General features: G+C 41.9%; 3 long non-coding RNA genes across 3 annotated transcripts; 2 read left to right on the forward strand and 1 right to left on the reverse strand.

Annotated features, from left to right (window-relative positions):
* Window positions 1–358: 358 nt before the first annotated feature.
* Window positions 359–24,735, reverse strand: LOC124253108. Its single transcript, XR_006892101.1, has 4 exons — window positions 24,724–24,735; window positions 8,637–8,642; window positions 6,600–6,607; window positions 359–446 (listed from the first exon to the last, which is right to left on the reverse strand). It is a non-coding gene; the product is annotated as an uncharacterized LOC124253108 (long non-coding RNA).
* A 1,263-nt stretch (window positions 24,736–25,998) lies between these two features.
* LOC124253095 lies at window positions 25,999–29,601 on the forward strand. Its single transcript, XR_006892095.1, has 3 exons — window positions 25,999–26,397; window positions 28,575–28,695; window positions 29,505–29,601. It is a non-coding gene; the product is annotated as an uncharacterized LOC124253095 (long non-coding RNA).
* Window positions 29,602–31,526: 1,925 nt separating this feature from the next.
* On the forward strand, window positions 31,527–34,015 carry LOC124253097. Its single transcript, XR_006892097.1, has 3 exons — window positions 31,527–31,686; window positions 31,960–32,080; window positions 33,927–34,015. It is a non-coding gene; the product is annotated as an uncharacterized LOC124253097 (long non-coding RNA).
* Window positions 34,016–72,089: the final 38,074 nt, after the last annotated feature.

The raw sequence follows: 72,089 nt of genomic DNA on the forward strand, positions 1-72,089 counted from the left end.
GGAGCCTCGGGGGCCTTCGCCCCCCTTGTCGCCTCACTGGGTGCCTCCCTAGACCCGGCTGATTTTCAGACCCCGACTAGTTTTCAGAGTTTTTCTCAAAGTTTCATTCCTGTCCCTGAATAGTTTTGGCTCTGGCCAATAGGAGAACATTGAATATAAACTGGTAGACAAGTACAGCTCCCCGATGTACAGAGATATCCAAAACAATCTTCCAATGATGACAACCACCAACTTTAAGTCATCCACATTTACATGGTAACAACATCATTTTGAGCGTTTAAATAATTTTCTGTGATGTTATCTAGTTTTCATTATCACTGTTACCTTGATGACGCGAAGATGTGGCAGAAACTTTTTAGTGGAGGGTCACCATGGGGATGAGTAGTGATTAAGAAGCCAAGTGACGTCACTCTTTCATAAACATTGTGGTGTGTATTATTGCACAGCTACGGTGAGAAACATATAAAATTTGAATCTATTTGACCATAAAATGGAATGATTTTATGGGGTGTAAGAAACAGATTACTGTACTCATGTCTGTCAGATACCATTTATCTTATGAGTTGTCTCAAAACGTATTTAATGACCTTATTTTGAAGGTCACCACAATGCTTTGATCACTTTTCAAACTCTTCTTAACGCGATATCTCATGAACAGTTGTACCCAATATCTTCAAATTTGGTGGGGCGGTGGGGTAGTATAGTGGTTAAAGCATTGGCTCGTCACGCTGAAGACCGGGTTCGAATCCCCACATGGGTACAATGTGTGAAGCCCATTTCTGGTGTCCCCCGCCGTGATGTTGCTGGAATATTGCTAAAAGCGGCATAAAACCAAACTCAGTCAGTCAGTCAGTCTTCAAATTTGGTGACAGCCTACACTGGGAGATTACACAGACACCAGTCGATTTTGGTAGCTTTGACCTTATCTTCAAGGTCACCACGACACTTTTACAACTTTTCAAACTCTTCCAAATGCAGTTTGTCATGGACTGATGTATCCAATGTCTTCAAACCCATGAAGATCCGGGGTAGAATAGGTCTTCAGCAACCCATGCTTGCCACAAAAGGCAACTATGCTTGTCGTAAGAGGCGACTAACAGGATCGGGTGGTCAGGCTCGCTGACTTGGTTGACACATGTCATCGGTTCCCAGTTGCACAGATCGATGCTCATGCTGTTGATCACTGGATGGTCTGGTCCAGACTCGATTATTTACAGCAGGAATTTTGCTGAGTGCAGCGTAAAACTAAACTCACTCCAATGTCTTCAAATTTTGTGACAGCCTACACTGGGGGATTACGCAGATATGGGTGCCCTTGAGATTTCATTGACCACTTTTCAAACTTATGTAAACATTGCACCCAATAAAATCTCATAGAACATTGCACCCAATGTCTTCAGTTGACAACATACATTGGGTGATCATGAAGACACCAATCACTTCAGGCATCTTGTATGTGACCAAAAAAGAAAGAGTAGTAAATATGTTATAAATATTTCATTCTTCTTTAGCGGCGGGGAATATTGCCATATTAGTGGCAAACACTTGTTTGTTTTGTTTTAACAGAATAATGAACTAGTTATAGCCCGCAAATATGTAACGTCAGTAAAAGTTTGGATATTAAACAGCTGAATACAATTCATTGTGAGACTATAGGGAGGATAATTGTACATCCCGACATTGGCATTTTCCATACTGAATGTTGAAAATCATTTCGCTAAGTTGTATTATTGTGTTGTGTGTGGGAAGACATTTTTACAGTGTCAGCTTTATTATCATGCTATGTGTCATGCCATCATATTGTGTATGGTCTCTACCCCAGATGTTATAAGAGTGTGACAGTGTTTCTTATGTTTTCAGCAAACACCATAAGATCCACAGATTAATGATGGAAGTTGAAATCCTCAGAATCCTTTCCCTGTCACTGAAACAAATGGAATCTGTTGAAGCGGTTTGCTGAAGAGATCTCAAGAAATATTTTTTATTGACACCTTGGAAATAGGTGATCTCAAGAGAGAACCTGTACTTGGAACCTTGGAAACAGGTGATTATTTGAACCTGTTATTGGAACCCTTGAAATAGGTCATCTCATGAAAGAACCCGTTAATGGAACCCTGGCATATAGTGGCAACAGATGGTTTGGAGTGATCCAACAAAGCAGTCTCAAATACATGTTGTGATAGCTCGGGAACATATTCTAAATCGCGTGTGGGGCGGTGGGATAGCCGAGTGGTTAACGCTTTCACTCATCACGCCAAAAATTCCCCATGTGGGCACAATGTGTGAAGCCTATTTCTGGTGTCGCTCACCGTGATATTGCTGGGATATTGCTAAAAGTGGCGTAAAACGATATTCACTCACTCACTCTAAATCGGGTGACTTGGAAAGGGACATGCTCTGTAGTGGAATCAAGACTTATGAGTGTGCTGAATGTCAGAAAACATTCACACTGTCAGATAATCTTCAGTCACACATGAAGATTCCTAGTGGAATCAAGCCTCATAAGTGCTTGTGTGTGAAAAAACATTGCGTAATCTGTTCATCTGCAGGTACATATGAGGATTCACAGTGAAATCAAGCCTTATAATTGTTGAATGTGGGAAAGAATTTACACAATCAAGTAGTCTGCAGACACACATTATGATTCACAGTGGAATCAAACTTTATGAATGTGTGTAAATGTTTTCCCAAATTTACACAATCAAGTAATCTACAGACAAATGAGGATTTACAGTGGAATCAAACCTCATCAGTGCGTTGTGTATGAGAAAACATTTACACTATCAAGTGAACTTCAGAGACACATGATGATTCACACAGGAATGAAGCCTTTTGAATGTGTTGAATGTGGGAAAACATTTACACAATCAAGTAGTCTGCAGAGACACGTGAGGATTCACAGTGGAATCAAACCTTATGAATGTGGTGAATGTGGGAAACAGTTTACACAATCTGGTAATCTGCAGGCACACATGAGGATTCACAGTGGAATCAAACCTTATGAATGTGTTGTATGTGGGAAAAGATTTACACAATCAACTAAATTGCAGACACACATGAGGATCCACAGTGGAATCAAGCCTCATGAATGTGTTGAATGTGGGAAACAATTTACACAATCAACTAATTTGCACGCACACATGAGGATTCACAGTGGAATCAAGCCTCATGAATGTGTTGAATGTGGGAAACAATTTACACAATCTAGCAATCTGCAGGCACACATGAGGATTCACAGTGGAATCAAGCCTCATGAATGTGTTGAATGTGGGAAAAAATTTGCGCAGTCGGCTAAACTGCAGAGACACATGAGGATTCACAGTGGAATCAAGCCTTATGAATGTGTTGAATGTGGAAAAAAATTTACACATGGAAGTACTCTTCAGAAACACATGAAGATTCACAGTGGAATCAAACCTCATCAGTGCATTGTGTGTGAGAAAACATTTACACAATCAGATCATCTGCAGAGACACATGAGGATTCACAGTGGAATCTACCCTTGTGAATGAGATGAATGTGGTAAAATATTTACGTATTCCAATATTCTGCAGGCACACATGAAGAGTCACAGTGGAATCAAACCTCATCAGTGCAATGTGTGAGAACACATTTGCACAATCATTTCATCTGGAGGTACACATGAGGATTCACAGTGGAATCAAGCCTTAAGAAAGTGTTGAATGTTGGACAGAATTTACAAAGTGATGTCATCTTCAGAAACACATTAGGATTCACAGTGGAATCAAGCAGTGAAGACTTATATTAAATTATCACTGTTTGGTTTGGGAGAGGACACCCTGCAGAAACACGTAAGGAATGAAAGTGGAATCCCATCTTATCAATGTGTTGAATGTGGGAAAACATTTGCACTGTCAGATACTCTTGGCCAGTAAACACTTCAGAGGATTCGCTGTAGAATCAACTGGTTGTTGGGTTTTAGTGTTATGTATATAATACAGTGCATATATATTTCGTCGTACACTTCCATATTCCCATCCCAAAAGTGCACGTTTTATCACCAAGTAATTCGTAATCAAAAATGAACTTTTGTTGAACAAGACGAGATTACCATCATACCATCCTCTTTTTCCTGTCGTAAATGCCATGGTCAAGCGCTGACAGATGTAATGTTAGCTCATGGCGCAAGTTGACCGTGGCTACATTAAATAGAAAATCAAGTACATATGAATATTTCTTTTTAATGTTTCGACACACATGTATATCCCCTGTAGTAGTATAGGAAATGACAGTTCTATTACAGGTACTCCTGAGCGTTATATCTGGCAAATTCAGCTCCTGGCGGTGGGTTGAAAAAGGGTGGGGTGGTGTGACTCAGGGACATCCCATGGGTCCCTTCTTTTTCATGTTTATTATCATTTTTTAATAATCGTAATAGCTTGAGACTATGTTAATAATTGTTATGGATGGGGTCTAACATGAACCAATCAAAGTCGGCTATGGAGTAGGTTCCTTATGGGGCAGAGCGGTCGTTGAACTTGAGGCTATGATCGACTAAAGCATCCATTAGAAGTTCTAACTGTTCGGTACCCACCTGACCTAAACTATTGTACAGAGTAGTCAATTAACCTCAACGAATTGCTTGGTGTAAAGCTGAATAAATATCGATCCCTTTGACGTCCACCTGATGGGAGCAAGAAATAACGCTCTCGGGGTTATCAGTAATAGAACTGTCATTTCCTACACTACTTCAGTCTTTGTCTAGTTTTATTCATTTTCCGTGTTTGATCTGTATATGCAGGTTAGATTCTCGTTCAGTAGCCTAGATTTCAGGAGCTTAGCCACAAAATCAGTTCCGAGAATTTATACAATTATTTTGAGCAATGGTAGGTAGTTGTAGGTAGGTCAATTATTTCGTATTTACAAATACGATAGACCTCCGATCAAATAAAATTCGAGTAGAATTACCTCAGATACGCGCCCACTGAATAGATTTAAAAAAAACAACATTTGTATTTTGGTATTTCACCAACATGAATAAGTATTTGAATAATGATATGAAATGTCCAATTTCCCGTGCAGTTGTATACCGTACAGAAGAGTTTATGTGCGAATCACATTACTGTAATCATTACAAAATGGTATTGTCTTCTCCCCATATTACCCATAAATATACATTAAAACCCGCATAGTTTAAGCATGCAATTGCTGTCTTCATTTGCTCATATTTAGCTCCAAAATTTTCAGAAATACGACAATGACAACAGCGCTGTCCTAGTGCATTATTACATAGTCATTTAACTATGTTATTGTCTTGTTTTATAAAGCACAATAATGTACATTCCGACATCTTTTAAGTATAGCATGACAGTATTACATAATCTACCTTAGTTGCTTAACTCCGTATATATGGAAATTGCCAATAGCAACATCATCATTCGAAACACATTTACCGTAGTCACCCAAATAATCCAGGATGAAACAAGGTAGTAGTACTCTAACTAAAACTATATCTTCTGTCACCGTAGTTACATAACTTTATATCACTGTCTAATACCATCTACCGAAAGTTTTGTATTGAGAAAATAAATGTTAACATTGCAGTTAAAATGCGTACCAGAGTCAAATATAATATGTCCAATCTGAGCACTTCGCACTGTTTACTGCATTTGGTCAATATAAACAAAGTATATAACTGGAGAACAGGATGTTTTATAATAGTTATTTTTCCCATGACTTTCTTTCCATGACTTTTTTCCTATGACTCTTTTCCGAACACCCTTCTAGATGGCTTCTTGTACGCCGAGAACAAGGTGAAAGTAGAAAATGATGATGTTCAAGTGACTTCTCATAAGTGTTATCTGTGCACTGACAAACATGTGATGTAAAATAATATGGTGCTTGGTCTCATGTTTGATAGGTACATGTATATAAATTATTGTTTTTGATAATATTCACAAGTAAATGTGACAGGGCAAATATATGTTGATGTACATATATTTTGATGCAATATGTCATAATTTAAAAACATAATTGATTACATGCATTGATAAAACTATAGTTAATACCTAATGTTGTCTTTTTTGTCTGGGCACATACCAGTTAAGTCTTATGCAACCAACTATAAAATGTGTTGTTTTAAGCGGTCTGTCTTTTGGAAGGTGTGTCTTATGGGGAGATACCAGGTACTACATAGCATAATTGGTATAAACCCTTACTGTAATTAAGGCATTAGGTACGACATACCATAATAGTCATAAATCCTTACCCTCAGCAACGCATTAGGCTTGATATACCGTAATAGTCATAAATCCTTACAGTAGTTAACAAACTAGGCACACCATGCCGTAATTGAATTGTCAGGCACTTCACTCCGTACTTGTCCGCTGAAATTGTTGTTGATGATTATTTTATCTGTGTGGTTATGTTACTTATCAGTACCGTAAGGGGTGGGTATTGCAGAGAATTTTCATATTGCGATATGTATTGCAATATATTGCAAGGATTATTTTTTTTTAACAAAAACTACTTATAATCGAGTTAATGCTTGATTATAAAGCAAAAACACAACAAAATCACTATGAAGATTAACCTTTTATAAAAACGTTTAATCATGACAAAATAAAAATGTAAGTAACATTTGGCACTAATGAAACAGGGAAAAGAACAATTAAAAAAACGGAAATATCCGAAGATTTTCGAGTGTTACGAAGTTTTCCGAATGCATGTCAAAATACCAGTTTTTGATCAGTATAACGCAATACGTATCGTTTTCATGTCTGAACCGGTAAACTGGTTATATTGCGCAGCCCTACGTAGTTATTCAAGGAAATTGTTTGTATTATGTTTCTGGAAGCAGTTACCGTACATACTCTATTATACCACACATTGCTTATATTACCTGACTTAGATTGAAATTGTAATAGGATATCAATGTCTAATTTTGTATGTCATGACATTATGTATGAATTGATGCATTTGGAATGAAGTGTTAGACACATACTTGAATAAACTCATGGAACTCACAGCTCTCTCTCCTTTCTTGTTTCAAGTCATGCTTCTGATAGCTAATTCTCCAAATTGAGGCCTGACAGCACCTTTAGTATACTTATCGCTAAAGGTCGTCTTAACAAAAAGCTGTCTTAATTACATTGCAAGGTTAAAGATTGATTAAAGTTCTCCAGTATTAATATAGGGTAACTTGTAGCAATTCAATGCATACTGTCCAAACTTTCATAACTTGGAGAAGGTGGAACACAACAAATATCTGCTAAGACAGACATTTTTAATGAGTGTCGCACTGCCATTGTACCTTTCCATTTTATTGAGTGAGCTTTGTTTTACTCCACTTTTGGCAATATTATAGCAATATCATGGCGGGGGACACCAGAAATATGCTTGTCACATCGTATCTATGTAGGGAATTGAACTTGGGTCTTCTACCCCACCGCTACAATTGCCTATAGTATGAATATAACATCTAATGAGATGCGTAATCATTACCATGGTTCCTTTATTTATTCTTAAGCATTTAATCAAAGGTTAATTCTTTTTCATATATTCCTCCTTGGGGTACATATAAGCATTTAAATGTCCATTCCAAATCCCTACGTCAGTTGTAACAATATTTGAATAAAATATTTACAAAACAAAAAACTATGTTTTGTCTTGTGAGACCACCCCTACAGGGCCCAAGGGACCCCTACAACCAAGAGCAGGTAACTCTAGACTTTAACCTTGTACCTCACTTTCCATGCTTTCATTCTATCGACCTGACCTGTGTCCTTCAACAAGAGTTGAGTTGAATTCCCTTTATCAAAAGTGGTTCGGAAACAGCTACTGTATGTATGGTTCTCTTTTCTTCCCTGCATGGGCGATTTAGAGATTGTTTCTGAATTTTTCTTACATCTTTTGTTGTAACTTTGTTTCCCGCGTCCGTCGGCATGTCATGGGCTTGTCAAGATGACGGACAGGAACCTTTGCTATGCTCACTTTTTCGTTGCCTTCCTTTAGGGTTTTCAATGCTTAGTGTGGTTATAGTGTATTTATGTGTATGTTTGTGTGTAATTGCGCTTACGTTTAGCAGGTTAGGGTGTTTTTCCGCTGCTAGCATTTTATATAGATACACCGATAGTCGTATTTTATAAGTCATGTTGCAGTGGCTGCAGCCTGTTATTATCTGCTATTATTCATTTGGGTGCTTTCATTATCTTTCATGAGTGTGTTAGTTATATAATGTTTAGCATTAGTTGCTTGTTTCGCCCATGCATGTTTTTATCCGACGCCGCGCGTTTAGCATGAAGCGGGGGATATAGTTAGTATTAGGCTCCGTCCGTACGTACGAATTGGAATATCTTAAAAACCGATGACTAGATTCTTTTCATATTTGGTACCTAGCTTCATCACAGTATAAGAAAGGCCCAAGTCAGGTTTGGTGACCTTGACCTTCATTTCAAGGTCACAAGGGGACTTTAATGTTTTACCTGCATGTTAAGCTATCTCAAGAACCGTTCACTGGATTTTCTTCATAGTTGACACCAAGCTTCATCTAGGGAAGGCGCAGGGCACAGTTGAGTTTGGTGACCTTCACTTTATTGTCAAGGTCACAGAGACACTTTGAAGATTTCAGCATATTAAATTGCATGTTATGCTTGTCAGCGAGATACCTCAAGAACCTTTCACTGGAGTGTCTTCGTATTTGACACCAAGCTTCATCCAGGGAAGGAGGAGGGCCCTGTCGATTTTGGTGACCTTCACTTTATTTTCAAGGTCACAGAGACACTTTGAAGATTTCAGCATGTTAAATTGCATGTTAAGATAGTCAGCAAGATATCGCCAAAAATGTTCACTCGATTGTCCCTGCGGCAAGCCCGTGAGCGTATCGCGGAAGTGCTGTGCCAGGTGGCTGTACCACTACAGGCGCCCAATCATGCGGAGTTTTGGCTCCCAGGGGAGGCATTTGCACCAAGCTTGGTTGCCAAGGCGAGGCTTCGCATTTTGCCATCACTGGTAAGCAAGGTAGTCAATCCTCTTCTGACTGGTTCCTGTTCGCGTTTCGATCTGTTAGATGCTGGCAAATGGTACCAGTTAGGGGAGCAGGCCCTATTCAAGCCTCCAGTGGTGGACGAGTGCGTGTACGCCTCCATCACACTTGTTGGGTCATCCTCTTCCTCACTGGCTTCGGCCAGGCAGGGCAGGTGGCTTCCACCTTTTCAGGCCAATGCCCCCATGCTTAAGTCTGCATACCGTCCCTTTACCAGAGTGCGGCGTGGCGGTCCACTCTGCCTTTCTGTCAGCTTTGCAGGGGCAGTAGTGCGGGAGGCGGCGGTGGCAATGTCTACCTTCAAGGATTCTAAACCCTTGTTGGAGCACCCCTCCACTTCTCACCAGCAGCCTTCGCCTTTTAGCTCCTCTTATCCTTCCGCCCCGGTGAAGGAGCCTGCCAAATGGACTGTTCCATTGCAGAGCAAGAGGGCACGAGGCAAGGGCAGGCCTGCTCAGTCGCAGCAGCCTTTTCGGAGCAAGGGGAAGCCAGCCCCAGCTTCCCGTTGAGTCTCTCCCCCGTGCCCTTACTGCCTCAGGCACAAGCAAGCAGAGTACATTTCTTTATGCCAAACGTCCCTGTAGGCGTCCGGCTGTCACTATTCCTTCGGAAGGAAGCAGCCACATCAAATCCCTGGGTCCTGTCCAAACTTAGGGATGGTCATTTGCCACAGTGGAGGTGAGATCCACCATCCCTCTCCGGGATTCGGCAAACGCCAGTGCCAGCCTCCAGAGAGAAGGCGGACGTTCTCCATGCCAAGGTTCAGTCTCTCCTGGACAAGGCAGCCATCGAGGTGGTTCCGGAAGGTCAGCAAGGAGAGTGGATTTATTCCACTTACTTCCTAATCACCAAGAAGGACGGAGGGTTCAGACCCATTCTGAATCTCAGAGGACTGAACAAGCTAATAGAGGTGCTGTCTTCGAGAATGGAGACACTGCGCTCAGTGATCTCATCCGTTGAGACAGGGGATTGGCTCACATCAATTGATCTCAAAGACACATACCTCCATGTTCCCATGCACCCCGACTTCAAGAAGTACCTTCAATTCTCCTTCGACAGGAAGTGCTACCAGTTTCGTGTGCTCCGCTTTGGCATCTCCACGGCGCCAAAGGTGTTCACCAAACTTAAGCTGATCCCAGATCCCAGCTAGCCAGGTCACAGGGCAGGTGTTGTTACCCGTACCTGGACGACCTCACCATCCCTCTAAGTCCTGGGCGACCACTCAGTCACAGGCCTTGGGTCGGAGCAGGAAGTCAGCTTGCACATCAATGTGCTAGAATTGAGAGCAGTCTGCCGGGTGTGCGAAAGCTTTGTGGAGTTTGTTTGCGGCCGTGTGGTGAATCTAGAGATGGACAACCAGACGGCTATGACTTACATCCTGAAGCAAGGCGGCACAGTGTCTCCGTCACTCCTGCAGGAGGCATGGCAGTTTCTACTGTGGTGCGACCAGCTCGACTTCTTGTGCTCCTGGCACCGCTTCTGGTCGGCTCAAAGCTGGTTTCTGGTAATCCTCAGGTTTCTGGCTCAGCCTCCTGTACTATTACCTTTTCGACTGGACCTACTATCCCAGAACGGAGCGCCCCGCCCGAATACCAGGATTCAGTGGGTGGCTTGGCCGCTGTCAAGAATTGCCTACAAGCGAGAGGAATTCCTGCACCACTTGCAGACACAATTCTGGCTTCGCAGAGGAATTCGACAAACTTCAATATGAGGATAGATGGGCCTGTTATGCGTGCTGGTGTGTCAGCAGGGTGATCCTGATCCCTTTTCTGCAGATTTAGTCTCAGTGTTAGAATTCCTCCTCGATCCCAATGCGAACGTTCTGCTGACTTTGTAACCCGCACCACTTTGTAGTGCTAGCCCATCTTTTTAAGGTGTTTGAGCCTGCTCCACCCTTGTCACATGACCAGAGACAATCCCTCTGATTCGTTTAAAGTTACATCATTCGATTGTGTCATGTCGTGCGTCGTGATCGGAAATACTCCTCGGTTGACATCCGTTTAATTACTACTTTAAGAGTCTTTTCTGTTCTGTTACTGACAGTTATCATGTTTTCTATCCTTTAATTTATTACCAAGCAGTAATAGCATTGATTCTATGACGAAATAACCGTTTACAGTGGACTCTGTCAATACCGCATCTGTAAACACCGCACTCTGTCTACATCGGCACAAAGTTTCAGTCCCGGCAGAAATGCACGTAATTATCATTTAGAAACATCTGTAAACATCGGCATCTGTCTATTCAGGATATCGGCATTGTTTTTCAGTCCCAACGAACAAGTTGTTATGAAAATGAATCTGTAAAAACCGGCACATGAAAGACGGCGTAACCCTTTGATGAGATTAGGTCCAAATGATGTAACAACACAATTCGCTGTGACTCCCGAGATTATTCAGAAACGGGAAGTGTTAATCAGCATCTTGTTAATCAGTGAGTGGTACGTAACACTTACATAGAGTAATTAATACATGTAGTGGGCAGTGTGACTGTAAAAACAAGCAAGTGTTTACATTTTGTTGATTCGCGGGTATTGACTCCCGAGATTATTCAGAAACGGGAAGTGTCAATCAGTTTCTTGTTAATTAGTGAGTGGCACGTGTCACTTACATAGAGGCTTAATCGTTTGATGGCGGTATCGCTCGAAAAGCTCTGAACATCAACAATATCACTGTACTCTTGCCGAGAGTATTTTCACATTTGTAAGAAGCGATTTTATTGATAAAGATTGGTTTCTTACGACGCTTTTCACTACAGTCTGCTTATAAGGGTCGTGGATTGGTCAAAATCAGACACGTGACCTAAGCAGCCAATCATATTATGGAAATGGATACCGTCAACGAAAACTTTTAGACGAAGGTTTTTGGGTAAAATAATTCTACATGTATTCTGAACATATTAAGCAAGACATCGCTACCTATACGTAAATTATGGAACTTACTGGACATATCGTGCTAGGTTATGGCCTAAGACAAAAATGCTTCATGTATATATTTTCGCATTAAGCATCGCGGTCCGGGGCCAAGACGGAGGCGGCGAAAGCCGAGATGTAACTTGTCAGTGACTTGACTTACATTACATGATCGCACAAAAAGATGGAAATAGTAATTTTATATGTACGTTTGACAACTTTTATGAATGTTATTGTTGATTTCAATTTATTTAATGATTTCCTCGATGTTTGAAACATCGCTATTTTGCTCTTTGACAATGCTATTGTAGACCCGCTGCCGAAGCATAAACAAGAATCGTTGTTTTCAATAACATTGCGAAAAATAGTTTATAATTTTAATTCTGCCGATAATATATGATCAGTTGAAATTTAATAAGAGTTTTCAGACATTTTTATTTGAATGAATCAACATGAACGTGCATTCAGACACTGCCTTGTTTCTTATTCAAACATCTTGTTAATGCTGAACTTCCGTGTGTGCAGGCGTCATAAGCGAACCTAGCTAAACCGGCACTCTGTCAAAACCGGCATTTTTATTTGGTCCCGACTGATGCCGGTATTGACAGAGTACACTGTAAACCACAGTTCTAACGGGTACTTGAAATGCCACGATTGTCAAATGTGCAACGTGAACGGCAGTTGGCATGTTGCAAGCGGGAAGATCAGTTATTGACGTTGCAAGAGCAATGGGATGCAGCCGTCGTACTGTGTATGACTTGTGAGGTTGTCTACAACAAACTGGCACCACTTCTGATCGCCCAAGGTCGGGTCGTCCACGTGTGACGTCCACGAGCAGAAGACCGTCAAATCATCCTACGTCACCTACGTGACAGATTTCTGCCGGCTACACGAACCAGGGCTGAGATGTTTAGAGGTCGACTGTCCTCAAAGACCATTCGGAAATCGGTTGCGGCTGCCAATCTCAATTCTCGACGTCCATATCATGGGCCAATATTGACGCCGTTTAATCAGCGTCAACGTCTGCTGTGGGCCCAACGTCACCCTCAATGGACCCAGAGAGACTTGAATCGAGTCGTCTTTAGCGATGAATCCAGGTTTACCCTCAGATTCGCTGGACGGCAGGCATAGAGTCTGAATGCCCAATGTTGTGTACAGGGAAGGCGACAGATTCGAGGCGGAAGTTGCATGGTGTGGGGTGCTTTCTGTGGGAACAACCATTCCCGACTTCTGGTCATCCGTGGAAACCTCACAGCTGCTGCTTACAGCGACCAGGTGCTCACCCTGAACTCGTTTCATGGCGGCTCATGGCCCCAGGTCTACAGTTCCAGCATGATAATGTTCGGCCGCGATACCACAGCGATGTTGACACGAAATTTCCTTCAAAACGCTGGAATCAACGTCATGGACTGGCCATCGAGGTCCCCTGACCTTAATCCAATAGAGCACGTTTGGGATGTACTTGGGAGAAGGCTTCGTGGTCTTAGGAACCAACCTCAGAATTTGCAGGAACTTGGCGCTGCCTTGCAAGAGCAATGGCGCAGAATCCCCAAGCACGTGTTCACAAGCATCAGGCAGTCGATGAGCAGACGGTGTTTGGCAGTGGTGAATGCGGGGGGGCGGCCATACACGATATTGAACTGAGACATTTCGCATTTTTATTCTTGTGACTTGACATTCTGTATACCCATGTTTTGGAACGGCGGTGTAGCCTAATGGAACTGATTATGGCACTGTCAGTGTATCGAGTACATCACACAGATCTCAGCAATGAAATAATAACAATTTAACCATCTTACCATCTCTTGTTCTTTTATGGTGCCCTGAAGAAAGAATAGAAGTTTCTTTTTTTTGACTCATATATATATATAGGTCAAAAGAAAGTCAATATATATATATATATATATATATATATATGAGGGTAACGCTATTTTTCAGGGCATTATCATTTGCAGAAGCCTGATGTCTTTCATTAACTGCACTATGAAAGAAGGCAGTTGAAAAGACCGAGGACCGATGATAATGCTCTAAAAAATGGCGTTACAGTTATTATAGCTAAAATGGATATAATTTTTCATAAAATAACAACAAACGGCATCGGGTTTGAAGCATTTTCTGCTAACAACAAACGACAGAGGTCACTGACACACTTTCTACAAATATGCAAACGTCATTGAACAAATCAGATGACGTCACTATTGAGAGTAACGACATTCAACCTTGACCTTTGCCCATACTACCAGCCGCCCTTTCTTTCAGTGCTCAACAACGTCAGAGTTCCAGTCGATGTTTTCATTGCTGGATGTACAATTGTAAAGGTTGGCACCGGCAAGCAAGCGCATAATGGCACAGGTACATGTGACGAATGTGAGTCAGAAATGTCGTCAATACTGAACACACGTTTAAACTACCGTAGGTGATTGAACATCAAGAGCTGAGCTCCTTATGACGTCACCTAACAACGGGCATGATAATGAACCGTCGTCAAGCAATTATGAAGTATCATTTCTGATAATACGCGGCGTTTTAATGATAATTCTATCCATTTCAGCTATAAAAGCTAATATCGTCTCATAAATTTTACATCGAGGGAATGGGCAGAGTGAGTGGAGAGAGGATGGGTATTTTCATCTCCATTTTTAATTTCCATAATAATTATATATGTGGTGTGTGTGTGTGTGTGTGCATATGTATGTGTCTGAGTGTAAGTGTAAATGTTTGTGTGTGTGTATATATGTTTCAGGTGTATATGCACGTATGAACATGTCTTAGTGTATGTTTGCGTGTATCTGTTTGTCTGCATGTGTTTATTACAGAAAAAGGACAGCTGCAAACCGCACCGCACATAGTTTACCAATACATATAACATCTGTAAATGTTGCCTACAGTTATGGATATGATTTCCTGAGAAATATTGAGGTCTTATCAATGTTTAGGTTATGACTGTGAATGAGTTTAGTTTTACACCGCACTCAGCAATATCCCAGCTATATGGCGGGTTATGACTGTAGATAAATGCAGCATGACGTAGAAGAGACAAAAGAATTCGAGAAGCACGAAGATCTCTGGGCAGACATTTCCGTAAGGAAACCGTCGAGCATCCCCCAATTGTCGATCAACACCCAGAAGTCCCCTCACCCCCCACAAGCTGTCGATCATCCTCCTTCATCTATACAACTTCTAAAATGCCTCTCAAAGACGTTATTCAACAGTTCTATCAAACAACGATCATCACACAACTGACGGTCATGACCAAGAAGTTATGCGAACCAATGATCACTCAGTTGCACACACACACACACACACACACCCCCTCAACTGCCAATCATCACCCAGTTGTTACCTTTACTATCAAACAGTTCCACCAACAATTGATGATCACCCGCGAGATCCACTAACCATTGATCATCACCTATTAGTTCCACCAACTGTCGATCATCACTCAGGAGTCATCCCAACTGTTGATGGTTGGTGGAACTCCTGGATGATGATCGAAAATAGGGAGAACTACTGGGAGATGATCGACAGTCTGAGAAACTACTGGGTGATGAGCGACAGTTGGTGGAACTTCTGGGTGATGATTGATTACATTTTGACAACTTTACCTGCTAAATCTCCTGCAGCATGTAACAAGCCATGACTGGGCGAAGTGTCCTGCAATATGTGAAACATGACTGGACCAAGTGTCCTGCAAAATGTGAAACATCACCGGACCGAGTGTTCTGCAAGACGTGAAACATGACTGCACCAAATGTCCTGCAAAATGTGAAACACCACCAGATCAAGTGTACTGCAAGATGAAACATGACTTTATTTAACCCACAATTATAGGTTTCTGGTATTTTTGACATGTCTTTCTCTGTTAATGATATGGTTCAGACACACAATGGATAATTATCGGGAACGTCGAGATTTGAACATCTCAACACCATATCACCAGCTAATTATTAACATTGGCACTGACGAGATAATTCTTTGACAAGTTGACAATTCAAAATTAGTGAAAGTTCATGATACAATTAAAACAACATTTATACAAATGAACTGGTAAAAGTTACTGCCCATGCACAAACTGTATCAGTATGACTGTATTGACATGAAGGAAGCTGATATATTCCTAGCACAATAATTGTACATTCAAATATCCAAGAGACATAACTCTGTATAATATAACATACTGCGAAATGTGAAACATGACTGGACCGAATGTCCTGCAAGATCTGAAACATAACTTGCCCATGAGTGTCCTTCATCATCACCGGACCGAGTGTATTTCAACATGTGAAACATTACCGGACCGAGTTTATTGCAACATGTGAAACATCACCGACCGAGTGTCCATTAACGTTTGAAACATGACTGGACCAAGTGCACTGCAGCATGTGAAAGATAACTGGACCAATGTCCTGCAACATGTGAAACAGCACTGAACTAAGTGTCTTGCAATGTGTGAAACATAACTTGATGAAGTGTCCTTCAAGATGTAATACATCATCGGACCGATTGTACTGCAACATGTGAAACATGACTGGAGCAAGTGTAATGCACCTTTCCTACACCATTTTGAGAACATCATCATAATAAATGGCATCTTACATGCCTGGCTAGCTATTCTTGAAATCCTGGGTGATGATTCGCAGTTGGTGGAACTGCTGGGTGATGATCGACACAACTAGCCACTAATCTCATGCATATGCTTGAATGCTATTTAGACAGTTCGGAGCAGCGGTCATCTGACCTCTAACTCCCTTTCGTGACCAAATCCTCTTGTTCCAAGACAAGCCGAACGGCGACTTCTTGAGGTTACGCAAAAGGGGCGAGTGGTGACGAATACCCACATTCACTAATTCTGTGAAAGCTCTCGCGAAGGGCAGGGTTATTTGGTTTGTTGTTTAACTTTGCTCTCACCAATATTCCAGCTATATGGCTTCAGTCGGTAATTAGGGAGTCTGAGCTAGACAATCCAGTGATCAAGTGGAAAGCAGCATTAAACTGCACAAATGGAATGCGATGTCATGTGTTCACCAAGTCAGGCAGCCTTACCATCGCCTTTAGGGCAAGCATGAGTTGATGAAGTCTAGTTCCACGAGGGTGTCCCAAATGTTTCCGGCCTCCCGAACTAATCTGCAATCTATACTACCCATCAAAAGTTTAGACTCACCCCTGTTAACAGATTACCCTATTTCAATTAACTTTTGACTACTTGAATAGCCCGAAACTAATGAACTTTTCACATGTGTGGAATAAGGCATAACTCGAAATACTGTTCGGCATATTCGTAGCCTTGATGCCTAAGGATTTTGAAATCCATACCTGGTACAATTTTGGTGAAAATGATGAAAATGTCATGAAATTGTCAAGCCAAACGCAGCCATGAGCATGCACGGTGTGAGCACGTGCATCACAACATGTTGCAGTATGAACCTCGTGCATTTCACCTGTACACGGTTTGAAATTGATTCAGTGAGGGTAGGGGCTAAATTTCACTTCTCCGCCAGCATGGGTCGAGGGAGAAGTTTGTCAAATGCAAAACGACATGAAGCCTTGGCACTCTTTACAAGATGGGAAATCACAACGTTATGTAGCCAGGCGTCATGGTGTATCCCAGAAGGCCATTTCCAACCTCTGGACACGCTTTCAACAGATCTAATTCTGTCCAGGATCGGGCCAAGATCGGGTAGGCCACAAGTGACGCCGCAACAGGATGATCGTTACATCCGGATTGATCGTTTCAGGAGCCGACACATCACAGCCACCTCAGTAAACGATACGCTCAGACACGCCACTGGACGCCATGTTTCTGTATCCACGATAAGGCCGGTTACGCCGAGCTGACTGGCGCGGCAAGACGCCCTGCCGTTAGGGCCCCCCTTACACCCACGCCACCGCCGGGCTCGATTGGACTGGGTTAATGGGCATTTGAGATGGGGTGCAGGCAGATGGTCACGTGTGTTGTTCACCGATCTAATCCAGGTTCAAACTGCACTTCAACGACGGCCTAATACCTGTGTACAGACGTCAGGGAGAACGCTACGCTGACGCTTAACGCTTGTTGAACACGCATCATTTTGGAGGTGGGTCCGCTATGGTCTGGGGCGTATCTCAATGACTGGACGAACCGATTTAGTGGTAGTGGATGGGAACTTGACGGGTCAGAGGTATCGCGATGAGATTCTCGCCCTGTGGTGCTTCCTTTCCCGCGGCCATGCCAGGCCAGGCTGTTCTGCAAGATGATAACGCTTAGGCCCCACAGAGCTCGAGATCGTAACAGCGTGGTTGCAGCAGAACAGGGTTAATCGTGATGGAATGGCCAGCTGCTATCACCCGATCTCAACCCCATAGAGCATGTGTGGGACATGCTGGGACGCCGTGTTTACGCCAGAGTTCCTCCCCCTGGTAACCTTGACCAGCTTCGAAATGCCTTGTTACAAGAGTGGCAGAACATCCCCCAGAGGCAGCTTGGCTACTTGGTACGTGGCATGAGACGTCGGTGCGATGCTTGTGCCAGAGCCAGGGGGGGACATACCCATTATTGACTTTTGAAACACACTTTTTCACAGTACCCATGTTTACGGTTCTTTACAAAAGTTTTGAGGAATGTACACGTCCTCATTTCATACGGATTAAAACCATAAATGAGTGATGTTGTGTTTGTTGCTGATTTTTGAACACGATTGCTATTTTCCTCCAAGATACTGACATTGCCATAACTGAGTCTAAACTTTTGATGGGTAGTATATATAAAAATTGTTGTGCATATCTTTCTTTCAACATAATCCCCCTCCACTTCAATGCACTTGTTCCACTGTTTCTCCAGCATATTCAACCCGTCTGAAAACCATTGTTTGTCACATGACCCTAAAACAATTTAACAACATACGGCAACATGCAACCTATGACAACATATGACAATATGCAACATACGGCAACATACTAGGACAAAATGAAGTCCAACACACACAAAAGTAGTCCCGGCAGAGGAGTACTATACACAATGACAGTACGGGACCAACAATAGTATAGCAATTGGGAAAAAAGGCCCGTGGATTCCCTTTTCAACTATTTTTCAGTGTGTTGGACTACGTTTTTCTCGTTTTTTTCTGTATACAGAAAAAATACAACATATGGCAACATGCAGCCTACGGCCACAGAAGACAAAAAGTAGCCCAAAACACAGAAAGGTAGTCCAGCATGCAGGAATATAAAAAGTAGTCCAACACACAAAAGTAGTCTAACACATAAAAGTAGTCCAACATACAGAAATGCAAAAAGTAGTCCAACTGTAGGAACATATATGTGCAATCCTTTTGTCAACAATAGGTGCTTCCTTCTATTCTGTTGGCTTGGGCGGATGTAGAAATCGGCTATCTTTCGCTCTAGTACTTTTGTATGGAAGGTTCTGGTGGACACGAGTTCCCCATGTTTTGCAACTTAATAGAACCAAACTTCTTCGTCGTCTCTGGAGTTGGCATCTCTCCACACAGAGCATGTATTTCTTCCATGTCCGAAAATTCATTTCTACTTTGTTTTTCATACTTCTTTTGTTTTCTATGCATACAAAATATACAAATGCCCACATGGATCCCAAAAGACCAAGCTTGGAGTTTGCTTGGATTTGCTTGGAGTGTGCTTAGATTGCTTGGACTTGCTTGGATTTTGATGGATTTGTTTGGACTTGCTGGGAGTTTGCTTGGATTTTCTGGGAGTTTGCATGGATTTTGCTAGTTTTTCCTATTAATTCACAAACCTAGGACTGGAATCTACAGCAAACCCTACGCATTTTGTTTGGAGTTTGCAAGGATTTGCTTGTATGTGCTTTGATTTTGTTGGATTTTGCTAGTTTTTCATGGAAATTGCCAAAACATAGAACTGGAACCTAAAACGAACCAAGGTATTTTTGCTCGGATCTTGTTTGGATTTACTTGGATCTTGCTTTGCTTTGGAGTTTACTTGGATTTGCTTAGATGTGCTTGGAATTTGCTTGGATTTGCTTGGAGTTTCCTTGAATTTGCCTGGAGTTTGCTGATTTTGCTTGGATTTTACTAGTTTTCCTTTTCTTTGCTTCATACGCTTTTTGTTTTCAGTGTATACAAAATATTTCAAAATACCTAGGATGGATGAGAAATCCTCTATTTTTCGCTCTAGTACTTTGCCTGGATTTGCCTGGATTTTGTTTGGATTTGCTTCGAATTTCCTTGGATTTTGCGAGTTCTGCATGGGAATTGCCAAACCTAGGACTGGAACCTAAAACGAACCAAGGTATTTTGCTTGGAGATTGCTTGGATTTTCCTTGGATTTGCTTTCCTTGAATTTTGCTTGGATTTTACTAGTTTTTCCTGGCAATTCCCAACCTATGAGAGGAACCTAAAAGGAACCAAGGTATTTTGTTTGGAGCTTGCTTGGAGTTTGTTTAGATTTGTGTGGAGTTTGCTTCGATTTGCTTTGACTGTTCCTAGTTTATCCTGGGAATGCCCAAACCTTTAAACCTGGATATTTTGGGATCCATGTGGACATTTGCATATTTTGTATGCATAGAAAACAAAAACGTATCCCACGAAGCAAAAACTTTCGGACGGAGATACACGTTCTACGTGCAGAGATGCCAACTCTATAAAGCAAGAAGAAGTTTGGCTCTACTAGATTGCGGAACATGTGGAACTCCAATACGGAGTTTCAAAAGTAGTTGAAAGGGAATCCACAGGCCTTTTCCCCCATTGCTATACTATTGGTGGTCCCGTACTGTCATTGTGTATAGTACTCCTCTGCCGGGACTATTTTTGTGTGTGTAGAACTACATTTTGTCTTCTTTGTTGCCGTATGTTGCATATTGTCATATGTTGTCATAGGTTGCATGTTGCCGTTTGTTGTTGTTTCTTCTGTATACGGAGAATGGAAGACAAAAAGCAGTCCAATACACAGAAAGTGGTCCCGCGCTGCCATTGTGTATACTATTCCTCTACCGGGACTTCTTTTGTGTGTGTTGGACTACTTTCTGTATACGAAGACAAAATGTAGTCCAATACACAGAAAAGTAGTCGGAAAGGGCCTCCACAGACTTTTCCCCATTGCTTTAAAATTGGTCCTGTTGTAGCCCCATCATGTATATTACTTTGTACACATGCGGGGAATCGAACCTGGGTCTTCGGCGTAATGAGCAAACACTTTAACCAGTAGGTTACCGCACCGCCCCAGTCTTATCCGTCTCAGCTCTTATATGTGGATGGAGCACATTGCTAACAGAGGTCGCGCAGTACCGAGTAATTGATGATGTTGTTCTCCAGCAACTGATGACAGGGTTCCCCTTTTGAAACATTTTACATTATATGAATTAGGGTTTGACTGAAAAGGATGACTTTAACAATTGTGTACATACTATGCTTTAATGCGTTCAAATGTACAGCTAACAAGCACCCTGGTGTGCGACCTTGACCGTGGCAGTTTCATCAGATCTGTATGAAAACAAACAATTGTTATTGTAACAGACATTATTTCAGGTCTACAATAACATGATGTTGGGCTGGGATATTGCTCCATGTGACGTAAAATAAAACAAAATGCCACTTGACGTGCGTTTTTGCATGAGTTTGTGTTGACATCGGTATATCCTTAACTTCTGTAGTACATACTTACCTGTGATTGTGGGTTCGGATCCTGTAGGTTCGGATCACAGATTCGATCTGGTATCCAGGTTTGTCTGCACCAAACCTAAACTCGTGGGTTTCACCAAAGCTGTAAACGTCAAGGACCAGTAAACAAAGGATTTTCTTCCCACATCAAGTTCACACGCCTACTCCTCGATGTTATAATAGTACTGTTCCAAACTTCCTTAAACGTATTATGTAACGTCTCCCATTATAGTATGTAGAGCTCTCTTGCTCGAGGTGGCACAAAACAAACAAAAAATAGCATTGCAAAATGCATGCATGTGTTTTGGTAAACGTATCCAACCTTAGAATCAGGCTGAATTTGTCTCACGGGTAGTTTTTTTCTCTATATACGCTTGGAATATTCAAAATGAGCTTTCAGCCTTTGTATTTTGGCAGTTCCAAACGACCGATGAATATAACTGCAGCAAAGTAGGAGCCACGTGACTATATGGTTAATCCGAAATAATAACAATCCGGTAGTGGCACTATATTGGAGCACGTGTCCTCATGTTTGCAGAGGGACAGGTTTATTTTAGTTTCACTCGTAGTACAAAAAAAACACACACACACACACACACACACACACACACACACACACACATATTGATAAGCTGCGACTAGTCGACTAATGATCGACCAATGAGAGACATCGGAAACATACTGACTGACTGACTGACTGAGTTTGGTTTTACGCCGCTTTTAGCAATATTCCACCAACATCAGGCGGGGGACACCAGAAATGGGCTTCACACATTGTGCCCATGTGGAGATTCGAACCCGGGTCTTCGGCGTGACGAGCCAACGCTTTAACCATTAGGCTACCCCTCCGCCCGTCGTAAACATACAAGTAGGCTACTCAAACACGAGTATAAAAATAGAACGAAATAAGATATTCATAAAATACATATTTACAAAATACAGTAATATAAAATGGCTATGTAAGTTAGCCATATATGGAGATGAGAGTACCGTAGTTGAGATGCGAGTACCGAAGCATGTCTCTAATAGACGGAGGTATGGTCATCGTGATGCTCTTGAAATCAGCTTCACCCCCAAATCATGTCCTTCTCACTAAATTTCTGGATTTACTCCGGTGCCTTTTTTAAATGTTTTTCTTGTTGGCCGCCATAGAGGTGGAATACTGCTGTATGCGTCGTTAAACAACAACGAACCAACCAACCAAATGCTGTTGGTTACATGCACGGCAGAACGTTCATTTCACATGTATTGGCGTATGTCTTCCCGTTAGCTCCACAGACCGGTGTGTAGTTCAATGGACATATTCTCTGACACAGACGAATGTCAGCAGCACCAACCGCTGTAAAGTAATGGAATTAATTCCTGCCAGGTCAGCTAAAGGCCAGTAGTATAACATCTGGGGCTTGAAATCGCGATCCAAATATTTTCTTCAGCCTTCTAGATTAAGAGAGATAAAGTGATCGCAGATATAATTTTATCTGTAGTTAGATTATCAAGAACAAAAAGATCACAAAACAACAAATTATCAAAACACAATAGTACACATTTTTTAAACTTTGGTTAAACAAGCCAAAAGCAGACCACAGACCACATAAGCTCGTAACATCATGTAGACTATTGTGTGAAATGAACAACTGTGGGTTGTATTGGTGTTTATCTGTTGTGACCTATTTATCTACAGTTATTATATTTACACCCCTAAAGAAACACAATCAGTTACGTGTCTTATTCGGCATTGACCCACATTTCAGACACCACAGTTTTCAGTAGGGGTGACTATTGAAGGGGGAACAACTATTGCGATAGTCCATTGCAACATATACTATTGCGACAGGGATAGTACACGTACACTGCCCAGTTGTTCTTTCATTTAAGTGAGTGAGTTTAGTTTTACGCCGCACTCAGCAATATTCCAGCTATATGGCGGCGGTCTGTAATTAATTTAGTCTGGACCAGACAATCCAGTGATCAACAGCATGAGAATCGATCTGCACAATTGGGAACCGATGACATGTGTCAACCAAGCCTCTTACGACAAGCATGGGTTACTGAATTCTCATTCTAACCCGACCTTCACGGGTGTTATTGCGATAGGGATAGTTTATTGCGACCAACTATTGCAATACTATAGCAATAGTTTTTCTCTCCTTGAATTGTCTCATTTGAAGTCATTTCCCAAATGAATGTATAGTTTATTTGAAATAAAAACAGAATGAAGTAGTTTCAGTGTCTTTTAATAACTGACAAGAAATTTGAATACCACAAATTAAACAGTTAACATGTAACAGGGTCGGATAACTTTAAACCAAAGTGAACGAATCTGTGTCCCGTTTCACAAAGCTCTCGTAAGCCTAAGATCTTGTAACTTTCCTCGTAGCATTCCTACCTCCTATTCTGTACCATTGACTTACGATAGTCGTAGCGCTACGAGAGCTTTGTGAAACGGGACCCTGGTAATACCTGTATTTTATCAACAAAAGTCAATTGCTAAACTATCGAGAGTCATACATGCCATCGATACATCGATAGTTTTTCGTTTCTGCCATTCAATAATTGCTATCTGAGACACAACATCGATACATCGATAGTTCGATAGTTCGATGCATCGCCCTAGTTTTCAGAGACTCATAATCTTAAACCTTTGTCACGCTCTACCACGTTTCCATGGAGTTGGCACGGCGTTGTGAAATTTCTCAGAGCATCGTGGGATCGGGGGGAAATTTTGAGAAAGGTTGCACTTTTATTTAAACAACGTGTGGCGGACAACAACGTGTAACGTAAGAAAATGGCACGGAACCACATAACGTCGACTCCTTCCGCATATAGTTCGTACATGCAGGGAATTTATAAAAGGTTAAAGGCTGTGTTACGACGTAATCTCCAACATCAGATTTCGGACTTTATGTGTGGCCATTAATACGACCGACTGTTTCCTATCACTGAGATAATTTTCAAACCAAAGCAATAGAATTATTCCAGTTATTCCTATGGATTCAAGTTTTGATACCACCCCTGCGTGCCAAACTCGGATAACTCGGGCTTCTTTACCCTCATCTAATGCCTTTGATAAAAATGATAAAGTTCAGGTAAGTGGTACACTGTGGAGTCCCCGGGTTTACATCCAGACTTGAGTTTCGATATGATCTTTCCTTGACCTTCCGTTGTAAAATTGCCCCATTAACCTGTTACAATTTTCCCGTGAAAGGGTTTGATTGTTTACAATTGAAGTCATTTGCTTTTTATTAGTAATAACTTAGTAACGACATGATATGGAACCTCAAGTAACGATCGTTTTAAGGACAATATACCAATGTACTATACAGTACTGACTGACTGGTATCCAATTATGACAAGTTAAGTAAAATGTGTTACCATTGACCCCAGTCTCCCCTTATCATGGGAACAGAAAAAGCTGTGTAATCTTGATAGGATACAATACACTGTCGATGTCATCAAACATAAGACTTTATCAACCCATTTTATACAGTTGTGTGGCATGGTACACCTTTATGCCAAAAGTGGTACCAATCACGCCAATGAAACAATTATTATCTGGACAGGACATATTTCAATTTATACACTCTTCAAGAAAAAGAAACGCATAAGTGATATTGAGAATATTGGACTCATGTAGCAAAAACATTACAAATATCCTATTTCTTTCCAAAACATCATCATTGTGTGTAAACAGCTTCAGCGCCAAAATGCGGCAATATTAACTTTTCCCTCTTTTTCAGAAGCGTTTGAAGAAATATTCGCCAAAACGTCACCAAGAAAACAGAAAATTTGACAAACCGGTACATCATCGAAGTCCTTGCACGTCACATGCTTCCGATTATGAACCGACAGAGGGAGTTGTTCCAGCATGACAACGCTACTTCACACACAGCACGCGTCACGGTCCGATACCTTGCCAATTCTAACGTCAAAATCTTGTCACGGCCTTCCCGATCATCAGATCTAAACCCGATAGAACACCTATGGGTTGAACTCGAGCGACGTTTATGGCAACGTCAAACACGCTTCAGACACTTCCACAAGGGGCCATCGTATTGCAGGAAGAGTGGGGAAGAATTCCGCAGGTTTCGTCGACTTATCTGGTCTGTGCCGAGATTGTGCCGAGCAGTAACTGCTGCCAATGGTGACCATACACAGTACTGACTTTGACGCCATCTTGTAGACTCAAGTAAACAGAAACACAACAATAGAGGCTGCTGTTGTGTTGGCGAACTCTTTATTTATAAACGTGTGAATGTTAAACCTTCACGTAAATATTTATGACATTTCTTACGCAACTCAAATAATTACAATGTACGTAAATTTTTATTACAATTTGCATATTACAGTTTTAGTCAATTTTGATTACAACTGACGTTTTCATTACAATATTTACGTCAAGAGTTATTACAATTTGCGGCAAGTATTACAGTTTACATTTTCATTACAATTTACATCGTAACAGACCGTCTAGAATATCTGACTTTCGATGAAAGGTTATTCCTTGAAATTAAGAATGGAGTCAAAAGCCAACGAAATCTATTTAAACCGTTTCATACGGTGAACGATTGCCAAGCGTTTATTGTCACGTGATACTCACATGCAGCTGTGAGTGTCTCCATGGGTACATATCACGTGATACACGAGTCATAACAGGTGGCTTATCCCACAAGTGGCTGCGGGTGAGAAATTCCATTGCAGATATAAGAGGTGTACATACGTAACTGGTTGCCACACCTTAGACCCACTGGAGATATACATTCCAGCACAGAAAAATTTAAAAGAACGCAGAACGCCAGTTGTTCATTTGACACACATCATGTTGCGAACTTTCCTCCTTAGTGCTCTGCTTTTGGCTGGTGAGTAAAGAGTTTCTTGTATTTCCTCAACCTAACCTGTATTTGTTCTTGATCTCCCGACCAGTAAAGCATATGTGCATTTTGATATAACGTTATTGTAAACTCACGGGCGAAAGAAACGTCACCTCGCTTTTTTAACATGTCACAAAACAACAAACTCAGATTTTGGAAATTTAACAATCATATGTGGAAAATTAATGGATTTACAACATTCTGAATGATGAAAGTGTGAACTACAGATATGAATAATCACTTAGTGTACGATAAACGATAAAAAAAAATCATTTTGGTGACGTTTCTTTCGCCCGTGAGTATATATATATTTCTCTCTCTTCAGTCTAGTAATAAGCTGTCTCTCAGGACGAACGAACTCTCTCTCTCTCTCTCTCTCTCTCTCTCTCTCTCTCTCTCTCTCTCTCTCTCTCTCCGTGGTGCTCTCATACCTCTCTCTCTCTCTCTCTCTGCCTGGCGCTCGGCAATAATGGGTACAGCAAGGACTGGTCGGATCAAAACTCAGTATACTGTGTCTGACAATGTTTATTAATCACTTGTTCTTCACTGGCATGGAATAATCTCAGTGTGGCTAGCACTATAAAACCAGCTCTCTCTGGGCACACACAGCGCTCATCTGATAGCCCTGAACTACCTGAGGGAAGTTGATCTGTATCATAAATTGTAACTGTGTAATGTCGCTAACAAATTGCCTGCCTTTAAATTTAGTGCTATGCCTTTTTCTGTCTTCAAATGACAAATTGATTTATAGCGCCTAGCATCCATCGACACGTGCTCAGTGGCGCTATGACAAAGTTAAAGCCCAACTCATGCACACAATCCTGAAAGTCTAGTGGAATGCTGAGCGCAAGTGGTGACTTTTAAGGAAAGGCTTGAAAAGATCTTTGAATTTGGTGCTGCTTAGTTCTCATGGCAGAGAGTTCCATAACTGGAGACTGCAAGCTGAGAAGGCACGGTCAGACACCGTAGAAGTAGACAAAGGCTCATGTGGAGTACCATTGGAGGATCTATATAATGTGGTGCGTGCGTGCGTGCGCGCGCGCGTGTGCGTATCTCACCTGTGTGTGTGTGTGTGTCTGTGTGTGGAGGATCTGTGTGTGTGTGCGTGCGTGCGTGTGCGTGTGCGTGTGCGTGCGTGCGTGCGTGCGTGCGTGCGTGCGTGCGTGCGTGCGTGTGTGTGTAAAGCGGGATAAGCCCCCGATGTCACCAGTGTGGGAATAGTTTCCATATTTTGCCAACCAGTCAGGTTAGCTATGCCTGAAAGTTACTAGCCCACAAAATATTTCACTAATTTAGTCCTGAAATTTAATGTACACACGGGTTTCATCATTAAGATGGTAATATGATGAACAGTTTTATCAGGCCATAATCTTACATGATTTAAAAGTGTGTTATAACTTAACAAGTCGGAGAGAGTGACTTATTTACAGAATGACCCGATGAAAATGCACTAGCCAGTCGGAACAGTGACTGTGGGGATTTACTGGCCCGAGTGGAATTTTACTAGCCACGGGCTAGCAGGCCTTTTGCTATTTCGCACACTGGATTCCACTATAAACTTCTCCCTGAGACCTTGACGTTTCAGCGTCTGGAAAAGTCTAAACTGAGTCCGATGTGTCTCTATGACTTAACGAAACAACATGTTAGTGAGTCACGGGTCATACCAGTGGGTAACACATTGTCTAATGTGGAAGGAATTTCCTACACTTTAAACAGGTGTCAAATCATGATAACTAAACAACATGTTTGGTCACGGGTCATAAGTGGGTGTCAGACAATGTGAAATCCTACATTGCGATCAGTCGAATCACTTGAAACCCAGACAATTGATATTGATCAGGCGAATCGGATTCAAACATATTCAAACATACCAAGGGACGCAACTCTTTCGTAGCCACGCATGACTGGAAGTTTCAAGTTGCCAAACCATTTATAAGACTTTAGCATAAGTGAGTGAGAGAGTGAGTATGGTTTTTCGCCTCTTTTAGTAATATTCCTGCAGTATCACGGCGTGGGACACGAGAAATAGGCTTCACACACTGTGGTCATGTGGAGAATTGAACCCCGGTCTTCGGCGTGAAGAGCGAAGACTTTCACCACTAGGCTACCCCAACGCTCCCTTTAGCATAGTTACGCTTTCATCAACTAATTCACTACTATTACAGTCGTTGGCGCAGCTGACCTCCGGATGTGTCTGAGAGCATGTCCACTTAATTACGCACCCATCTGTGGATCTGACGGAGTGACATACTCAAATTCCTGTGAAATGGGCGCGCGTCTGTGCATGTAAGTCTACAGAATCTACGGATAGACGTCACAAGAGTTTACTAAAACGGCTTAATGATTCTTGCAATGTTTGTCTGACTTTTGCCACATCGAACAATATTCCAGCATCAAGTGCATCAATGACTTTCCATTGCGATCCGTTAACGTGGTTTTTAACAGTATTGTAATCATGAATAAATAATATTATTGATTTCTGCACGTCAAAGGGAAGTAACCCTTCGCATGGCCCTTAACATCGTTAAACTGATTTTAGGTACAAAAATGATTGCAGACTAACACAAAATTAGAAAACAACTACCATCACTTCTTGAAACAAATTAAAAAAGCAATTTAACACACCCAAAACAAACAACAAAGCAAACAAACAAAGATTAACCCAAAAATCCAAATCAAATAACCAAACAAACAACAATATCAACCAACCAAGCACAACAAACAAATATATTTTCAAAACAAAACAAAATCAAATAAGCACACACACACACACACACGAAAAACACACCAAAAAAACAAAAAACAAAAACCAACAACAAACCAATACACATAAAAAAAACCTTTAAAACCCAACAAAAAGCGAAACAAAAACAAAAGACTAACACAAAAACACACACAAAAAAACCAAAACAAACACACTCACAAATACAAACACACACACACACAAACACAAACAAACGCTAAACAAAAAATCAAATAAGCCAAAGCCATGGTTCTCAGTTGCTTGTGAACAACATTGCCTGGGACCGCGATTGTATAGACTAAAGACTTAAATCAACTTGACAGTTTTAGGTATTTCCATCACTATGTTCCAGGTCCGGGGAGACTGCTACGGTCACGGTTGCCCACCAAGGTGCATGCTAGCTGTACATGTGAACATGTGAACGCATTAAAGAACAACATGTACAACAATTGTTGTGTTTATAGTCACTCTTTTGAGTCATCATTAACCGCGAAGAAACCAAGTGCTTCAACGATGGATTCTAACATCATATAAGGGGGTAACTCTGCTTATCACTCATGCGGTATTCCGTGACCTCCCACGACGAGATTTGCCCTAGGTTACACAACACCAAATGTTTTCCCATAGACTTCTATAGTAACCTTATATTCATTTCTAAAATTATCCAGGCTATCAACAGCTATTCCATGTACACTTGGGTACAGCCTGGCCTTCAAACTACAATAAAACAACTTCTGGCCACCTTGTCCGGATAATGTACCGAGCACGGGAAGCGGAACACATCAACCCGAGTTCCGCACCAAATGTCACCTAATGGAAAACTATGTACACACAATAAGCATAAGTCATGGTGATAAAAATGACAGCAGTATTGTGGTCAGTTTTGATTAATTCCTCCTCCTCCTCCTCCTCCTCCTCCTCCTCCTCCTCCTCTCCTCCTCCTCCTCCTCCTTCTCCCTCCTCCTCCTCCTCCTCCTCCTCCTCCCTCCTCCTCCTCCTTCTCCTCCTCCTCCTCCTCCTCCTCCTTCTCCTTCTCCTCCTCCTCCTCCCCTTCCTTCCTCCTCCTCCTCCTTCTTCTCCTCCTCCTCCTCTCCTCCCTCCTCCTTCTCCTTCTCCTCCTTCCTCCTCCTCCTCCCTCCTCCTCCTTCTCCTCCTCCTCCTCCCTCCTTCTCTTCCTCCTTTTCCTCCTCCTCCTCCCTCTCCTCCTCCTCCTCCTCCTCCTCCTCCTCCTCCTCCTCCTCCTCCTCTCCTTCTCCTCCTTCTCCTCCTCCTCCTCCATCTCCCTCCTCCTCCTCCCCCCCCTTCCTCCTCCTCCTCCTCCTCCTCCTCCTTCTCCTCCTCCTTCTCCTCCTCCTTCCCCGGTTGGGTAGCCTTGTGCTTAAAGTGAAATACACAATGCCATTTCAGAAAGTTGGTCAAATGTAACATATGTTGAGAATCGAACACGGATCTTCGGCGTGACCAGCAAACACTTTAAGCAGTATGTAACATATGTCATATTTGGGATTACACTTTCTTAGTAAAGTAGAGATTCTAGTACTTTTTGGGTTGAGTCCCATCCGGGATTCGAACCCGCAGCCTTCATAGCTTTCGTCCGTGGGAGCCGTACCAATTAACACTTATCAGAGGGGTACACAAAGTCCACAGTCTAGACTACCAGTTGTCAGACTTTTAACTTTGTGGAAGCCGCGGTGGCTGAGCGGTCTGGGCATCTGGCTTTGTGTACTGGCGACTAGGTGCCTGGCTCTGAGGGTGTGGGTTCGAATCCCGGATGGGACTCAACCCCAAAAGTACTAGAATCCCCACATGACTACAATGTCTTTAGCCATTTCTGGTGTCTACCACAGTGACATTGCTGAATTATTGCTAAAAGAGAAGTAAGACTAAACTCACTCACTCACTGTAAAGACATGTCGTAGCTGATCAACAGCCCGGAACAGATAAACACACACGAGAGTACATGATGTCACGAGCCTGGTCTGCTGGCCCGTGAGTATTGTGCCTACTTGTGTTTTTACTGCATAACTTATAGTTTTGTGTTGATTCTTGCTGCGTGAGAAACGTTGTTTTGAATAGAATTGTAGTAATACCAGGTATGTCAGCTTGATGAGGGAGGAAATCACGTGACGCAGGTACTGGACAGGTACAACTCAGGTGAAACAGACAAGCACTACTACTACTACTACTACTACTACTACTACTACAACTACTACTACTACTACTACTACTACTACTACTACTACTACTACTACTACTACTACTACTACTACTCCTGCTGCTGCTGCTGCTGCTGCTACTGCTGCCTACTACTGCTGCTTCTACTACTACAAAACAATGCAATAAATGTTTTGTACTACGATGATGTAATTGGCTGCCCCTTAAGAATGTAAATATAATAAACTTGTCACTCCTGTAGATAAACAGGTGACAACAGATAAAACCCCACATAAGAACACTTAACGCCAGTTGTCCATTTCACACACAAGTAGACATGATGTTACGAACCTTTCTGGTCTGTGCTCTGCTTTTGGCTGGTGAGTATAGCACTAAGTGTCACTTGTGTTTCCATTGTATAATTTGTATTCTTTTGTTCCAACCATTGAAATCTAGATGCACAAGTTTGATATTAATCGTACGAACAGTGCCTGTCTGTCTGTGTGTATGTAAAACTTGTTCACTCCTAGTCTTCAAGGCTGAAGACAATATTAATATATCAGTCACAAGAGCGACTTCAGTCGAGAGGTAAATGGAAACTATTCGTCAACCTTTAACAAAAACCTTTATGAACTAATTCCGTTATTTTACAGCGGTTGGTGCTGTTGACATTCGCCTGTGCCAGAGAATATGTCCATTGAACTACGCACCGGTCTGTGGAACTAACGGGATGACATACGCCAATTCTTGTGAAATGAGTGTTAGGCTGTGCATGTAAGTGAACTTCAGAAATTAAGCATAGACTGACGTGATCATTTAGCGTAAGGCTGTGCATGTAATTATAAGTCTGAACTGCAGTGATCGCTGGGCATGTAAGTCTGAATTGCAGCACTGCAGTGTGTGCTAGACATGTAAATCTGAACTACAGCACTGCAGTGAGCGTTAGACATGTGAGTCTGTACTACAGCACTGCAGTGAGCGTTAGACATGTGAGTCTGTACTACAGCACTGCAGTGTGTGTTAGACTTGTGAGTCTGTACTACAGCACTACAGTGAGTGTTAGACATGTAAATCTGTACTACAGCACGCCTGTGAGCGTTAGACATGTGAGTCTGTACTACAGCACTGCAGTGTATGCTAGACATGTAAGTCTGTACTACAGCACTGCAGTGAGTGTTAGACATGTGTCTGTACTACAGCACTGCAGCGTCTGTTAGACATGTGAGTCTGTGCTACAGCACTGCAGTGAGTGTTAGACATGTAAGTCTGTACTACAGCACTGCAGTGAGTGTTAGGCATGTATGTCTGTACTACAGCACTGCAGTGAGTGTTAGACATGTAAACCTGTACTACAGCACTGCAGTGAGTGTTAGACATGTAAACCTGTACTACAACACTCCAGTGAGTGTTAGGCATGTAAGTCTGTACTACAACACTGCAGCGTGTGTTAGACATGTAAACCTGTACTACAGCACGGCAGTGAGTGTTAGACATGTAAGTCTGTACTACAGCACTGCAGTGAGTGTTAGGCATGTAATTCTGTGCTACAGCACTGCAGTGAGTGTTAGACATGTAAGTCTGTACTACAGCATTGCAGTGAGTGTTAGACATGTAAGTCTGAACTACAACACTGCAGTGTGTGTTAGACATGTGAGTCTGTACTACAACACTGCAGTGAGTGTTAGACATGTAAGTCCGATATATGACACAGGGAAGCTAGTGAATAAGTCCAAGATTCAAAATTCGGATTCTACATAGTCAAAAATGTATGATTTGACACCAAGATCGTTCAAATCGGACAGGTCTCTGCAATTTTGTTGCAAAATGCAATATTTCTATTCATCATTTAAAACTATGTTCCACATGAGATATTGCTTGTGTGAGATCATATGATATCTCAGTTTTGACAGTAGATTTTGTACAATGTCCTGACAATGCTATGACGTCAAGAACTTGATGACGTCACAATGCTATGACATCGCTGCACTGCAAGTCTAATGGCAGAACCATGTTCAGAGATGTACATTTTTTTATTGAAAGCTAATGAAGAGTGATTTTGGATGATAAATAGAATCTCACCCTCGTGTCTTCTGATATCAAATATATCAACACTCGTTGATAAAAGTAAAGATATCCTCGGCAAGCCTCGGATATTCGTAACTTTTTCAACTCGTGGTGATATATTTGATATCAAAAGACACGAGGGTAAGATTCTCTATATATTCAATGGCGGCCATTTTGAATTTTATAGCTGACGGGTTTTATGAAAAGAACAATCCCCCAGGAGCATGTGTGCCGATTTTGGTGCTTGTTTCCGGAAGTGAACGATTCTCTTGAAATTTTCAGTTATCTACTCCACTATGTAGTGAGTGTAAGGCATGTCAGTCTGTTAGTATATATACAGTCAACAGTGTTGTAAGGGACACAAAAACAGATATGTTAATTTTCCAATGGGGTTGTTTTTTCTACGTCACTTGGAGCAATTCCCAAGCACTACATCATGGCTGACTGGACATATTCGAGTGATGCTCTCAGTATTCCGTCTTCAAAGTTACCCGGGGTTACTCTCATCTACTTGAAATAATGTCTGTAAAAATAACAATCGTTTGTTTTCACACAGGGCCGAGGAAACTACCACGGTCAAGGTCGCACACCAGGGTGCTTGCTAGCTGTACATCTGAACGCATTAAAGCATAGCATCTACACAAATTGGAGTATTTATAGTCATATTTTGTGCTTCACTATGGGATCCTGTCATCAGCTACGGGAGACAACTCCACCGATTACTGAGTACTCCGTGACCTATTGTCGTGATGAGATCGTCGACATGTAGACTTCGTCATATAACGAGGTTACGAGGGTGTCCCATGCATTACAGGCGAATAACTGTTAGACATTTAGCTACTGCACATTACACTAGCAAAACATCAGTGGAACAAATAATCCACGAACATTTGCACATGACTAAGGTGTCTGCCCGCTGGGTGCCCAGAATATTATCTGAAGAACACAACGTCAGAGCCGTGGTTTGTGGCCAGCTTCTCGAGGGGTATCGGAGAGATCCACATGCTTTCATGGGATTTCAGGGTGATATCAGGGTTCATCACTTTGACCCAGAGACAAAGAGTCAAAAAATGCAGTGGAAGCCCGTGACGTCACCAACGCCCCAAAAGTTTAAAAGAACGCTTTCCAGTGGCTGTTTCTGGGACTCTGAGTGCGTGATCATGATTGACCATTTAAAGAAGCGTTCTTCCGCAATAAATAGTGAATATTACTTTGATGAATTTCGTAGGTTGTGTGATCAGATCAGAGAAAAGCGCCTAAGTGTCTGGCTCCTCCAGGACAATGCTCCAGTTCACACGGCCCAAGTGGCAGTGAGTGCCGCACAGGACAGAAATTTCAAGATCCTCCCTCACCCACCCTTTTTTCCAGATCTTGCCCTTTCTGACTTGTTCCTCTTCCCTCAACTCATATCTGTCCTCAGGGCCCGCATATTTGAGACGGATGAGGAGGTCATCGCTGCTGTGGAGGAGTTTTTAGGGTCACGTGACAAACAATGGTTTTCAAACGGGTTAAATATGCTGGAGAAACGTTGGAACAAGTGCTTTGAAGTGAAGGGGGATGACGTTGAAAAATAAGTACTACAACTGTCATATAGATTGCATGTTAGTGAGGGAGGCCGGAAACGTTTGGGACACCTCTTGTAGAATTGGTTTCCATCAACTCATGCTTGTCGTAAAAGGCTGTGGTCTGACTTCGTTAACACATGTCATCGCATCTCAGTTGTGTTGATTGATGCTCTTGCTGTTGATCACTGGATTATCTGTCCCAGACTCGATTATTGACAGACCGCGGAGACATATAGCTGGAATATTGCTGAGAGCGGCATTATGCAACAAACCAACAAACCGTGCCCTTCGCGAGAGGTTTCGCGAAATCAGTGAATATGGTCATTCATCACCACTCGCCCCTTTCCGTAACCTCAAGAAGAACCTGTTCGGCAAATCTTGGAACAACACGATTTGGTCATGAAAGGGAGTCAGGGGTCAGATGACCGTTGCTCCTAAATGTATAAATACTGACTGACTGACTGAGTTTGGTTTTACGCCGCTTTTAGCAATATTCCAGCAACATCACGGCGGGGGAACACCAGAAATGGGCTTCACACATTGTACCCATGTGGGGATTCGAACCCGGGTCTTCGGCGTGACGAGCCAATGCTTTAACCACTAGGCTACCCCACCGCCCCAAATGTATAAATACATTTGTAACATTCATACATATACATGCAGTGTATGAACTAATTTTGAAAGTCACTGGCCAGGAGGACTTTGCTAGCCCATACCATACTTCACTGGCCCTACAAAATATCAATATCAAAAATGCTAAAAGAAAGATATATACTCAACGCTATTAATATTTTTAAACAGCGATCTTCGTGTGACAACAGATAATAAATATCTCGAAGCCTTTGCGGACGGTATTTTCACACCTTAATAATTGAATTCATCACATTCATGTGCATTACATAGAGCACAAATTATCAGAGAGTTTTAACTAGCCAGTCGGGGTAGCTTAACAATATATTACTGGCCCGATTCACAATCATCTATCAATTGGTTTGCGGGCCAGATGCTATGCCGAACGTTGCATTGGTGGCAAGTTGTCAAAGGTATACAGAGTTATGTCCCTTCTCGCATATTTAAATGTACAATTATTGTGCGAGGAATACATCATGTCAATACATACTGATATATTTTGTGCATGAAAAGTGTTTTTTACCTGTTTATGTGTATAAAGTATGAAGCAATTATATCATGAGTTTGTAAGCATAATTATTTTCCAATTGTCAACTTGTCGAAGAATTTTCTTGTCAATGGTAATGTCAATATTCAGCTAGTGATATAGTGTTAAGAAGTTAAAGAACACACCTGTAGATCTGACATAAATAATGGCTAATGATTGACAGTGGGAAGAGGGACTACAGGATGATTGACGGTTTTCTAAAGGACATCTCTGTCCAGAGGTCCTTATTCTTCTGGAAAACTATTCTTTCCAACACGTCATGTTGCATTTACCTACAATCATAACCCAAACATTGGAAAGACCACAATGTTTCAGATCCATGATCCATGATCCACTCATTCTGCCAATATCCTTCCATGTAAAATTTGTATACATACGCAAGTCATTTGTCGCAGATACATTTATTACACACGTCATTTGTCACACATATAAAACATGTCCGTTTTAGTCAATGTTGAGTCTTTGGAAATAGACTAAGCATTGTAGTCTCTTAGAAGTGAAGAAAGGTAAAAGGGCTCTTGGCTGTGACCGAAAATCTTGACTGACCTGTTGAACTCATGTTGACCAAGGTATAATCCTGATCAACCATTAACCAAAGTTAGCGCATTCTGACTGATGGCTTGTTTTGGTGGACCTACGTTCTGTACACTGACTGAATCCCTGTTGTGACATACTTAAGTTGGCAACCTCGAAGTGATGTCATAAATTGTTTGTTTAACTGATTCATTTGGGAATAAGTGCATTGTCATCATGAATATTATTATTCTTAACCTGGTGTGGATGGTATATGTTTGCTCTGACATGTGCAAAGAAAATTTAACCTTTGATTAAATACTTAAGAATAAATAATGCAACCGTGGTAATGATTGTGCATCTCATCAGATGTTATATTCATACCATACGCAATAGTAGCAGAGGGGTTGAAGACCCGGGTTCAATTACTCACTTGCATACGTTAACAACAATTCCAGAATACAGAGTGGAGTGCCTAACAATTCAATTATAGCATGTTCGCCATGTTGTGCTTGTTCTTTAACTACTGTAAGGATTTGTGACAATTATGGTATATCGCGCCTAATACGTTACTGGGGGTAAGGATTTATGACTATTGCGGTATGTCGCGTTAATTACGACGTGTGTAAGTAAATTTTAGCTATCAAAATACATGAATGGTCAAATAAGGCAAACGGTGCGAAGTGCTCAGATTTAAATCTGGTTGATATTCTAACTGTAATGTCAGCATTTATTTTCTCAATACCAAACTTTGGTACATACGGTAGCTGGTATTAGAGAGTGACATAAGGGTATGTAACTATGGTGACAGAAGATACAGTTCTAGTTAGGGTACTACTACCTTGTTTCATCCTTGATTATTTGGGTCACTACGGTAAATGTGTTTCGAATGATGATGTTGCTATTCTGTACGGTATACAACTGCTGGGGAAACGGGACGTTTCATGTCATTATTCAAATACTTTTTCAGGTTGGTGAAATATCAAAATACAAATGTTGGACATAAATATAATAATAATAATTACTCCACAGCTATTTTAAGCGTACCAAGGTTGTTGGACAGAATCTGAGATTTGAGGTTGATTTTGTTGATGGCGATGTACTGCTGGACGGTACAGTGATGGGAGTAAACCAGGTGAAGTCACCAAGTCTGCCCAGAGTCGGTCTTTTGTGGAGAAGCTTTCTGAGGATCCATTGCATCGTGTGTACATGCAGTGTGTTGAACAGAATAGCACTCCCACCCACTCCTTCGTCTGGATGAAGTCGGCTGGTCTTAAATGTGAAACTGAGGGCTTCCTTTTTGCTGCTCAGGACCAGTCACTTCCCACTCGCAATCGCCTAAATGTGATTCTTAAAGAAAATATCAATATGAAATGTTGACTTTCCAATGAATTCACGGAGACTGTCCAACACCTTGTCAGTGGATGCCCTTCCTTGGCACAAACATCATATCTTAAAGGACATGATAGCATGGCTCGTTGCTTTTACTACCGTCTCCGACATGCCTGTGGCTTTGACTCCGAGGTCCATCCATGGTACGACCCTGAACATGTCCAGGGCATCATTCTCTGGAATAATAATAATAGCAATAATAGGCCATTTATATAGCGCCTTTCCACGTCACAGGGATATGGTCAAAGCGCTTCCTGAGCTCAAGTTAAAACTATATACAGTTGGCAGGTACGGATGATTGGAAGTCACTTGAAGCGAAGAAATAGATGAGTCTTTAGTCGTGTTTTGAATGTAATTAGGGAAGGAGATGATTTTAACTCGATAGGGAGAGAGTTCCACAGAGAAGCTGCTGCATATGAAAAGGTCCTTGAGCCAAATGATTTGAGATTGTAGCTCGGGACAGCAAGTAACAGTTGTTGTGATGAGCGCAGTGTTCTTTCTGGAGAGTAATGTGTCAGAAGGTCTTGAAGGTAGGAAGGTCCTGAGTTGTAGAAAGACTGGTAGGTGAGGCAGAGAATCTTGAAATCAATCCTTTCACGAATACGGAGCCAGTGTAGAGAGTTTAGAATGGGAGAGATGTGACAGCGAGGACTGGTGAGAGTGATGATGCGTGCAGCTTTGTTCTGGATAGACCCATATACAGCCTCAGAAGAATTCCAGCTAACAAACCTGATCTTGTCCTTTTTGATAAAGCCAATGAAAATATTTATATCATTGAATTTTCTGTCCCTTTTGACACCAATGTGATTGGCAAGATTCAGGAAAAGCATGATAAATATGTGGACCTCGCCTTTGAAATGTCTCGCTTGCATCCCAAGTACACTGTCGCCAGGCTCCCCATTGTTCTCGGTGCCCTAGGTTTGGTACCTCCTGATCTCTTGGCGCAGATCAGGAGAGTGCTCGGCTTCTCCACCGGGAGTACAGCCCTTCTGACACTGTGGGTAATGCAGAAGGCTGCAGTGTTCGGGAGCCTTCATATTCTCCGGAAAGTTCTTGGTGGGTTCGACTAGGCAGCGTTTCCTGGGAGTCCCATTTTGCTGTCTGGGCTGCGTGTAGAGGGGGCAAGGGCCCTGAGCTGATGATGAGCCTTACAAGCCTGACTGTGCCAGGATCACCAGAACCCTCTCTGCTGCATACTATCTTTAATCTGTAAAACATAATAATGATTCTCTTGTGGACACAGGTGATGTTCCTCCATGGTTCTGCAAAGGTCGCACAATACTTCTCCCCAAGAAAGGAGACTTGACTGATCCCCAAAATTTCCGCCCTATCACATGTTTGAATACTCAGTATAAAATATTCACAGGGTGTGTGACAAACCGCGTGTCATCATACTGCTCTGTTAATGATATAATTTACAGAGAGCAGAAGGGGGCGAGAAAGAGATATTGGGGGTGCAAGGATCAACTTCTTGTACAAAAAAATGATTTTGGAAGAGGCTAAAAAATAGCACCACAACCTCTCCATGTGCTGGATTGACTACAAAAAAGCATACGACTCTGTTCCTCATGAATGGATTCTGAAGTCTCTTCGTTGTATTGACCTCCCTGAGCGACTACTTGATTTACTCAAGACTTTAATGAGTTGCTGGTCGACTCAACTTCAGAAGTACTCGCAAGGGCTGGTGCAGACTTCGGAATCTATTCCAATCAGAAGGGGAATTTTCCAGGGGGACTCCTTTAGTCCTTTGCTTTTTTGTTTGTCTCTAAATCCTTTGAGCTTTCTGCTCAACAGAGAGGAGGGGTACCATCCAGGACCTCCTCAGCACAGATCCCCAACACCACTTACTCATCTCCTTTACATGGATGACATCGAGCTCCTTGCCAAAGGAGATACCAATTTGAAAGAACAGATTCCCCTTGTCGAGTCCTTTTCTAACGATATTGGCATGACATTTGGACTCGACAAATGTAATACTTTTCCTTTGAAACGTGGCTAGGTAGTTAATGATGGATCGGTCAAGTTACAAGGGGGAGGAGTTATTGAGCATCTTGTGGAAGATCAGGCCTACACCTATCTTGGAATGCAAGTTCGAGACAAGCTCCAGAATGCCCAAATTCAAGAAAAACTTCGGGCCGAGTACAAATCTCGCTTAAAGAAAATCTGGATCTCAGAGCTAAATGCTTGAAACAAGGTCAAAGCCACCAATACTTTTGCTGTGCCAGTCCTCTCCTATTCCTTTGGAGTAGTTGATTGGATGAAACAAGACATCCAGAGTCTTGACCGCCTGACCAGAAGGATCATGTCTGATAACAGAGCCCACCACCCTCGTTCCTCCCTTAACCGTTTATATGTGCCAATCAATTCTGGAGGTTGGGGTTTGATTAATGTTGAGACTCTTCATGATAGAATTTTATTGTGTACTTTTGCACATATTTATTTATCGGATGATCCGCTGGTGATGCATGTGAAGACTTGAGGTTGACTTTGCTGATGGCCAAACCACCGCTGCGTTGTCCGATCGGATCATGAGGGACGTTGCTCTTAGGACATCCTGCCCTGAACTCCAGAACGTTAATGTGACAGGTTCGATCGCCGTGAGACCACCGCCCTGCCACTTGTTGATTGAGAAGATGAGCTCCCCACTCGTGTAGAGACGCGTACACAATGGCCCTAAACAAACTCCGTCGCAAACATTCAATTCTGCCATCCATCACCGGAGATGGGGATGGAGCTGCAGAGGTAGAGTGATCAAGGCAACGGGATCTCCCACTCTGATGTAAGGCGCTAGAAGGAACTGCAAGGGACGAAGTTGACACCTGAGGGTCAACGCCTGAGCCGACGTCAAGAGGCCCAGGAGCTCCTGCCACTGACGAAGCGTCGTGGGTTGAGCCAATGCCAACGAAACCAATCGCTGAATCTTGGCAAAACGATCCCTCAGGACAAAGAGTTTGTTGGCTTCTGTGCCGAATACTGCTCCAATGAATTGGAGACGTCGCGTTGGGGCTAGTTCTGATTTCTGCAGATTGATTAACCAGCCTAATTGGCGAAGAAGCCGTATCGCAAACTGCATGTGACGAAGCAGAAGGGCATGATCGTTCTGTGCCTGAATGCAGTCGTCGATGTAGGCTTCGAACACGATCCCCTTGCGGTGAAGGAAGCTGTTGATAGGCTTCGTTACCCGTGTGAATAGCCACGGGGCCGAAGAAAGTGAAAACGGGAGGACACGCCACTGATAGTAGGTGCCCTCCAAGACAAACCGAAGGAACTTGCGATGAGCTGGGAAGATTGGGATGTGTAGATAAGCATCCTGGAGGTCCAAACTGACCATGAAATCTCCCGGCTTGATAATGGTCTTGAGGAGTGCCACCGATACCATGCGAAAATGGGGTGGAGGCTGCAGAAACCTCTCGTTGAACACCTTCATGTTGAAGATTAACCGCAGCTTGTCCGAATCCTTCTTGGGGACCAGAAAGATTGGAGAATAGAACCCCGGGGCGGTAGGAGCCGGACCCAGGGATTCGATGGCAAGTTTTTAGAGTAAACTATTGATTGTGGATCGCCAAACAGCCGTCTGTCGAGCGGGATACGTTCTGTGTTCCGGAAGCAAAGTGAGGGGAGGATCCCCTATTAGTGGAAGCTGAAAACCCATGGACAACAAGGAGAGGACGAAGGGGTCTCCCAAGATGGTCCAGTTGGGAGCATAAGACCCAAGCCGACCGCCTACTGGGGACGTCAGAATTGGCACGACTGGAGGTGGAAGAACCAAGGCGCCATCCAATGTCCTCAAGTCACTGTTTAGCAGGTCTTTGCCAAGTGGGCTGGTCGGACACGGAAGCTGATCGTGAAGTAGTGAACGCCCGACGTTGACGCTTGAGTCGTCCTCTGCCACTGGAGCCTCTCCCACAAAAGGAAGCAGCAGAACTCGCACGAAGATAAGGATTCACAGGAACATAACAGGCTGGCCGTCGTTGGCGCAACGATTCCTCCACATGCAAACGCTGGAACTTCAACAATTCCACTGACACTTGTAAATGAGCATCCTGGCACACTCTGTTGGCGACATCTCTAACAGCCCCGTTAAACAAAGACCTGCCAGACCATGGCTGCCGATAAAGATCAATACGGAACCGATCCTCCCAAGAGGATAAGTTTAAAGGCCCCCTGCGACGTACAGCTGTGATGTACGAAAAGAAGTGAGCTAACCGATCTAGAATGGTATGGAATTGCTCTTGCAATAACACCATAGCTGCCCGAACATACGCTTGTTGATGGGACGTAGCATCTGCAACCGACATAGCCACTGCTTCGGTAGTCGTCAACACCATGTTGAGTGGACCCATAATCTTCCATATAACACCATCCAAATGTAACAGCTCAAGATCCTCAACCAGGAACGGCGAGAAGGCCTTCTGTTTAGTCCCAAGCAATGAAACATCATCATCCACTGGAGGGGAGATCATAAGCGTAGAGAAACCATGAACATGAGCGGACGCTACGTTGAAGCGGGGATCCGCGAATCCCATCCTTCACCTTCCTGAGGTTACCGAAGACCTCATCCAGCGACGCTGCCAATTGAGTAATACACGGTCGAGGCGGGAACGTGATAGACCCAAAATCACCTGGCTTCATGTCAAAACTGGATAATAAATCCGCTGATGAGTTACTACGCTCTAATCGCAGACTATCAGTAATCCAGACAAGCAGTTGAGGCGTGTCTACAGCATCGACGCTACCATCGAATATCGCCGTACCATCTGACGAAGGAGACAGCGTTGTCGAACGATGAACCTCCTGTAAAGGAGGAGCTGGATAAGTCGAAGGACCGGATGACTGATGAGCAGAAGGAGTTGGCACCTGCTGTCGTAACGCTGGCGCTACCGCTAGCACCATAGCATCACAGCCCAAAGGTTGAGCACTTGAAACCTCAGATCCCGGTTTCCAGGAAACCGGCAAAATGGGTCTGGCTACCAGTCCCGATACATTGATCAAGCACACAGCACTAAAATAAGTTGCTTACTGCATTAGAGGGTACAAGAATATAGTCAATTAGCGGTGAGGTGAGGTGAAATTGGGTTTAACGTCGTGCTTGAGAATATTTCGCTCATATGACAACGTGCATGCGTGTGTATGTGTATATGCGGCTGCTTGTACTAGCCCAGACTTAAGCTGGTTTTATAGTGCTAGCCCAATGAGATACCACGCCGCAGTGAAGCATGAATACCCCACTCAGACACATTATACTGACTCCGAGCCGACCAGTCCTTGTTGTACCCATTAATGCCGAGCGCCAGGCAGGGACCAACAAGTACCATATTTTAACATCTTTTGGTATGACGCGGTCGGGGATCGAACCCGCGACCTTCCGCTCTCCCGGGCGGACGCTCTAACCACTACACCACGGAGGCGGTCATTCAATAAGAGACTTGCACAGGTTGTCCTTATTTCTCCATGTGTAGTCCGGACCATACGAGCGAGAGGTATGCAAAACGTGTACGAGATTTCTATATGTAATTAGCTTTTCAAGTACCTTTTCACGTGATGAGAAAACAGTTTTACACAAGTCTGAGTTCAAATCTAATACATAAGTATCTTCTTTTCGCCAAGCATGTCATAGGCATCGATTAACTCATCTATAACATTAAGATATGTTGAATGTAATACATTGATAGATGGAAGCCTACAGCAGATTACATGTATATCTGTGTATCCGTTGCACATAAGCTTAGCACTTACCAGGTACTCAGACTTTTGTAATGGGCAAGCTTTCCATCGTGGCTGGGAATGACATAACAGGACTAGACCCCCGGATCCCCTGACGTAGACACTTGTGTTTCACATACACGTTATAACGTTGTACCCATGAATATCATTCAGTTTATCAACATTATTAGGATTTAACCAATGTTCTTGGATACATAGTGCATCTGCATTAATAGGAATGGTACTAGGTATTACAAGAGGCGTGCTGCTGACACACCACGTATATTCCAGGTTAGTAAACTTAGAGTCATGAGTAATAATGTTGCACACATGGAGAGATTTAAAATGTTACCGTTATTCATGGTCATTTAGAACTGTTCATCATGTCGGTATCCACTACCTTTGCATTGGTCATACTGATATTCACTCATCTTCCGTTGGCGATGTCGAGGCACATAATCCCTGCAACGAATGTTACGTAGCCAGAAGTCGCTGCCGTTAACAACATTGTCGTAGTCATCTGCAGACACTGACTGACTGAGTTTGGTTTTACGCCGCTTTTAGCAATATTCCAGCAACATCACGGCGGGAACACCAGAAATGGGCTTCACACATTGTGCCCATGTGGGGATTCGAACCCGGGTCTTCGGCGTGACGGGCCAACGCTTTAACCACTAGGCTACCCCAGCGCCCCCTTCTGCAGACAAGTTAACCCATACTGTATAAATGTTTGTGCCATCATAATATTGTTTCTCACGCAGAAGACGTAGATATGTTGTGCGCACATGTTGTTGATGGGTGTGGTCAAAGATTAACTGTTTGACCTGATGAAATGGTTTCTCTGCATTGATATTGTATAACACAATTCGCTTTGTCTTCACTCTGGAAACGCCTTCCAGTACTGGGTACGATTTTGCAAGTGATCTAATATTGTGGATCTCAGGAGGTGCTTTTGCCTTCGTTACTGCTGTAGATGGTTCAGTGCTATGCTGTGACTGGTTTCTGTGGCTGTGACACACTGCTGTCTGTCCCACAGAAGACTAGTTCATGCGAGTTTTTCGTATAAATAACCCATAGCGAATCTGCATTTGTCAAATCTATTTCACGTTTAGTGCTTGCTTTAGCATCTGAATCACTACATGAGACTGACGCATTGCACGTGTCGTCAGGAGACAGAGTTCTGTTTATCTCAAGATGGACCTTTGTTTGTCTCATTAAACTGGGTGCTAGGCTCCTTAAGTGCTGGAAAATGTTCAGTATGAACACATGCGTCTGTCTGTGCATGGGACGACTTCTTAACAGCTTTTGCAATTTTAACGTCTATAGTTTTTAGTCTATTGTCTATTTGGTAGTTCTGACGCAGTAGTTGGTCTTCTAGTTCATTAACCCCGTCTGAGTGTTTTATTCTCCTGGTTACTAAGTTTTAATTCTGCTCTCAGTTGTGTATGTCTGCCATCTGAATCTTCTAACCTTTGTGTTAAGTCTTGTAGTTGCTTTTTTTCTCTTCTATGATTTTACATTTACGTGCAAGTTCATTATTTTTAGTTTCCTTTCAATATCGGCGTATCTCTGAGTTGTGACGTCGTTTTTATGTGATATGCATTGTTTCAGTTGGAGCATATGGCTTAGCAGCAGACTGAGTTGATCGTTCTCACCTATGTGTTTGTCGATGTTGGTACTGGTGTTCCTGTGTCTGCTCTGTGTGTCTTCTTCCTGTTCCACTTCTTTGCTTCTAATGGAGAGGTGTCTGATGTTAGTACGGCTGAACACCTTTTTTCACCTCCTCCAAATTATGTAAGTTTGGACTGTATGCATTGAATTGCTGAACACTGGATAACTTTGATCAATCTAACACATTGCCATGTCGTTATGGCAACTTTTTTGCGTCGGTTCAGACGACCTTTAGCGTTACGTATGCTATAGGTGCTGTCAGGCCTCGAGCTGGGGAATTAGCTGTTAGTAGCGAGCCTAAGAAACAAGAATAAAGAGAGCTGTGAGTTCCTTGGGTTTATTCAAGCAAGTGTCTAACATACCATTCCAAATGCATCAGTTCATACATAATAATGGCATACAAAAAAGCACATTGATATCCTATTACAATTTCAATCTAAGTCAGGTAATATAAGCAATGTGATGTATAACACTAGAGTATGTACGGTAACTGCTTACAGAAACATAATATAATTTCCTTGAGTACCTACGGTACTGATAAATTTATCATCAACAACAATTGCAGAGGACAAGTTCGGAGTGGAACACCTAAAAATTGAATGACGGCATGTTGTGCCTAGTTCATTAACTACTGTAAGAGGGTAAGGATTCATGACTATTACGGTCGTGCCTAACGCCTTAATAATGGTAAGGGTTTATACCAATTACGCTTTGTTGCACGTATCGCGCTAACTACGGTAGGGATTTATACTGTTACAGTATGACCTGTATATCCATAGTCATTATTCTTCTTTATTACAGTATGTTGCACTTAATGCATAAACTACGGTAAGGATTTACGACTAGCGTAAGTAAATTTCAGTTATCGAAATACATGAAATGAGCAAATACAGTGTGCGAAGTACTCAGTTTGGCCATATGCCATTTAACTCTGGTGTTAGCAGGCATACTGAACCACAAAAGAAACAAAATCTTGTTCTTGCAAGGTGGTGTTTTTATTTTGTTTGTACCGTTTTTCGTAACATGATTTTCAATCCAAATTGACAGTCATTATCAACAATGCTTTTCTGATGAAAATGCATATCGACCAAACGCACCGAAAAAGGCAGACATGGTAAAAAGGTTTGACACTCGTGAAACTTAAAATGCATGTGCATGTCGTGACAACTCTACCAATCTCTCAGCAGAAATCATTTTTGTTTTGACGCAACCACCATGCCATGCCTACGAGAAATCAGAGTAACCAAGTTGTGGGACGGATGCCAGTTGTCCAGACTGCACGGAGGGTAACCAATCATTTTAGGACAATCTACCGACTGCAGGAGTGGTATCAGGTCACTAACAGCATTCAAGACCGTCCACGCAGTTGGCGACCTTCAGTAACATCACAGCGTCAAGAATGACAGGATGCGCACAACCATCTGCAGGATCGCTTCCCCAGAGCGACAGAAACAGCACGCCAGACCATTTCTGACTCAAAACAGACTCATCAGTGCCGATACAGTGCGTCGACGTTTGCGCAGAAGAAACCTCTGCTGTCACAGATCATATGGCAGTCCTGTCCTCACTGCTCATCATCGCCAAAACTGATCAAAATGAGCAACTCAGCACCGAACTTGAGGTTATCTACAATGGAGAACTGAGCTGTCATCCCATGAAAGCTGATATTGTGTTTCGACAGTCGATGGCGGAGTGAGAGTATAGCGAAGGCGTGGTGAAATGTTTTCCAATGAGTGTATTGCTGGATGAGACTCGTGGGAGTGGTCCAAGCATCATAGTGTGGGGTGCAATCGGTCTGAACAGTTAGTTGACACCGTGGTGTTCCAGAATCTTGGTCCAGGATGAGGAAATGACATGAAAGCTGCTCACTATATTGATTAAATCATAAGACCCCACGTTGTACCACATTTTGGACGTTACAGAAATCACATCTTCCAGCAAGACAACGGTCGTGCCCACACTGCCAGAGCAACATTGGACTTCCTAAGACAACATGGCATCAAAACCCTACAATAGCCTGCACTCAGTCCGATTTTAAAGTCCAGCAGAACACCTTTGGGATGAAATGCAAAGAAGGTTGAATGGCCTTCAACTAAGGCCGACACTACAGCTGGACTCAATTAGGCATTTCGCAGAGTATTGACCCATGTGCTTATGGCCTTCATTGACTGGCTAATTCATTCCATGTACAGACGATGCAATGATTTCATCGATGCCCATAGAGGCCACTCACGATACTGACTTTGGGGTATCTTAATGGTACCAGTTTTGGAGATTTATTTATGTGATCTCTAAATGTGATTCCCGAAAAGGTGTTAACCATAATTGTCAAGTTTGAACTCAGTCCTCCTATTTGATAATGAATTAGAGTGAATTTAAGTGTGTGCTTTAACAAACCCCTATTAGTGCGACATTTCTTCAGTGGTTTAGTATATTTTCTGAATAAAACAAATTCGGTAGAATGTCTAGGTGGTATTAGAGTGAGTGAGTTTAGTTTTACGCCGCACTCAGCAATATTCCAGCTACATGGCGGCGGTCTGTAAATAATCGAATCTGGACCAGATAATCCAGTGATTAATAGCTTGCGCATCGATCTGCAAAATTGGGAACCGATGACATGTGTCAACCAAGTCAGCGAGTCTGACCACCCAATCTCGTTAGTCGCCTCTTACGACAAGCATGGGTTGCTGAAGGTACATTCTAACCCGGACCTTCCCGGGTCAGGTGGTTTAGAGAGTGATGTAAAGGTATGTAACTAGGGTGAAAGAAGACAGTTTTAGTTAGAGTACTACTACCTTGTTTCATCCTGGATTATTTGGGTCACTACGGTAAATGTGTTTCGAATGATGATGTTGCTATTGGCAACGTGCACTTTCGATATATACAGAATTAAGCAAATAAGGTAGAATACATGTAACACTGTAACGTTTAAACAAAAGATGTCAGAAAGTACACTTTTGTGCTTTACAAAACAAAACAATGACATAGTTAAATGGCTACTGTATATAATAATATATACTAGGACGGCACCGTTGTCATTGTTTATGAATATTTCTTAAAATTACGGAGCTGAATAAGAGCGAATGAGGACTGCAATTGTATACTTAAACTGTGCCTGTTTGAATGGATATTTTCAGGTAATTTGAGAAGACAATACCATTTTCTAAAGGTTACAGAATGTGAATCGAGAAAAAGTGTTCTGTACGGTATACAACTGCACGGGAAACTTGATGTTTGATATCATTATTCAAATACTTATTCATGTTGGTGAAATATCAAAATACAGATCTTGGCTGTTGTACTCTATTCTGTGGGTAAAATCTACTCGAATGTATCTGAGGTAAATCTACTCGACTGTTGTTTAATAGGCAGACTATCGTATTTGTAAAATACGGAATAACTGACCTACCTACAACTTCATCATTGCTCAAAATAATTGTATAAATTCTCTGAAGTGTTTCTGTTACTAAGAAGCTGGAATCTAGACTACTGAACAAGAATCTAACCTGCATATACAGATCTAACAGGCAATATGAATAAAACTAGACAAAGACTAGAGATATACACATGTGTCTCGAAACATTGAAGAGAAATATTTGCATGTATATCAAAGACATAAAACTTGAGGAGACCACGATGTAATGTGCACAGACATGACTACATAGTGCCGAAGAATTATTCGGTTATCTTAAACTAGCATTAAATAGAATGGAAGGTATTTTGAAGAGTGCTTCAATATCGTAGGAATGTGTCCAACTTAACTCTGACAATTTTTAGACGATATTTACAAAGAAATATGAAGTTGGACCTTGAAAAAAGAAAAGAGAGAGCCGTGAGTTCCTTGGATTTATTCAAGCCAGTGTGCCTGAGTTGGAAAAACCCAAGACTTTATACCTCACAGCTCTACTCATTTATCATATCAAATTTCTCTAAAGTTAAAGTTTCAAGGTGCATTCCTGTGCTGTCAAAGTTTACAACACAAGGTAGATGGTATGTTCCCTAAGTTTACAACACGTGGTAGGTGTTAAGAATGTACTTATCAAGCAAAACTTGATTTTCTTTGTGGTGTAGCCACAGCCACCTTGCGCCAGCTGCTAACAATACATCTGTCTGCGCTTGACCATGGCATTTACAGGACAAAGACGAAGGTTTGATTTTCGATTAGGACTTGGTGATAAAACATGCTCTTGTTGGGATGGGAATATATAAGTGTACCACGAAATATATGCATAATAACATATACATAACACTAAAACTCAACAATCAGTTGATACTTCTGTGACTCCTCTGAAATGTTTACTGGCTAAAAGTATCTGACAGTGCAAATGTTTTCCATATTGAGGCTGCAGGTGTACATTCTTTCCCAAACCAAGCAGTGACAAGTCTTCACTGCTTAATTCCACCATGTATCCTGATCTGTCTCTGCAGACTTCTTCATTGCATACATTTTCCCACATTCAACACATTCATTAGTCTTGATTCCACAGTGAATCCTCATGTGTACCTTGAAATGAAAAGACTGTGTAAATGTTTACTCACACACAATGCATTGATAAGGTTTGAATCCACTGTGAATCCTATACGTGCCTGCAGACTATTGGAATACGTAAATGTTTGACACATACAACACATTCATTAGGCTTGATTTCACTGTGAATCCTCATGTGTGCCTGCAGATTACTTGATTGTCTAAATGTTTTCCCACATTCAGCACATTCATAAGGCTTGAATCTACTGTGAATTCTCATGTGTGCCTGCAGATTACGTGATCGTTTAAATGTTTTCCTACATTCAACACATGTTTACGGCTCGAGTCCTGTGTGAATCTTCATATGTGTCTGGAGGCCACCTGAGTGTCTAAATGTTTTCTCACATACAATGCACTCATGAGGTTTGACACCACTGTGAATCCTCATGTGTCTCTGCAGACCATTTGACCATGTTATGTTTTTCCCACATTCAACACATTCATAAGGCTTGATTCCACTGTGAATCCTCATATGTACGCGATGACTACCCGATAGCGTAAATCTTTTCCCACATTCAACACATTCATAAGGCTTACTTCCACTGTGAATCCTCATGTGTGCCTGATGATTACCTGATAGCGTAAATCTTTTCCCACATACAACACATTCATAAGGCTTGATTCCACTGTGAATGTTCATGTGTGCCTGATGATTACCCGATAGCGTAATTTTTTCCCCACATACAACACTTTTATAAGGCTTGATTCCACTGTGAATCCCCATGTGTGCCTGCAGAGTACGTGATTGTCTAAATTGTTTGCCACATTCAACACATTCATAAGGCTTGAGTCCTGTGTGAATCCTCATGTGTGCCTGCAGATTGCTTGATCGTTTAAATGTTTTCCCACATTCAACACATTTATAAGGCTCGAGTCCTGTGTGATTCTTCATATGTGTCTGGAGGCCACCTGAGTGTCTAAATGTTTTCTCACATACAATGCACTGATGAGGTTTGACACCACTGTGAATCCTCATGTGTCTCTGGAGATCATTTGACCATGTAAATGTTTTCCCACATTCAACACATTTATAAGGCTCGAGTCCTGAGTGAATCCTCATGTGTGCCTGCAGATGGCCTGATTTTGCATCTAGATTTAGTTTCCTGTGTTAATTTTTCCAAATAATCAACACATTCATAAGGCTTGGGTCTACTGTGAATCTTAATGTGTCTCTGCAACACATTTGATAGTGTAAATTTTCCCCCACATTCAACACATTCATAAGGCTTACTTCCACTGTGAATCCTTATGTGTGCCTGATGATTACCTGATAGCGTAAATCTTTTCCCACACACAACACATTCATAAGGCTTGATTCCACTGTGAATCCTCATGTGTGCCTGCAGAGTACGTGATTGTCTAAATTGTTTGCCTCATTCAACACATTCATAAGGCTTGATTCCATTGTGAATCCTCATGTGTGCCTGCAGATTACTTGATCGTTTAAATGTTTTCCCACATTCAACACATTTATAAGGCTCGAGTCCTGTGTGAATCTTCATATGTGTCTGGAGGCCACCTGAGTGTCTAAATGTTTTCTCACATACAATGCACTGATGAGGTTTGACTCCACTGTGAATCGTTATGTGTCTCTGCAGATGACCTAATTGTGTAAATGTTTTCCCACATTCAACACATTCATAAGGCTTGGGTCTACTGTGAATCTTAATGTGTCTCTGCAACACATTTGATAGTGTAAATTTTCCCCCACATTCAACACATTCATAAGGCTTACTTCCAATGTGAATCCTTATGTGTGCCTGATGATTACCTGATAGCGTAAATCTTTTCCCACATACAACACATTCATAACGGTTGATTCCACTGTGAATCCCCATGTGTGCCTGCAGAGTACGTGATTGTCTAAATTGTTTGCCTCATTCAACACATTCATAAGGCTTGATTCCATTGTGAATCCTCATGTGTGCCTGCAGATTACGTGATCGTTTAAATGTTTTCCCACATTCAACACATTTATAAGGCTCGAGTCCCGTGTGAATCTTCATATGTGTCTGGAGGCCACCTGAGTGTCTAAATGTTTTCTCACATACAATGCACTGATGAGGTTTGACTCCACTGTGAACCTTTATGTGTCTCTGCAGATGACCTAATTGTGTAAATGTTTTCCCACATTCAACACATTCATAAGGCTTGACACCACTGTGAATCCTCATGTGTCTCTGCAGACCATTTGACCATGTAAATGTTTTCCCACATTCAACACATTCATAAGGCTTACTTCCACTGTGAATCCTCATGTGTGCCTGATGATGACCTGATAGCGTAAATCTTTTCCCACACACAACACATTCATAAGGCTTGATTCCACTGTGAATCCTCATGTGTACGTGATGATTGCCCGATAGCGTAAATCTTTTCCCACATACATCACATTCATAAGGCTTGATTCCACTATGAATCCTCATGTGTACCCGATGACTACCCGATAGCGTAAATCTTTTCCCACATTCAACACATTCATAAGGTTTACTTCCACTGTGAATTCTCATGTGTGCCTGATGATTACCTGATAGCGTAAACCTTTTCCCACATTCAACACATTCATAAGGCTTGATTCCACTGTGATCTTCATGTGTGCCTGCAGAATGCCCGATAGCGTAAATTTTTTCCCACATACAACACATTCATAAGGCTTGACTCCACTGTGAATCCCCATGTGTGCCTGCAGAGTACGTGATTGTCTAAATTGTTTGCCACATTCAACACATTCATAAGGCTCGAGTCCTGTGTGAATCCTCATGTGTGCCTGCAGATCATTTGATCGTTTAAATGTTTTCCCACATTCAACACATTTATAAGGCTCGAGTCCTGTGTGAATCTTCATATGTGTCTGGAGGCCACCTGAGTGTCTAAATGTTTTCTTACATACAATGCACTGATGAGGTTTGACTCCACTGTGAATCCTCATGTGTCTCTGCAGCTGACCTAATTGTGTAAATTGATTCCCACATTCAACACATTCATAAGGCTTGATTCCATTGTGAATCCTCATGTGTGCCTGCAGATTACTTGATACTGTAAATGTTTTCCCACATTCAACACATTTATAAGGCTTGAGTCCAGTGTGAATCTTCATATGTGTCTGGAGGCCCCCTGAGTGTCTAAATGTTTTCTCACATATAATGCACTGATGAGGTTTGACTCCACTGTGAATCTTTATGTGTCTCTGCAGATTACCTAATTGTGCAAATTGATTCCCACATTCAACACATTCATAAGGCTTGATTCCATCGTGCATCCTCATGTGTGCCTGCAGATTACGTGATCGTTTAAATGTTTTCCCACATTCAACACATTTATAATGCTTGAGTCCTGTGTGAATCTTCATATGTGTCTGGAGGCCACCTGTGTCTGTAAATGTTTTCTCACATACAATGCACTGATGAGTTTTGACTCCACTGTGAATCCTCACGTGTCTCTGCAGATCATTTGACCATGTAAATGTTTTCCCACATTCAACACATTTATAAGGCTCGTGTCCTGTGTGAATCTTCATATGTGTCTGGAGGCCACCTGAGTGTCTAAATGTTTTCTCACATACAATGCACTGATGAGGTTTGACACCACTGTGAATCCTCATGTGTCTCTGCAGATCATTTGACCATGTAAATGTTTTCCCACATTCAACACATTTATAAGGCTTGAGTCCCGTGTGAATCTTCATATGTGTCTGGAGGCCCCCTGATTGTCTAAATGTTTTCTCACATATAATGCACTGATGAGGTTTGACTCCACTGTGAATCTTTATGTGTCTCTGCAGATTACCTAATTGTGCAAATTGATTCCCACATTCAACACATTCATAAGGCTTGATTCCATCGTGAATCCTCATGTGTGCCTGCAGATTACGTGATCGTTTAAATGTTTTCCCACATTCAACACATTTATAATGCTTGAGTCCTGTGTGAATCTTCATATGTGTCTGGAGGCCACCTGTGTCTGTAAATGTTTTCTCACATACAATGCACTGATGAGTTTTGACTCCACTGTGAATCCTCACGTGTCTCTGCAGATCATTTGACCATGTAAATGTTTTCCCACATTCAACACATTTATAAGGCTCGTGTCCTGTGTGAATCCTCATATGTGTCTGGAGGCCACCTGTGCGTGTAAATGTTTTCTCACACACAATGCATTGATGAGGTTTGACTCCACTGTGAATCTTCATGTGTGCCTGCAGATTACTTGACTTTGTAAATTGTTTCTCACACTGAACACATTTATAAAGCTTGGACCCACTGTGAATCCTCATGTGTCTCTGAAGTGCACCTGATTGTGCAAATGTTTTCCCACATTCAACACATTCAAAAGTCGTGACTCCACTTTCAGTGCTCATCCCTCTCTCCATATTTCTTGATTATGTAATATTTTCCCCACATTCAAAACATTCATAAGGGTTGATTCCACTGTGAATCCTCGTGTGTCTGCAGATTACGTGATTGTAAATTCTTTCCCACATTCAACATTTGTAAGGCTTGATTCCTGTGTAAATCCTCATGTGTACCTGCAGATGAACTGATTGTGTAAATCTTCTCACGCACAATGCACTAATGAGACTTGATTCCACTGAGAACCTTCATGTGTGTCTGAAGATTAGCTGCTAGTGTGAATGTTTTCTGATATTCTGCACACTATAAAGTCTTGAGTTCACAACAACACAACATGTGCCTTTTCAAGTCATCCGATTTAGAGTTAGTGAGCGAGTATGGCTCTATGACGATGTTAGCAATATCACAGCGAGCGACACCAATAATGGGCTTAACACATTGTGCCCATGTGGGGAATATTTGGCATGACGAGTGAAAGCATCAACCACTAGACTACCCCACCACCCTACACATGATTTAGAAAATGTTTCTGAGCTATCACAACATGTATGCGAGACTGCTATCTCGGATAACTCCAAACCATCTACAGTTCTTCCATTAGATCACCTATTCCAGGGTTCCTATAATGGGTTCTTTCGTGAGATCACCTGTTTCCAAGGTTCCAAGTACAGGTTCTCTCTTGATTCCAGTTGTTTCAGTGACAGGGAAAAGATTCTTTGGATTTCAACTTCCATCAGTAACACGTGGATGTTGTGGTGTTTACTGAAAACATACGAAACATTGTCACACTCATAACAACTAGGGTAGGGACCATACACAATATGATGGTATGGCACGTAGCATGATAACAAACCTGATACTGTAAAATATCTTCCCACAACACACAACACACTATATACAACTTCACGAAGTGGTCCTTAATATTCAGTATGGAAAATGCCAATAATGGGATAGACAATTGTCCTCCTATGTCTCACAATGACGTGTATTCAGCTCTTTAATGTCCAACAACAACACACACACACACACACACCCTCCCTCCCCCCTCCTCCCCTTACTATATGTGTACAAAATTGGTTGGAAAGGATTGTGGAGGGTTGACCGCCGATAACAACACTCCCATGTCACCCACAGGGTATGCATCATGTTACAATCTATTTTTATTATTCATGAATAAGTGATGCATTTGCTTATTGTTGTACATTTGTATTATTTGATCACATGATCATATATTATTATTTGATAAACACCTTTGTAAGAAAACTATTTTTGTGTGTGTACTTCTATTGGTATGAGCATATGACGTACGTGCATTATTACAGACAGTAATATACCTGTAAACATATACTTACTTATGTTATGTAATGTAATGTGATGTAATGTGATATAACACATTTATGTGTCAACCTCTGAATGAAATTGTACTTATTATTATACTGTTGTGTTACAGGGTGATATCTACTTATTCCTGACATTAGAATAACGAGTTGACCTTTGTTCTCATTTCACACAGAGGGTAAACTTCAGGCCTCAACAATAGCCATCTACAGAAGTACTTATTTAAATGTAGATGGCTATCAGTGAATCATTGTTGGATCTGGGACGTAAGGATGACCGGAACTGGAATAAACAGTCCACAGTTTTGTAAAACCATATTTACCACAGTACTGCTCCTGGTTAACTGTTACCTGAGGGTGTCGGGGTGTTATACCCTTCTCCCCAGGCAATCTGTCCATCCACTCTTGTTCCGGGGATGATGTAGCTCATATGAATAGTCAAATACAAATCCAATATGGTGTTCAAGTCCTGTTTATTTTTGAATGAATTCTTGCACAAAGGTCCTCAGAAACTACCTAGTTCTCCTGAATTACACACAACATTGATTCATAAACGTCCTGGAAGAAGTTGTTGGTTTCTTGTACAACTACTAAAACTATAAGTTCATTCTCTCAATATACAGTGAGAACCTTTCTCGTCAACGGTGGGGCCCAGAATCGCGCTCTGCTCCCTCGACTAGTGACAAAATTGAATGTCTGACAATTTTGGCTCCTGCCCCGGAAATAATGTCCTACGTCATACAAAAATGACTCATATCCAATCTTAATAATTAGTTACTTTCATTAGTCCCTTTCGGAGACTTTATTTGGTACCATCAAATTCTTCCAGTTATAAAATGACATTGCTTGATAGCTTTAAGCCGTCCATCAACCAGACATTGACATATCTAACAAATATCTAACAAATATTTCAGACTGGAAGGCGCCAGACGATACTTAATTAAACCATTTTAGATCCTCTGTGTGCCCATTTATCAACAAACTGACCATCTAGATCCCAAATGTCCATCAACCTTATTGTGTAGAGTCACACGATCTAACCTTTCCTTCACATTTATATCGGGGCGGTGGGGTAACCTGGTGGTTAAAGCGTTGGCTCGTCACGCCAAAGACCCGGGTTCGAATCCCCACATGGGTACAATGTGTGAAGCCCATTTCTGGTGTCCCCTGCCGTGATGTTGTTGGAATATTGCTGAAAACGGCGTAAAACCAAACTCAGTTAGGCACATTTATGTCATTTCAGAGAAATTGTTATTCCCCAAGAAACGTGAAACCATAAGAATTCAGTCAATTCCCAGTACATTGACCCTCCTTAACTTGACTTCAAATTTTCCATAAAACTTTATGAAGTGTATAGAATGTGTTTAATTCTAAATATCCCGGTTATATAACTCTACAACCTAAGACGATATTGAACACTGAAAATTGTCATTTATATAGTTACTTATTCCGTTGCAAACATGGAAGTCATAATGCTACCAATTTATTTACAATTATTAAATATATGCCATACATGCATAGGTTTTGTCTACCCGAATATTATATTCTTCATATAAACTTATTAGGAATAACATTTCGGCTAAATGTGTCTTTTAAATGAATTGTTGATCAGAAATACTGAAGTCTTTCTTTCATTTATAATTTTCCTCTGTGTGGCAGGATAGTCCTTGGATGAGGCACACCTTTTAAAGTAGCTGTTGAACAGGAATTTCCTCCTTGTACTGTACTGTTATCTGTTTACATCGTGCTGCAATTCGCACTCAAGCAAGCCTCATGTATGATGCAAACATACATCTATAATCTACACATGTAATCTACATCACGTAATAAGTATCATATAATCGTCCACCTTAATAGAAATAGATCAAACGCTCAGTTGTGCTTCTGAAATAATTCTGATATTTGTCACAATTTTCCGTATTTAGCATGTTCAGGTGTTCATGACCCAATTTACTGCATTTATACATGGTCTTTTTTGCAATAGATTGTGATTCATCGGTATCATTTTGACCCAAACAGACTGTGATATTTCAAATGAAAAGCTTCACAGTATGACTTAAGTATAATGTTCCTGATGGAGTCAGAAAGGAAGGAAAACCATGAACCTTTACAAATGAAAGCTGGGCCGTATGACATTCGTGTAACATAGCAATGGAAGCTGGGCAGTATGACATCAATGTAATATTCCTGATGGAGTTAGGAAAGTGTGACATCAATATTATGAAAATAGTATGACAATAATATTCCCAATGGAAGTTAGGCAGTATGACGTAAACATAATATTCCTGAAGGAGGAAGGGAAGAATGGCATCAATTTAAGATTTCCAGTGGGAGCTGGACACTATGCGATTTACTATCATTAACTTAAAGGATTTATCCCACTTTTGGTTGAGAGAACAGGTATAACAATAGAGTTGTAACGCTCTAAATATTAGTACTATTGTATTCTCATTCTGTTCACAACTGGATATATGATCTACCATTAGCAGCATGAAGAAAATCTTAAAGGTCACATGCAACGTAAAACACAACTTTGCAGATTCTGATACCTTTCGGTATGGACTTACCGAATCAAATCATCAATAATAACGCGATGAAAAAACCCGCGCGAAATCGGAGTTCAAACGATTTACTAATTTTCCGCCGACTTTTCGGTGAAAAACTTGTTTCAACAGCTGGGCTGCGCTCATAGCACGTGCGCAGTGAAATAGGTTCGCGCAACTTGGAAGCGGGTTGTTCGGTGAATACTCGGTGAAGGCTTTAGTGTGAGCTATTTTTCTAATGTTTTGTTGATATCTCACAGGCGCGAGCTTTTTATATGTTATGACAGTAAATTAACTGTTTATATAATTTCATTTGTCTATTTCACCACACGTTCTTCTTAACGAGTCACTTTCTCAGTTCGATACTTAAAAGCAATGTCATTTTTTAGCGTTCAGAATTTCCAACTGTGATATAGATATGTCGTTGTCACAGACAAAACTCAATGTCTTGTTTTATTGACACATGTGCGTCTGCCTGCCTGTCTAGCTGCTAATGACAATATTCAATACACAGCTTCTATCACTGACCACATGCAATTTGAACTTAACATCAATCAGGCTATACACCATAAACAAAATGCATTGATTTATGGCCCGAGTTCGGTCTCTGTCACATTATGTAATTACACAGACAGGCAGGTGTGATACTGGAACACATGACATGTTATGATGTCTGTTGATTGCAAAATGTTATACACAAAAAATGAGCATGTATTTACACAACCCAACATCTCTATATATACACACGCAATGAGTCGTGAGGGCATCTGCAAATGAACCAGCCGTTACACTTGAGTGCACACCCACCCGCTCTGACTGGGTTCGGTATCCCGGCTGCTTCGTTTCTTGGGAAGTAAACCCAAGTACACAATATTGCACTTTTGATTTCCGATTATACGCTTAAAATTTTGTTTATATGTTTTTTTCATAACCAGCAATGTATATTATATGTCATAAATAAGCGATAATTGTGTTTTAAATATTTTTTTATTTTTAGGTTGCATGTGACCTTTAAGTTTAATGTTCATAGCAGAGGATTCCCCTTTGAGGGGTCTCTCTTGTCACTGTGTAGTTTATTAACCTGGACAGATTCTTACTTATGTATGTTTGGGGGATTTTAAACTTGACCGTACTCGAATCTTCTTGCGTTTCTTTTATTGAATTATTCCACCACTTCTACCTTGCAGTGAATAATAAAATTCAATACTATGATGTTAACTACGCACAATGTCAATTTAAAAAGTTGAGATGTATATTTTATTGAGTGAGTGGGTTTAGATTTCACGTCACATGGGCAATATTTCAGTCATATCGTGACGAGAACATATTTGACATTGAAGTGAAACGTGTATATAATATAAACCTGTCGTCAAAGGACAGTGAAACAACGAGAACATCACAATAAGAATTAAAACTAGCGTGGAAAAATAAAACCCATAGCACTATTTAGACAATACAATATAAAAACAGACTAGATTACCATACTAGGGTCAGATATATATTTTATATATCATCATTGTTATGAATTTAACCTCTGTTTTTAGGCCGACATCAACAGTGTTTCAAGTCAAACCAAAACACCCAGGTGAATCTTTCAATGTTCTTGCGAAGCCCTTTGTCTACGTACTGGACCTAAACGTGAACAGCTTTGGTAAAACCCACGAGTTCAGGTATGGTGCAGACAAACCTAGACACCAGATCGAATCTGTGACCCGAACCTACAGGATCCGAACCAACAATCACAAGGCCTAAGGGACGCAAATCATTAGTCAACGCCCAAGACTGCTGCATTAAATATGAGGAATAATTTCTGTACTACAAAAGTTAAGCATATACCGACATCAAAGCAAAAGCGCGCAAATAGCGGTTATTTTATTGTATTTTAATTTGTTCTACGTCGCATGGAGCAATATGCCAGCCCTACATCATGATTTGGTCGATCTGGAATAATGTCTGTTACAATAACGATTGTTTGTTTTTATACAGATCTGATGAACTGCCACGACCAAGGTCAGCACGCTAACTGTACATTTGGACGCATTGAGGCATAGTATGTACAAAATTGTCATCCTTTACAGTCAAGCCCTAATTCATGTAGTGTAAAAAGTTTCACAAAGGGTGGTCCTGTCATCAGTTACGAGAGACAACTCTGTGCATAGATTACTGGTTACCCTGGTCGCAATGAGCTCGTCCACATTATAGTCTCCCTTATATAACAGCTGAGACGGATAAGATCGGGACGGTAAGGTAGCCTTGTGGTTAAAGTGTTTCCTGGTCACACCGAAGACCCATGTTCGATTCCCTACTTCCCCGATGTGTGAAGACCGTTTCTGGTGTCCCCAGCCGAGACATTGCTGGAATATTGCTAAAAGCTGAGTAAGACTAAACTCACTCACTCACTGTAAAGACATGTCGTAGTTTATCAACAAACCGGAACAGATAAACACATGTTTATTTCACACACGAGCGTACATGATGTTACGAGCCTGGTCTGCTTTGACCAGTGAGTATAACGCCTACTTGTGTTCTTACTGCATAACTTGTAGTTTTGTGTTGATCTTTGCTGCGTGAGAAACGTTGTTTTGAATAATACTGTAGTAATACCAGGTATGTCAGCTTGATTAGGGAGGAAATAATACTCGACAATACTAATACTAATACTAATACTATCCTTCTATGACAATTACTACTACTAGTAAGAATACTACTACTACTACTTCTTCTACATGGGCGTGTAAGTGTGGACTACAACACTGCAGTGAGTGTTAGTTATATAAGTGTGTACTAGAGCACTGCAGTGAGCGTTGGACATGTAAGTGTGTACTACAGCACTGCAGTGAGTGTTAGACATGTAAATCTGTACTACAGCACTGCAGTGAGCGTTAGACATGTAAGTCTGTACTACAGCACTGCAGTGAGCGTTAGACATGTAAGTCTGTACTACAGCACTGCAGTGAGCGTTGGACATGTAAGTGTGTACTAGAGCACTGCAGTGAGCGTTAGACATGTAAGTCTGTACTACAGCACTGCAGTGAGCGTTGGACATGTAAGTGTGTACTAGAGCACTGCAGTGAGCGTTAGACATGTAAGTCTGTACTACAGCACTGCAGTGAGCGTTAGGCATGTAAGTGTGTACTACAGCACTGCAGTGAGCGTTAGGCATGTAAGTCTGTACTACAGCACTGCAGTGAGCGTTGGACATGTAAGTCTGTACTACAGCACTGCAGTGAGCGTTGGACATGTAAGTGTGTACTACAGCACTGCAGTGAGCGTTAGACATGTAAGTCTGTACTACAGCACTGCAGTGAGCGTTAGGCATGTAAGTCTGTACTACAGCACTGCAGTGAGCGTTAGACATGTAAGTGTGTACTACAGCACTGCAGTGAGCGTTAGACATGTAAGTCTGTACTACAGCACTGCAGTGAGCGTTGGACATGTAAGTCTGTACTACAGCACTGCAGTGAGCGTTAGGCATGTAAGTGTGTACTACAGCACTGCAGTGAGCGTTAGACATGTAAGTCTGTACTACAGCACTGCAGTGAGCGTTAGACATGTAAGTGTGTACTACAGCACTGCAGTGAGCGTTAGACATGTAAGTCTGTACTACAGCACTGCAGTGAGTGTTAGCATGTAAGTCTGTACTACAACACTGCATTGAGCGTTAGGCATGTAAATCTGTACTACAGCACTGCAGTGAGCGTTAGACATGTAAGTGTGTACTACAGCACTGCAGTGAGCGTTAAGCATGTAAGTGTGTACTACGGCACTGCAGTGAGCGTTAGACATGTAAGTGTGTACTACAGCACTGCAGTGAGCGTTAGACATGTAAGTGTGTACTACAGCACTGCAGTGAGCGTTGGGCATGTAAGTCTGTACTACAGCACTGCATTGAGCGTTAGGCATGTAAATCTGTACTACAGCACTGCAGTGAGCGTTAGACATGTAAGTGTGTACTACAGCACTGCAGTGAGCGTTAAGCATGTAATTGTGTACTACGGCACTGCAGTGAGCGTTAGACATGTAAGTGTGTACTACAGCACTGCAGTGAGCGTTGGACATGTAAGTCTGTACTACAGCACTGCATTGAGCGTTAGGCATGTAAATCTGTACTACAGCACTGCAGTGAGCGTTAGACATGTAAGTGTGTACTACAGCACTGCAGTGAGCGTTAAGCATGTAATTGTGTACTACGGCACTGCAGTGAGCGTTAGACATGTAAGTGTGTACTACAGCACTGCAGTGAGCGTTAGACATGTAAGTGTGTACTACAGCACTGCAGTGAGCGTTGGACATGTAAGTGTGTACTAGAGCACTGCAGTTAGCGTTAGACATGTAAGTGTGTACTACAGCACTGCAGTGAGCGTTAAGCATGTAATTGTGTACTACGGCACTGCAGTGAGCGTTAGACATGTAAGTGTGTACTACAGCACTGCAGTGAGCGTTAAGCATGTAATTGTGTACTACGGCACTGCAGTGAGCGTTAGACATGTAAGTGTGTACTAGAGCACTGCAGTGAGCGTTAGACATGTAAGTGTGTACTACAGCACTGCAGTGAGCGTTAGACATGTAAGTGTGTACTAGAGCACTGCAGTGAGCGTTAGACATGTAAGTGTGTACTAGAGCACTGCAGTGAGCGTTAGACATGTAAGTGTGTACTAGAGCACTGCAGTGAGCGTTATGCATGTAATTGTGTACTACGGCACTGCAGTGAGCGTTAGACATGTAAGTGTGTACTACAACACTGCAGTGAGCGTTGGACATGTAAGTCAGTACTACAGCACTGCAGTGAGCGTTATGCATGTAAGTGTGTACTACGGCACTGCAGTGAGCGTTAGACATGTAAGTGTGTACTAGAGCACTGCAGTGAGCGTTAGACATGTAAGTGTGTACTACAGCACTGCAGTGAGCGTTAAGCATGTAATTGTGTACTACGGCACTGCAGTGAGCGTTAGACATGTAAGTGTGTACTACAACACTGCAGTGAGCGTTGGACATGTAAGTCAGTACTACAGCACTGCAGTGAGCGTTATGCATGTAAGTTCAGTACTACTAGAGAGAAAAGAAGATGTTCAACACTACATCCGGCGGTGCCACCATCACTTCCGGTGGCGCTCTGACGTAACCTCCCGTTTTATGCGGTGCATCGAGTCACGTGACGTCGTGTAACCTCGACATTTCCCATTGTTCTCGAGGTCGAGTCAATAACCGGGCGTGTCACGTGACGTCGAATAGCCTCGACATTTCCCATTGTTCTCGAGGTCAAATCAATAACCGGGACCGGATGGGTGGTGTGTGTGTGTGTGTGTGTGTGTGCTGAGGAGAGGCGACAGTAGCTCTATTGTATTTGAATAACCTCCCGTCCTCGAATCGTGACGTTTTTATTATGCCTCGAGCTCGACGTTGACGCGTTATGACGACGTTAAACGCCGTGCGCGACAGCCCTATCGCCTTTTTCTTTTCTTTTTTGAAAATCGACGGACGACGGGATCATCGAGTACGGATACAGGAACTAATCGCAAGTGAACCGTCGATCGCTGAACCTGTATTTTTTTAACGGGTTTAGAAGGGGCAAAAATACGTTTATTGTACTTTGCTTCAGTTAAGTAACCACCATAAAACATGAACACCCTCTTTGAACAATACATTAGCACCGCTGCAGTGCAAGTAGGTTTTCTGTCAATAACCACTGTGGATTGATGTATTTCAATAATGCATTCTTTGGATGACCAGTTCACTTTCATAGATAACATAATATATGATGTCTTGGGAGGGTGGATACAGGACTTTCTCATCCGCAACTTATATTTTAAAGATGAAAATCTTCGTGCTGTGTTGCTGAAGTATTACCCCTAAGTTGTCGGATGGAATACACCTGAATATGAAAGGTTCGAGGGATGTGTCTTATTATTGTTTTACAAGAATGTTATATATGCCCTGAGTCTAGTTAACTATATGTATTGTTATAACAAATATAGCTTGCATTTCATATTAGTTCAGTTCCAGGGAATGAGATGTCATCATGGATGTCGTTCCCTAGAGTAGGCCCAGGAACATGAAATATTTCGCAGAAGGAAGATACTGGCTCTATTCTGCCCGAAACCGTGTTCCATAGAGAGAGAAATTTATGTAAATGTCCCTGTCTGAATAGATGGAGATGCTTAATTGCTCTCAGTTCATATGTTTAGACATGGACAACGTTTCTGTTATTGTATAGATTATTAACATAAACCACACTATGAATCAACAGTGGATTAAACTCGGCTATGTCATAGATAGATTGACGTGCGTTATACCATTTATTATCCAGCGAAGGTCTGTTATTGTATGCTCTGTGGATACCTGTGTCAACACTGAGTGAGTTAGTGAGTGGGCATCAACAGTAGTTCGCTTCGTGTCTGTGACAGACGAATACATCTATTGCTATTACTCATAATCTGTTATGAATTATGTGAGTGAGTTAAAATTTAAAAGTCAGTTTAACACTATGTCACCCATATCGTAACTAAAACAAGAAAATAGGTGAAAAAACCCAACAACAGTAAAACAATTAGATTATCACAAATATTAATCAAACTAGTAATTCATTCTATAATAATTTAACTATACATGACGATACAATATATAACTCAGGCTACAGATTGTCAGATCACCGTACTAGGGCCCATGGAGATTTACAATACTTTGGTTACCTTGCATGGACACTAGCCACATTTACGCCATCCCCTCAGCCACTGGCGATTGTAGGGAAATTTAGGCATATATTGAAATAACACATATTCTAGTCTACTCCCATTTGTGAGACTCCCAGTTATGAGACAGTGGAGAAGGTAATTAAGAACGAAATCACACCATACTCCCCTGTCTCATAGAATGGATTCACCCTAGCTAATTTCTGATTTGCTATGTAACTGAATCTTGTGGAGGTTACTTAATGAAACTTTATAAGATAAATTGATTAATATACTCGTGTTAATGTCTTTAATAATTAAACACTTTGTGTAGGTAACTTCGTGATCAAAGAGAAATTAATTTACCTCCTCAGATTTACTCCGTCTCCGAAACTACAAGCTATAGTTTAAGAAATAACTCCAGTCGAACTGCCTCTCATGCCAAACCTTCTCTCACCGACACAATAAATTTAAAGAATGCCCTGCCAATTTCCAAACAGTCATGCAGTCTCAAAGAATTTTGAAACCTCATTTAAAAAAAACGAAAAAAGATTTATATTGATCTTAATTATGGCTCTTGCGTTTGTCAAATCGTTCACTGCCGCCTCAGGCTCGGATCTAGCGACCCAAACGCCGATAAGTATAACAGACATTTAATAGACAGTGCACGTTGCTCTTGTGGATATCAACTACCCGTTATAACCTGGATAATATTTTGAACGGAAACAAAGAATTTACTCCTTGTGTAAACCAGAATATATTTGAATCCGTCCACGTTTATATCATCAAGACACAGCGCTTCAAATTTTCACAGGGAAATGCTTAAATTAACTCAACAACTTTCTCGTGATTGATTTATATTCCTAAAATAGCTTGTTAGACACACACAACTTTAAGTCTCTAATTTTGACTACTTAGAGAATAGTTGCATTTGATGTAATTTGTATATATTTATATGTATTTAAAAATATATTTATGCAATAGTCAATTTCGATGACGTCACATCCTCCGTTTCGCTTTATATTTTATGTTGCATGGGAGCGGTGTTAACATGAGCAGTAATACTTCACCAATCCCAAATCATATTCATAAATAATAATAAAATATGTTCAAACTAAAATTACTTTCAAACTTCATAATAGTCAATATTTATTGAATTATTTCGTCTGTGTAAATATAATCTTTGAAAATCTATTTCATTAGTCAAATCATCAATGGACTATGCCTCCGGTGGGTACTGGGCTGGGCTGATTCCACTTTCATTGTAGGGATGTGGAAACACCACCTATGTGCACTGAACCATTAATTAATGTGTCTCACAACTGGGAGGACACCCATATTCTACAGTATAGCCTTGATTGTTTTGACAATGAAATATTAATCCCTTATGTTGGAAAACTTTATACAGTTTAGCAGGACAATGACTGACCGTGATTCTTTCATCACAAGGGATGCAAAAATGGAGGATTATTAAGTATGTAATGATAAATATAAAAATATATATAAAGTCACTAACTTACCTGTTTTGTATAACATCAACTTGTACTCCACGTCAATACAGGTCGGAATGACATTATGTCGGAATAGATCGAAAATTCTATAGTCCAGACAATCGCATATGGTTGTGACATTTTAAAGTAATCTGCCAGCTTTACGAATCACCGAACGTTCAAACCTCTCTTCGTGCGGTATATTTTTGACCGGTTTATGAGGAGAAAAGACAATCTTCACGTTGTTTTTATTGCATCAGCAGTGGTTGACCTTGTGTCTGTCTGTACGAGATGAAAGCCTGCATTGTACGCTTTGTGTAACTCTCGTGTCAGCAAATAGACCAGGACGGTGTGTTAAAATGTATGTAAATCTATGCCCAAATGGATATAGTGTATTTAGTTCAGATACGGACCTCAAGTAATCCCGTGATATGTTTTCAATTTTCCATCAATCAAATGGTTTATTTCAGGAAGTAATATTGACCATAGACCCAGGTTTTCATATTGAGAATTACACATATGAGAAAGTAAATTGTTATATATACTGTTTTAGTAACATAGACTGGTGTGTATAAACTGACAAATGTTTCAAGCTGCTTGCTTGCATTTGATGCTTCAGAAGCATATCAAATTTATGGATATTCATAAAAGTAGTGAAGGGATGTACACACGTCACAATGCGTGACGTTTATGACAAATAAACCAGTAGTGATATTCATCTTTTATGTATAACAGTTTACAGATATTATAAACTCTATCCTAGCCTCTCCAATATGCCTAAGTAGTTATGTATGTGTCACTATCTAACAAGGTTTGAATGGGATTCCTATGTTAAAATTTTCGCGAAAAGGGGTCCCCCAATTAGCGGGCTCTGCCGCAGCGAGCAACCACCGCCCACTTATTAAACACATCGCCGCGTAGGGTAAACACCTGTTCCGGGAAGCTGCCGTGAAAAGTACACAGACGTCCGACATCGAGACGTAATTAACAGTATTTTAACGAGACCGCTGTTAATTAATTAGTTATACACGTGATCTTGTAGTATGAACACAACAACCAAACGGTAGAACTTGAAAAATGACAATTAAATGTTAGTGATAATGGTAGTTAATAAGCTTAAGTCGTAGTCTTATAGTAGGTTGTATCCCATAACCCCTGCATGCCACTACCCCTACAGCCCAGTACCCCTACAATTAGTTAAAACAACACACGGCATTTATCTATCTGGCATAATGAACTGACCCAAAGAGAGATTAGTGTCAGCAACCTCAGGAAGAGAGCCAGGGAGGAGTCAACACAGATGCGCACCATCTACAACGACAGATTTGTAGAAGTCATTAGGAGAATTGAACATGCTGAGAGGGTGAAGATTTCACAAATAGACTTTGGTGCTGCGACAAGAAGCAGAAAGCGAGTCTTCAGGGAGATTGAAAATCGCCTGTGTAGATTCAAGGAGCAGCTTGAGCTTGGACAGAAATCACCTCTTCAGTTCTTGTGTAACATAGTCATGTTTACGCTAGTAGCGTGATGACCTGTCCACTGAATACATGGGTGATATTATAAACTCTATCCTAGCCTCTCCAATATGCCTAAGTAGTTATGTATGTGTCACTATCTAACAAGGTTTGAATGGGATTCCTATGTTAAAATTTTCGCGAAAAGGGGTCCCCCAATTAGCGGGCTCTGCCGCAGCGAGCAACCACCGCCCACTTATTAAACACATCGCCGCGTAGGGTAAACACCTGTCCCGGGAAGCTACCGTGTATCCTTGACTCCAAAGCATGGATGATACAAAGGAAGCTGAGATTAAATGACAGTAAGACCGAGGTTCTGCTGTGTGGATCACCCAGTAGCACTGCTAAGGTGGATGTGTCTTCGTTGGTAGTGGGTAATGAGAAAGTTCCTTTCAGTGATTCCGTGAAAGACCTTGGTGTTTTTCTAGACTCAAATTTATCCATGGAAACACACGTAAACTCTGTTTGTAAGTCATGCTATTTTCATCTCAGAAATATTGCTTCCATACGTGATATTCTGACATTTGATGCAGCTCACCACCTAGTTCGTTCACTTGTTCTCTCACGTTTGGATTATTGCTGCAGTCTTCTTGTAAATATCCGCCAAGATCTATTGTCCAAGCTCCAGAGGATTCAGATCTCTGCGGCGCGATTGATTTGCCGAGTCAACAAGCGCAGTCACATTACACCATTGCTGATACGCTTACATTGGCTGCCCACGAAACAGAGAATAGAATATAAAATCCTCACTCTCGCTTTCAAGTGCCTCCATGACAAAGCTCCAATCTATCTGAAAGATCTCCTCAGTGAATATGTCCCACCACGGCTTTTAAGATCAAGTTCTAATTGTCAGTTGAATGTCCCCAAGGTCAGATTAAAGTCATATGGACATAGACAGTTCTCTTACACAGCTCCACTTTTCTGGAACTCACTGCCTCTTCACATCCGACAAGCCGCGTCCGTGGAATCTTTCCAGTCCCAACTGAAAACTTTCCTTTTTAAACTAGCTTATGAACTTTAATCCTTTCTTCAGATCACTCTATCTTTTAGCGCCTAGAGAAATTGCCTTGCAGTTTGATTTGTGCGCTATACAAGAACACTTATTATTATTATTATTATTATAAGCTCCACTCATTACATGGGTGAAGAGATCAACGGTCACTCAGAGTCTGGACAAACATCCTGTTATGATACTGATGTGCTGACTTGTCCACTAAATACATGGCTGATAAACTTCCAAACCCAGTGTTGAACATATCATGTGGTACACTAGAAACTCAGACCAGCCAATAATTTGTCGATATGACTTCCGTCAGTTGAGGCAAACAAAGTGTTTACCACGAGAACAATAGGAATATACAGAACTGCTCGGTCAAGAGGCTGTGACCGTTGTCCTAGAAATGCAGCATAAAATGCGCCCGGTATTCAGTGGCAAGGCAGACTTGTCTCGGCGACTCACCACGAGTCATGGAACGCCATAGTTCTCCTCCGCTCTAGTTATCTATACGTGTTGTATATATTGTAAGTATGTACTTGTGGTACCCTGTTTTCTTTGACTTGATCATTATGATTAAATCCTCTTCGTTGATTGCCAGCTGATTCCTGTTGTTTCGGCCTGTGCCTGTGACTTGTTTACCACCACTCTGGGTTACTCTGCTACAAGAAGGGGTGCTCGCTTGCGTTTTTGGTGCCGTGACCCGGATTACTTCTGACAAGGAAACACAGGAACGAGACTGGATTGGGATCTGACGACCTGCAGTGTATGTGAAGGAAGGCTGAACGTTTGGAAGGCTGAACGTACTCAATGACCCCATAGGGGGTTCCCCCCACATTCTGCTTTTTATCCAGCGACATTTTCACTGTGATTTGAAACTTAATACTTCCCAAATCATTTAGTTCCTCATTAACTTTATAAGCGATTAGAGGCTTGATGTCGGCGATGTCTATGTTCCCATCAACATGCATGCGCCAGACTCTCAAATAGTTACCTACAGCGCGCTCAGTGCGCATGAACTCTAGGTCAATAGCTTTGTTCTGGCGTAATAGTTCGACTAGCTGTGGCTTCGTCATACGGGAATAACCTACTAACCCCATCTCGCGGGCTTCCTGTTTGAGTTGTTTCACAGTGTGGCTTTGCTTTTTGCTACGGGTCGTGTAATAATCGCGACTAACCGCTTTTCATAATGCGAGAAACCATTAATCGAATCCTAAATGAAGATACCACGTTGGTCAACAGGATCCGAATCCTCTTACGAGGACAAGGCATCACCAACGCCAGCATTCTGATGGCATTGGGCTTCATCATATCAACCCTGGTGGTGTCGCTGAGTGGGGGTACACCAACACCCAACCCACCAAGTGCGGGTACACCCACTGGTGGCGTTAGAGACTCGATAAAAAAACACCTGAAATCACTCGGTGAAGCTCTAGCTCAACTCGCTGGTAAGGCCGCCGAAGCCCTGCCCGGCATTCTGGGTAGCATCGTCTCGTGGCTGCTCAGCACGCTGGCTAAAACTGTCACGTGGTTCGGTCAAAACCTGTGGGCAGCCATCATCGCCGTGGCCGGTCTGGTGTACGTAGCGGCTATGGAATTTTCAACTAAATGAGACCCAAACCAACCGCGATCCCGCCAACCACCAGCGCTGTTTTACGGTCGATGTGCTGCTGATTGGACGCCTGCGTGTGGGGGTTGGGGTTGTGGTGGTGTGGGTTGACCCCTGGGCTCCGGGGTGGTAGGACTATACCCGTTTCAATCGGTCGTGGGAGGTGGTAATGGGGACGTTGACATCAGGGTTGATACCCTGCTTCTGGTCGCCGCGTGGCTATGGTTATTTTGTTGTTGTAGCACACCACTTTGTGGATTCTCAGTCGCATGTCGCCGAGCCATGTACAGTCCCACGTCGAACACGTAGTCGACTTTCGACAGGGCATATTCCAACAGGTCTTGGTATCGTCGGATGGCACCTGGTATATCAACTGGGGCAGAGATGGCATCCTCGACGTTGGACACGAACTGTTTCTGCGCGTCTAAGGCAGTACCCATACCAATGATGTTGGAACGCGTTTGTGTCTGTGCACCTAACAGCGGCCACACGTACGTTCGAATCGAGTTGTTCAATCTGGTGAAACCGGCACGAGTAAACCCTTTCGACGTGTCCAGCATGAACATTTTCCAATCATCCGTGGTGGACTGCTCCACTTTCTGGACGGTGAAAGCAACACCACCTTTTAATTTTATACGGTCATCTTGCCATTCATTTCTCAACAAAGCAAAGTCCTGGTGTAGTAAATCTCGTTTCAGTAAATCATCACTGACTTCTTTCACAGGTCGCCCCCCATCATATGGAATACCCAATCCGTGGTTCGGCCCGGGCAAACGCCAATCCGTCCTCGGGTTTAGTTCGAATTCTTTGCAAATGCGTTCGTAGGCCCGTCGATCGTACGGGTTGTTTACTGCGTCCCATGCTTTGTCCTGTGGGATCGAGCACTGATCTCTTTGAGGATACGCCTGACCTGGTAGTACACATTGAAAGCGTGAACACAGACTGACTCAGCGGTCCCGTCGAAAGTGTCAGTCAATGCCAAGCCACCCCGTTGTAAGCGCGCAAGCCGGCGGTTGAGTTGATTCTGCCAGAACTGCATCGGGTTGTTGAACCAAGCCTGGACTGCCTTGACGTTAGTCACCGAAAGCTTATACCTGGCAAATACATCTATAAACTACGCGAAATACAGCCCATCAGCGACCACGATCTTCATGTGTTGGAAATCTATGTCCAGTTTAGGGTCTCCTGGCTTGTACATTTTAAAAGTATTATATAATGGGTATACAGTGCACTCTGTCTAATTCGGACCAGCTTGGGACCGACTAAAAAGTAGTCCGAAGTACACAGATTTTAATGGAGTTATCTCCTATTATCAGCAGAATTAAAATTATAAACTATTTTGCAATGTTATTGAAAACAACGATTCTCGGACACCTGCTTCGGCGGCGGGTCCTAATAACATTGTAAAGAGCAAAGTAACGCGATGTTTTGAGGAATTCATGAAATAAATTGAATAAACTAATGAATGAAATCAACAACAACATTCATAAAAGTTGTCAAACGTACATATAAAATTACTATTTCCATCTGTTTGTGCGATCAGGTAATGTAAGTTAAGTCCCTGACAAGTGACATCTCGCTCCTCGGCCTCAATCTTCATGCTAGGACACGATGTTCAATGCGAAAATATATACATGAAGCATTTTGTCACAGAGTCATAGCCTAG

The sequence above is a fragment of the Haliotis rubra genome, unplaced genomic scaffold, assembly GCF_003918875.1.
Source record: "Haliotis rubra isolate DU_JTF1 unplaced genomic scaffold, ASM391887v1 Scf531, whole genome shotgun sequence".
Taxonomy (NCBI): domain Eukaryota; kingdom Metazoa; phylum Mollusca; class Gastropoda; order Lepetellida; family Haliotidae; genus Haliotis; species Haliotis rubra.